This window comes from Lolium rigidum, chromosome 3 (genome assembly GCF_022539505.1).
Source record: "Lolium rigidum isolate FL_2022 chromosome 3, APGP_CSIRO_Lrig_0.1, whole genome shotgun sequence".
Lineage (NCBI taxonomy): Eukaryota > Viridiplantae > Streptophyta > Magnoliopsida > Poales > Poaceae > Lolium > Lolium rigidum.
This window is the reverse complement of record NC_061510.1, coordinates 7,862,669-7,934,757: the sequence shown is the minus strand read 5'-3', so window position 1 is coordinate 7,934,757 and position 72,089 is coordinate 7,862,669. Positions and strand designations below refer to the sequence as shown.

At 46.6% G+C, this 72,089-nt stretch overlaps 3 protein-coding genes across 3 annotated transcripts; 1 reads left to right on the top strand and 2 right to left on the bottom strand.

Moving 5' to 3' along the window:
* The first annotated feature begins 14,569 nt into the window (after positions 1-14,569).
* On the top strand, positions 14,570-16,912 carry LOC124694336 (scarecrow-like protein 6). The gene has a single exon (XM_047227332.1). It carries the CDS (start codon positions 14,768-14,770, stop codon positions 16,631-16,633), a length of 1,866 nt encoding a protein of 621 aa, XP_047083288.1. The 5' UTR covers positions 14,570-14,767; the 3' UTR covers positions 16,634-16,912.
* Positions 16,913-21,959: 5,047 nt separating this feature from the next.
* On the bottom strand, positions 21,960-26,016 carry LOC124701134 (signal recognition particle receptor subunit alpha-like). Its single transcript, XM_047233180.1, has 10 exons — positions 25,922-26,016; positions 24,809-25,828; positions 24,102-24,186; positions 23,891-23,986; positions 23,648-23,800; positions 23,455-23,562; positions 22,905-23,024; positions 22,655-22,780; positions 22,462-22,545; positions 21,960-22,371 (listed from the first exon to the last, which is right to left on the bottom strand). The coding sequence occupies exons 2-10, from the start codon at positions 25,813-25,815 to the stop codon at positions 22,246-22,248; spliced, it is 1,905 nt and encodes a 634-aa protein (XP_047089136.1). The 5' UTR covers positions 25,816-25,828; positions 25,922-26,016; the 3' UTR covers positions 21,960-22,245.
* Positions 26,017-53,832: 27,816 nt separating this feature from the next.
* On the bottom strand, positions 53,833-66,158 carry LOC124694283 (AT-hook motif nuclear-localized protein 9-like). The gene is made up of 5 exons (XM_047227286.1): positions 65,888-66,158; positions 65,762-65,817; positions 64,739-64,864; positions 64,317-64,460; positions 53,833-54,440 (listed from the first exon to the last, which is right to left on the bottom strand). Exons 1-5 carry the CDS (start codon positions 66,156-66,158, stop codon positions 54,090-54,092), a joined length of 948 nt encoding a protein of 315 aa, XP_047083242.1. The 3' UTR covers positions 53,833-54,089.
* Between the last annotated feature and the right edge of the window lie 5,931 nt (positions 66,159-72,089).

Below are 72,089 nucleotides of genomic sequence, written 5' to 3'. Positions count from 1 at the left end.
AATAAAATCCATCTTTACGGACTGTTCTGGTTTGACAGATTCTGTCTTTTATTTCACATTGCCTCTTTTGCTATGTTGGATGAATTTTTTGATCCATTAATGTCCAGTAGCTTTATGCAATGTCCAGAAGTGTTAAGAATGATTGTGTCACCTCTGAACATGTTAATTTTTATTATGCACTAACCCTCTAATGAGTTGTTTCGAGTTTGGTGTGGAGGAAGTTTTCAAGGGTCAAGAGAGGAGGATGATATACTATGATCAAGAAGAGTGAAAGCTCTAAGCTTGGGGATGCCCGGTGGTTCACCCCTGCATATTCTAAGAAGACTCAAGCGTCTAAGCTTGGGGATGCCCAAGGCATCCCCTTCTTCATCGACAAATTATCAGGTTCCTTCTCTTGAAACTATATTTTTATTCCGTCACATCTTATGCACTTTGCTTGGAGCGTCGGTATGTTTCTTGTTTTTGTTTTTGTTTGAATAAATGCTTGTGTGGGAGAGAGACACGCTCCGCTGGTTCGTATGAACACATGTGTTCTTAGCTTTTAATTTTCATGGCGAAGTTTCTTCTTCGTTAATTTGTTATATGGTTGGAATTGGAAAATGATACATGTAGTAAATTGCTATAATGTCTTGGATAATGTGATACTTGGCAATTGTTGTGCTCATGTTTAAGCTCTTGCATCATATGCTTTGCACCTATTAATGAAGAAATACATAGAGCTTGCTAAAATTTGGTTTGCATAATTGGTCTCTCTAAAGTCTAGATAATTTCTAGTATTGAGTTTTGAACAACAAGGAAGACGGTGTAGAGTCTTATAATGTTTACAATATGTCTTTTATGTGAGTTTTGCTGCACCGGTTCATCCTTGTGTTTGTTTCAAATAACCTTGCTAGCCTAAGCCTTGTATCGAGAGGGAATACTTCTCATGCATCCAAAATCCTTGAGCCAACTACTATGCCATTTGTGTCCACCATACCTACCTACTACATGGTATTTCTCCGCCATTCCAAAGTAAATTGCTTGAGTGCTACCTTTAAATAATTCAAAATTTATCACCTCTTATTTGTGTCAATGTTTTATAGCTCATGAGGAAGTATGTGGTGTTTTATCTTTCAATCTTGTCATTTACTTCGACGGACTTTCACAATGGACTAGTGGCTTCATCCGCTTATCCAATAATTTTGCAAAAAGAGCTGGCAATGGGGTTCCCAGCCCGATTAATTAACTTGCATTAATGATTCTCTTCACATGTTTTGCTCTGATTCATCAGTAAGCAACTTAATTTTACAAATAGACACTCCTTCATGGTATGTGATTGTTGGAAGGCACCCGAGGATTCGGTTAGCCATGGCTTGTGTAAGCAAAAGGTTGGGAGGAGTGTCATCCATAAATAAAGAAAAACTAAACTAAAGTACATGTGTAAACAAAAGAGAAGAGGGATGATCTACCTTGTCGGTAGAGATAACGTCCTTCATGGGAGCCGCTCTTGAAAGTCTGGTTGATGAGGTAGTTAGAGTGCCCACTACCATTCGTTGACAACAACAAACACCTCTCAAAACTTTACTTTTATGCTCTCTTTATGTTTTCAAAAACCAAAGCTCTAGCACAAATATAGCAATCGATGCTTTTCCTCTTTGAAGGACCTTTCTTTTACTTTTTTATGTTGAGTCAGTTCACCTATCTCTCTCGACCTCAAGAAGCAAACACTTGTGTGAACTGTGCATTGATTCCTATATACTTGCATATTGCACTTGTTATATTACTCTATGTTGACAAACTATCATTGAGATATACATGTTACAAGTTGAAAGCAATTGCTGAAACTTTATCTTCCATTGTGTTGCTTCAATATCTTTACTTTAAATTATTGCTTTATGAGTTAACTCTTATGCAAGACTTATTGATGCCTGTCTTGAAGTACTATTCATGAAAAGTCTTTGCTTTATGATTCACTTGTTTACTCATGACATTACCATTGTTTTGATCGCTGCATTCACTACATATGTTTACAAATAGTATGATCAAGTTTATGATGGCATGTCACTTCGGAAATTATCTTTGTTATCGTTTTACCTCGCTCGGGACGAGCGAGAACTAAGCTTGGGGATGCTGATACGTCTCCGACGTATCGATAATTTCTTATGTTCCATGCCACATTATTGATGTTATCTACATGTTTTATGCACACTTTATGTCATATTCGTGCATTTTCTGGAACTAACCTATTAACAAGATATCGAAGTGCCAGTTCCTGTTTTCTGTTGTTTTTGGTTTCAAAAATCCTAGTAACGAAATATTCTCGGAATTGGACGAAACGAAGACCCAGGTTCCTATTTTCACCGGAAGCATCCAGAACACCCGGGAAGGACCGGAGGGGGGCACCGGGCCCCGGACCATAGGCCGGCGCGGCCCGAGGCCCCGGCCGCGCCGCCATATGGTGTGGCCACCCCTTCGACCCTCCTGCGCCGCCTCTTCGCCTATATAAAGCCTCCGTCGCGAAAACTCGATGCGAAAAACCACGATACGGAAAACCTTCCGCAGCCGCCGCCATCGCGAAGCCAAGATCCGGGGGACAGGAGTCTGCGTTCCGGCACCTGCCGGAGCGGGGAAGTGCCCCGGAAGGCTTCTCCATCGACACCGCTGCCATCTCCACCGCCATCTTCATCACCGCTGCTGCTCCCATGAGGAGGGAGTAGTTCTCCATCGAGGCTCGGGGCTGTACCGGTAGCTATGTGGTTCATCTCTCTCCTATGTACTTCAATACAATAATCTCATGAGCTGCCTTACATGATTGAGATTCATATGATGATGCTTGTAATCTAGATGTCACTATGCTAGTCAAGTGAGTTTTACTTATGTGATCTCCGGAGACTCCTTGTCCCACGTGTGTAAAGGTGACAGTGTGTGCACCGTGTGGGTCTCTTAGGCTATATTTCACGAATACTTATTCACTCGTTGAATGGCATAGTGAGGTGCTTATTTATATCTCTTTATGATTGCAATGTGTTTGTATCACAATTTATCTATGTGCTACTCTAGCAATGTTATTAAAGTAGTTTTATTCCCCCGCACGTGTGCAAAGGTGACAGATGTGTGCACCGTGTTAGTACTTGGTTTATGCTATGATCATGATCTCTTGTAGATTGCGAAGTTAACTATTGCTATGATAATATTGATGTGATCTATTCCTCCTACATATGCATGAAGGTGACAAGTGTGCATGCTATGTTAGTACTTGGTTTAGTCTTTTGATCTATCTTACACTAAAGGTTACTAAAATATGAGCATTATTGTGGAGCTTGTTAACTCCGGCATTGAGGGTTCGTGTAATCCTACGCAATGTGTTCATCATCCAACAAGAGTGTAGAGTATGCATTTATCTGTTCTGTTATGTGATCAATGTTGAGAGTGTCCACTAGTGAAAGTCTAATCCCTAGGCCTTGTTCCTAAATACTGCTATCGCTGCTTGTTTACTGTTTTACTGCGTTACTACTGCGGCGTTACTACTGCTGCGTTACTACTGCTTGTTTACTATCCTGGGCAAAGCACTTTTCTGGTGCCGTTGCTACTACTTATTCATACCACCTGTATTTCACTATCTCTTCGCCGAACTAGTGCACCTATTAGGTGTGTTGGGGACACAAGAGACTTCTTGCTTTGTGGTTGCAGGGTTGCATGAGAGGGATATCTTTGACCTCTTCCTCCCTGAGATCGATAAACCTTGGGTGATCCACTTAAGGGAAACTTGCTGCTGTTCTACAAACCTCTGCTCTTGGAGGCCCAACACTGTCTACAAGAATAGAAGCTCCCGTAGACATCACGGTGCGGCGGCAGAAGACGTGCAGCGGCGAGTCGCTGCGCGGAGAAGCTCGAAGAAGCTTGGCGAAGTCGCGGCGAGAGTTCACCGGGAGGCGGAGCTCTGGCGAGGAACGGCGGCAGCAAGGGCGCAGGAGGGCTGAGAGCTCTAAGTGCGCGAGGAAGTGGCGAATGCGGAGAAAGGGAGGAAGAAGGAACCGCTTCCCCTTATATAGGAAGAAGGGATAATGGGCCGGCAACCGCAGGGCCACGGCGGTTCAGTTCGTGGGCCGCCACGTGGCGCGAGGATACACGCGCGGAAAATAATATGCCACAGGGAGGCCGCACGGATCCGGGACGGCAGCGGAGATCCAGTGCGGCGCCATAAATGCAGGCGCAGAAGCCGAAGGGAGTTGACCCCTGGTACTGGCGCGTCAGATACAGTGCGCATGTCTCTGACAGGCACTGTACCCGAGAAATTCTCGACTTCGCCGAGAAGAAGTTTAAATGTCATAAGGTACCGGAAGAATCCGGAAGATAACAGAAAGAAGCTAAGGCAAAGACGCCGGAAGAGCTGAGCAGGGTGCCGGAATGACTGAACCGGTACCTTGTAATATGGGAAATCGGCATGGTCCGTCGGATAAAATCCACCGGACTATACCAGCTTCGGGGACTAATGTTGGGGGATGGCCCCGGTATGCCAAAGCCATGCCAAACCGGATGGTTTGAGCCATCAAGATACCGGTTTGATATTCATTCCGGAGAGCAAAGTTAAACGTTTGGTTAAGTAAATCTATACCGGTATCCCAAAGAGAGGCATACCGGTATGAGCTAAGAAGACACCGGATCGCCTGGTAAGAAGTGCAATCGTAGTACGTCGGCAGGACTGGTCAAAGATTCTCTCAAGAGCTAGAGGACAAGGGTGACCTAAGCAAAGTAGCTTTAAATGAAGCCCTGACGCCAAAGAGGAAGGTGACGCCAAAAGCAACCGGAGGACGTCAGCCTCCCTGATTAAAGAAGATACCGGCGTCACCTATGATTAAAGTAACTTTGTAAAGTAGTTTTTCTGTTCAAAGATGCCATTAGGGTTTCTTCCCTTGTAAGCCACCCTCTCCCCTATATAAGGAGAGGAGGCACATCCCCTTCGCGGGTACGTACGGTTCATAAGTTATTTTGTATCCAGAAACCTGTAACTTGTTGAGATCAATGAAGAGAAAGATCTAGAGCAGAGTTCCTCCTTGTGTCTCTCTTCTTCTACCTCTGGCTTAGGCCAAGTTCTTGAGGAAAGCACCCAGAAGTTCATCCAATCTAATCAACAAACCCTCCCCCGAATCCTCTAGCGCCCATTCGGCCCCAACTTAAGCCATCCTATGGCATCTGTCTGTTCACCACGACGACAATGAAGAGCTCAGAAACTTATTTAGGTAAGTCACTACGCTGCTCGGCTCCGAGATGTCTAGGGTACGACTCTATTGCTCCGCCTCTGTATCGTCAACTCCGTAGGCTATCCCATAGTCCACGCCTTCAACTCCTCCTGAAAGGTCCGGCTCTTCATAGACCACCTCGTAGTCGCCTTCTAGTGCTCCGGTGTAGGCCTCATCTTCATGTTCACAATCTAGCAAGGGTGTCGAAAGAAAGTGAGTACAGAGGTACTCAGCAAGTTCAAAAGAGAAAAGGTGTTTGATGTTACTAGCTACGACCATTAATCAGAAAATCTCAGGTCAATGCATGTTTCGCAAATATTTCTTCAAAAGGTTTATTTTATTTTGAAAACTATGCCCGCTAGTCTTCAGAGGTTGACCAGGACTTCACGGAGTTCTTTTCCTGCCGCGTTCGTAGTTCCCTTCCCGGAACAGGGAGTGACAAGCTACAATTTGATACACTCTGCAGAGGTGCGTTACGTTTCCCATAAGAGAACTTATCCTTGTTGCCAACTGAGCGTACTTTCCCGTCCACACTTCCTTGGTGTGAGGCCCAGTATAAGAATCAAGCCAATCACTGCCCTCTCCGTGACCCTGCATACCCACTCTTTTGTCCATCCACACATACCCGGTAGACTTCTCCCGATCATACGGCTTTACCCACGATGTACTATGAACAATCCATCATAGACGGTAGAGAGCTCTCATCCTCAAGGATGGGGATTTTTAAGGATTTCCCAACCGCTGCAGTGTTCTCGCAACACCCAGCCAGGCTCTATCAAGTCCGTTGATATGCAGAAGGAAAAAGATACATCTGACTTCCCCAGATCCATTATAGATCTCATGGTTAACGCGAAAAGTACGTCGCTAGAATCACTAGACGGCATTGGTGATTAGTCCTAGATGAGTAGAACCCTTGCAATGGAACCTCCACCATCAACACATATCATGGTTCCATTGCCCACCACATAGTCATATTCATAATTGGAAAAGTAACATTTTATTTTCAGTGAAGGAATGATAAGTATATTGCTTTGCTAATCAATATGGCATGATCAAGGGTGAACTTGTCTGGAGACTACGAGATAGTGCAGTTCGAAGGTTTAGATGGAACATGGACCTCGGGTTCTGAAAAGAAACATCATTGTCCGATAAGGACAATCTTATAAAATCCAAATGATACATGCATGAGTGATTTATTTTATGTTGAATCCCTTTCCCCGGAGTATTTATTAAGATTTGTGTGATTAAATCATTATTTGAATATTTATGCCTTAGGTAGTAATTTACAATATTTAAATATTATTTTGATATGTTTTTCCTTAAAAAGGAAAAGATTAAGGAATAATAGAATTTTCCTTTGGAAAATATTTACTTCAAATAAAAGAATTTGAAATAATAGAATTTTCCCTTTTTTGAAATATTTTATCTTAAAAGAAAGGATTTGGAATATTAGAATATTTCCTTTTGGAAAATAATTGTTTTAAATGAAAAGATTTGGATTGATAGAATTTTCTTTTGAAAATTTTGATAAACAAATATTTTAATTCATTTAGAATTTTCCTTGATTTTTATATCAAATGAAAATTTCAAATTTTAAATCCAAGTTTGGAATTCATTTCAAAATTTCCAAAATTTAAACTTGAATTGTTTATTTCCTTTCTTATTTTATTCTGGTTGAGAAATATTTTTAATGTATTATTCCAATTTTTCTTGAATTTTTGGAGTTATTCATAATTTATTTGGATTTTTTCAAAGTGGAAGGTTTTTTTGAATTTGTGAAAAGACAAAATTGCCCCTGGGCCCACCTGCCAGGTAAACCCACGGTTGAACCGGACCGGCCCAGGTCGATCAGCCCACCGGCCTCATTTCCCCTCTCTCTTACTCGTTACGAACCCTAACCCTAACCTCTCTAGCGATTCCCGTGGCGATGGCGTCACCGCCACGGTCGCCGACGCTCCGGCTGACTCCGGCGGTTCTGGAGCTCGCCGCAGGTTGCGTTCGACGTAGCACATGATGGAGCATGTACCTATCCGCATTGATTTGAAGCCCCTCGCCTCTCCTGCTCGTGCGCAATCCCTACCGTGCCTAGGGTTTGTGAGTTCGTCGCCGATCTCCGTCGATCTGGACTCCCTGGACATACTGGTGCTACTCGCCGCCCTCTCTGATGGTGGTTCGTGGCTGGCACCGGTCTGGCCGCGGTTTGGCACCACCGTGGCTGGCCTGTGCCACCATGCCGCCATGGACACCGCCATGAACGCACCATGAACGCCACCAGGTACACATGGTTATCTCCCTCTTCTCTCCTTTCTTCTCCATCTACTCCGTCTACCCTGAGCTCTAGCTACTGGTCTATCTGTTGCTTGTGATGTTGCTGCCTATTGCGCATGTTATGCTATTCTGATGCCACTCCTAAGCCTACTGTTGCTATGCTCATTGCTTGATTAAGCTTACTAGATTGTTGTGCTAGCCTTGTTCTACTTGTTGATGCTTCTATGCTTGATCAATTGCTTGTTGGTTGCCTTGCTGTTAGCAGTGGCTAACAGCCTGGTGCTTGTGATGACTGTGGTGCTCTCCTAGGGTTTGTATTTGATCCAGATGCTCCATTTGGATCACTCTATGCTAGTGGCTAGGTTACCGGTTCCTTGCTTGGATGACCTTGATGCTTGCCTAAGCTACTGCAATGGTATTAGCTTGCTATAGCTGCTTACCATGTGTTGGTGAGCTGTTGTTGCCTCCCATAACACATTGATCATGAATCAATGGCTAAGATGCCTTTGGGTATCCTACCGGTTGCCTCACTGTGGCTGTTGCTTATTGAGCAATGAATTAACTTCTATCCATGCACTGGTTACTTATATGTATATGAATTGCTTATGCAGTGTTGATTATATGCATTGATTTGTGTTGTATGATATCTCCAAGATCAATTGGGAGATACGAATAGTTTGAACCCCTCATTGGCAATGATGACTTATGGTTTATGGCTGCTGGATGGCTTGTGGTTGATGTGACCATAGTAGCACTTTCTACTGCTTAGGTTGCTCTCACTGTTGGATCAATATCTGTTGGCTAATCTCAATATATCATGCACAGTAGGGTATCATATGTATATGAATGCCACTGTGACTTGTTTTGTGAAGAAAATCCATACTACCCGATGGTTTAATTGGCTAGGATAGCTAGGTGGTCTCTGTAGCTCCTAGTAACTATGTACTACTCTACTGGTTTAATATATGTGCATCTATAATCTTCTATTTGCACATAAATAGCCTCTGGATAGTATATGGCTCTAGTTGCTCTCTTTCTGCCAACACCTCTTGGTCAAACCAAGTGATGTTAACCCTGCCATGAGCATCTGCTCATGAATATGTTGTGTGAGCATGCTTAGAGATGGATTGGATCCTCTGGATCCACTCTAGGTACAAGTTATACCTTGCTCCAGCTCCTAGATGGTCATTTTTGGTTGATTTTGAGCTTTGCTTGATGGATTTGATTGCCTGGTCCTTCTCCTCCTAGCTCCTGGATACTCTTGCTTATGTTACCATGTTACTGGTTGGTTTGGCTTTGGTTGGTTTGGAGAAACTGGATGGTTTCTAGAGTTTGGTTGTTTTCTTGATGAAGAACTGCTAAGAACAACTACTATTTCTCCTTTGTTGCTTGCTGAATATGGTCGCAGTCGATTTGGATGACATCTCCAACTGTCTCTGCCTATTTGTAGCAGCTTGTGCTACTGCCATGGCTTGACACACAGGCCTGTTCCACTTTGGTGACTAAGCCAGGGTGTCTTGATGTTGAGCATGCAAGGCTCCTGGTGAGCTGTGTGTGTGCTTCGGTTGAAACTTGAGCCCATCATTGGCTCCACCATGGTCTGGCTGATGCTTATCTCCCTTTGGCATTGTTTTGGAAACTGACCAGTGGCATTGCCACTTGTATTATCCCATTTCTGGTTTGTTCCTTTGTGTATGCAGGTTCAAGGCTTCAATGTATCCAGGGACAAGAAGATCAATACTTGTAGTTTAGGATTTGTAGTTGCAGATCAAAATTGTAATCTTCTTTTTACTTCTTTTATTATAATTTGAAATGCCAATTCAAATTCTCCTCAAAAACCCTAATTGTCAAAAGAGATCATGTCGAAGTTTATAGCACTCACATTGCTCTAACCCTAGTAGCAACGAGAGAGAAACCTCGATCACTCTTAGGTTTTATGCAATTAAGCACGGAAATTTCCCCCGTTTTGCGATGAAATGCACAACCCTTATCTAAATCTACCCCTCGTTTTCCCTATGTTCTGGGATATTACAGCCTCTCCCCCTTAACAGAAACTTCGCCCCGAAGTTATGGTTGAGGTACGATGGAGATTTCGGGAGCGAGATTGGGCACACGATATACCCAGCTTCGGGTCCCCTCGATGGAGGATTCCTACGTGTTGCTAGCAATCTAGTATATGATCACAAGTATGTTTACAAGGGTCGCCCGTAAGCAGAGCTATGTTGTCTATCTGTCTTCCCCCCTATCGGGTGCTCTAGCTAGCTTTATATATACAACCAACCTAGGGTTTTACAAGAGTCCTAGTCGACTACTTCTTCGGGTTGCCTTATTGGGCCTTCTCTATATTGGGCCGAGCTAGGTATACTAATAATGGGTACCCGAAGGGTATGCCCATGACAGTAGCCCCCGAGTGTCTAGGGAAATCGAAGACTTGCGTAGAGACTCCAATCATAATCATCTCCGAAGTCAAAGAAATACAAGGCGAGGCCAATGATCCAGAAAGATATCAGGTCAATATCATAGATCACGTGTAGCGTAGATGATGTCGATGATTCTCAAAGTTATTTTTCTATCGGGTGCGCGACCAGCGCTCCCGGTGGGAGTAACCCCCGAGTCTATGGGCAGGAGTTTGCACCTGGGCATACACTCAAGTTGTACTACTCGATGAAGAACTTGACTATATTTCTATGCGCAACCCCTCTTTTTATCGACTCCTGTTGGAGGACTTAATGAAATCCATGTGCTCCCGATGGGAGTAGGCTCCACTCGAGTCACAGGGTCGAGTTGAGATTTATGTGCTTTTTCTACTTTTCAAATTCTTCGAGTCCAAGGAGATGCTATATTTTCTTCCAGGATATTGGTAAATGCGGCTGGTTCATCTGACGGATCAGGTACCAGTTAATTGCTCTAGTGGCAAATACAGATAAACCTACTTCAAACTCGCGTCCCCGGACACGAATTCGGGATACTGGCGTAATTCAAAACGTGCCGGCTTTGGGACTTACCGAAACTGAATTCCAGCAAAATTATCGGATCCACACCGCGTCCGTCGGGATTTTTCTTCACATATGTTGATGTGGATAAAGTGGGAGAGCGCATTCGGGTGCGATGCCACGCCACACAGGACGGATCCTGGGGTCTTACCTTCGTGACCTTTTTACGAGTCACGACATTCGGAGTTTTTACCTTGGTGGACGCGCTCCGAGAATATATTGTCTAGCTCCTTGTTCGGCTGATGTAATGACCCATTTTATTGGGCTTTTCTATATTGTCATCGGGCGTGATGCAGTAGCCGAATTTATCACATTCTTCTATATTTTTGTCGAGTATGTTGCTGATTCTTGTGATGACGAGTCAATGGACCTGAAGATTTTTCCATCTGTCTTTTTTTTGTTCATCCTTGAAAAAAATTTCGTCAGGTTCCTCCCTGAAGAAAATTTCGTTGGGTTCCTCCCTAAATTTGTCGAGTTCCTCCTTGAAGAAAATTTCATCGAGTTCCTCCTTGAAGAAATTTTTGTTGAGTTCTTCCTTGAAGAAATTTTTGTCGAGTTTTTTATGATGCTCCATCGCTGGATATACATCCTCATCGACTCATCATACTTCTGCTTGCAGGCCCTTAGCTGCTCTATTGATGCATGCTTTTTGCACGTGTAACAGAAGTTTTTCACGAACAAATCCTCAAAGGTCTCCCAGCTGTCGATGGATCCTCCGGGTAACTTCTTCATCCACGATCTTGCGGCTCCACTAAGGTGAACTTGGATGCTTTGCATGGTTGTTGCTCTGGTTCCGCCCATCAACTTCACTGTTTCCAGGTAGTCGACTAACGAGTCCTCTGGGTCTTGCAATCCATCGAACTTTTTATAATTATCAGGTAACTTAAAGCCAGAGGGAACTCGAGTTTTGCGAACCCGTCTGGTAAAGCAAGGGAGTCCACACATGTCTTCATCGTCGACTTCTGGCGAGTGTCGCCGTTCTCTTGATCTGTTTTCACATGCTCTATCGATTCGAGCCTGTGTTACTGTGTTTCTTGCGTCACCTTCTCGTGGAGGATCTCGTGCCACCATAGTGGGTCGAGGAATATTTTGCCTTGCACTATTTCTTGGAGCACTCTCGGGTTGTGGTGTACTCGACCCTGCTATTGCTGTCCCTATTATTCCAACTCCTGCCATAGCCATCTGGTACAATGCTTCCCTGGGATCTCCTGGAGGTGGTTTAGATGCCAATATAAAGGCATGTGTCGCCATATATCCAGCTTCCGGTATTTTTTGGGATGATGTGCCCTCTCGTGTCTATCGACATAAAGGACATATCGAGGTTTTGGATCAAGTTCTCTCGTTCATGCTCGGGCACGTTTGCCAGTCGAGATCTTCCCCTCGCACGGGCGTCTCTGTGATTGTCTCCTGAAGTTCCTGATTGTCGACTCAGATTGGCTCTGCGCGCACTTGACGCGAAAGCTTCGGCTCTCCTTGCATCGAGTGCTTTTCTTTGTTTCTCTAACTCTCGTCCGACACGAGCGAGTTTATATTGATATGCTTGCAGCGCCTCCGGTGTGGCCGTGGTAGTCATTGACTCTGTGCCATCCATGGCTCTCTGAGCCCTATCCCAAGCTGCTTGCGACAGCTGTATTTTCTCTCGCGGCATGGACCCGATGTATTTGTTTCCTGTTCCGCGCGTGAGATTCGCGGGGCCGATGTACGGGTTGCCCAAGTCATCGAAAGCTTCGGATACTTCGTCCTCTTGTCGGCTTGATTATCCGATTGCGCGGACTTGATGATATATTGTTGTGTTTCTATCTTCGGGATAGGTGACACCGTCGTATAGATCGGCGAAGACCTCCCGCATAGAAGTAGATATGTCGATGAAGTCGAGGTTGTCGATGCTTTCCGAGTCGCTATCCAGATTGGAATCTGTGAACGACCCGAAAGTCATGTCGCCGAATTGATCGGCTAGGTCTCCACCGGCAGCGGGCTTGATGAATCTTGGTGGCGAAACCTCCTCGTCGCCTGACTCGATGGACGATGTTGATGATCTCGAAAAATCGGAATCGGCCGCTAACGGTCCCAAAAAATCGGTGCCGCAAAACGGTGCGATCCCTCTTTCCCGACGAGAAAGTGGAAGCTCCCGAACGTCATCTCCGTCGACTCCTCCATATCGGCATATGCATGCAAACGGGCGAGACGGTGAGGAACAAAATCGACGAGATCAGGTTGGGCCTGTTTACCTCCGTTCATCACGTTGCTTGCTTTCGATGACGTTGGCGATGTTGACGATGCCATCGAGATCACCTCCTTGTCGCCTCCAATCCCCACAGACGGCGCCAATTGATGAGGGATCGCCTCGCCAATGCCTATGTATTGTAGACATGGGTTTCGGGAAGAGCGACGATGGAGATTCCGGGAGAGAGATTGGGCACACGATATACCCAGCTTCGGGTCCCCTCGATGGAGGATCCCTACGTGCTGCTAGCAATCTAGTATATGATCACAAGTATGTTTACAAGGGTCGCCCGTAGGCGGAGCTATGTTGTCTATCTGTCTTCCCCCTATCGGGTGCCCTGGCTAGCTTTATATATACAACCATCCTAGGGTTTTACAAGAGTCCTAGTCAACTACTTCTTCGGGGTTACCTTATTGGGCCTTCTCCATATTGGGCCGAGACAGGTATAGTAATAATGGGTACCCGAAGGGTATGCCCATGACACTCGGGGTGATGCTTCCATTGTAATTTGCAGTACTTGATTGCTCGATTCCTAAGCTTCTTCCAATTTTTCTCCAGTGTGTTAGTTGGTCTTTCAACATAAGTTAAATCTGACTGCAGTTCTAATTCTTCTCCGGTACATTGTGAATCAAGCTCAACTTCTCCGGTAACTCTAACTCAAAATTTGTCTCTCTGTTCTGACTGAGTATCTTGAATGGTCCTATATATCGGGGACTTAAATTTCATTTCACTCTGAACCTCTTTAGTCCTTTCATTGGGCTAACCTTCAAGTAAACCATGTCTCCAACCTTAGGTTCCTACAACCTTCTTTTCTGGTCGGCATAACTCTTCTGTCGACTCTGAGCTATTTTCAGTCTGTCCCTGATAATCTCGATGACTCCTTGTCTTTCCTTGATATAATCCGGTGCGAAGTCTTTGTTTTCTCCTGTCTCAAACAAATAAATTGGAGATCTGCACTTTCTTCCATAGAGTGCTTCATATGGTGCCATTTGAATACTACTCCGATAACTATTATTGTATGAAAACTCTGTAAGTGGCAAATGGTCTTCCTATGAACCTCCGAAATCTAGAGCACAAGCTCTAAGCATGTCTTCAAGTATTTGATTCGTTCTCTCCGTCTGTCGTCCGGTTTGTGGATGATACGCCGTGCTAAAATCCAGCTTGGATCCTAGTACTTCTTGGATTTGTTTCCAAAATACTGATGTAAAGATTGAACCTCTATCTGAGACGATCTTCTTTTGTACTCCATGTTTGCTGACTATCTCCTTAATATAGATATCCACAAGCTTTTCCGAAGTATCCTTCTGATTCACAGCTAAGAAGTATGCACTCTTGGTGAGTCTGTCAATGATCACCCATATCATATCCTTTCTTTTACTGGTCATTGGCAGATCGGTAACAAAATTCATCCCAATCTCATCCTATTTCCATTCTGCAATATCCAAGTGTTTAAGTAGTCCAGCAGGACTCTGATGTTCTACCTTCGCTCTTTGACATGTGTGGCATTCCAAAACATACTTCGGGATGGAGGTAGTATTCAATGGTATAGGTTTTGAGTTGCTCTCGATTATAGCTCATCATGTTAGAGAGTTGAATACACTTGTTCGTATGACAGCCATTAGCCAATGTATGAAAGTAGACATGCCTTTAGGACAAGTAATAAAACGAAAAAGGTGTGCATGTAGTAGTAGTAGAAAACCCAAGCTCCGCAACCGTGTGACGGAGAAAGCTCTAGCTAGTGTCGATCGTCTCGTGGGAGAAAGAAAGAAAGGCTGAAAAGGAGACGGCAGATGCATGAGTCGCTACAAGTCGGCGGTCCGCTTGCTTTGGTACCTTTTTCACGTTGCACGCTACCATTTCCCGGCTCAGCGCGCCTTGACACTGACACGGACCCTCGTCTCGTCGTCGCCCGAATAAAACTCCTCCGACCTCCACCCCCACGCCATTGCCAATCTTTCCTCCGAGCTCTCCCAGCTGCTCCTCATCATCCCGTTAGTCACAGAAGCGCCATTGCTACTGCTGGTGATGAGGTGAGTAGGTAATTGGACGGGAAGAGGAGAGGGATGCCCATAGCTGGAGCCGCGCAACAGGGTACCACCACATTCCACCTGCTGCTCCACGCCCACAACCTAGCCTGCGCCGCCATCTACTCGGACCCCGCGTCGGTGCTCGACCGCCGCGCCAGCCCCACCGCCAGCCCGCCGCCGGCCACGCTGTCTTCCTCCTCGCCACTGGCGGCCGCCGGCGTGGCGGCCCTCGCCAAGAACGTCTCCCCGCCCCCGCCGGCGCCCGCATGGCCGCAGCCGCCCTCCGCCGCGGGGGACGACTGGGTCCACCACCTCCCGCCCCTCGACATGGCCGGCTGGGGGGACCCGCACGCCGCCGCCATGCAGCCCCCGCCGCCGCCCTCGCAGCAGGACAGCTCCTTCCTCCGCTGGATCATTGGCGGCGCCGACGACGACGCCGCGCCGGCGGACGACGACGACGCCCACCCGGATCTTGACCTCGACCGCGTCATGCTCCCCCGCCACCCGCCGCCGCCGCCGCCGCCCATGATGATGGGCCCAGGCCACGGCCTCCCGTTCACGCTCGCCGGCGACGACGCCAAGGACGCCGCCGCGCCTTTCCGTCCCCACCTGCACCAGCAGCAGCCCCACGCCGCGTTCCATGGCGCCTTCCCCTCTTTCGACGCGCACCCGGCCAAGCGGCAGCAGCAGCACCCGATGGCCGGCGCATCCTCGCCAAAGTTGCCCCCTTTCGCCGGCCCCGGCGCGGGCGGGTTCGCCGCGTCCGCCCTCAAGCCCAAGGCAGAGGCGCCGGGCCCGGGCGACGACGCGGCGGCCGCGGCCGCGGTGGACCAGCTCGCCGAGGCGGCCAAGCTCGCCGAGGCCGGCGACGCCTTCGGCGCGCGCGAGATACTGGCACGGCTCAATCACCGCCTCCCCGCCGCCCCCGCGGCCGGGACGCCGCTGCTCCGATCCGCCTTCTACTTCAAGGAGGCCCTGCGCGTGGCCCTCGACGCCACCGCCGCCTCCTCCTCCCCGTCCACGCCCGTCGACGTCCTCCTCAAGCTCGGCGCCTACAAGGCCTTCTCCGAGGTGTCCCCGGTGCTGCAGTTCGCGCACTTCACCTGCGTCCAGGCCGTGCTCGACGAGCTCGGCGCCGCCGCCTGCATCCACGTCATCGACTTCGACATCGGCGTCGGCGAGCAGTGGGCCTCGCTCATGCAGGAGCTGGCCCAGCGCCGTCCCGGCGCCGCGCTCAAGGTCACCGCATTGGTGCTGCCCTCGTCGCACCATCCGCTCGAGCTGCAGCTCATCCACGAGAACCTCTCCAACTTCGCCACCGAGCTCGGGGTCCCCTTTCAGTTCGCCGTGTTCAACCTCGATGCCGTCGACCCCACGGAGCTTCTTGCCATTGCCGGCGGCGACGCCATAGCCGTGCACCTTCCTGTTGGCTCGGTCCACGCCGCCGCGGTGCCATCCGTCCTGCACCTAGTCAGGCGGCTCGGTGCCAAGCTTGTCATCTCTGTCGATCGCAACTGTGACCGCGGTGAGCTGCCGTTTGCCGCGCACCTGTTCCAAGCATTTCAGTCCTGCGTCTTCCTGCTCGAGTCCCTGGATGCCGTCGGCACGGGCTCAGATGTCGCAAGCAAGATCGAGCGCTTCCTGATCCAGCCAAAGATCGAAAGCTGCGTTGTCAGGAGGCACCGTGCCGCAATCGCCGGCGACAAGCTGCTGCCCTGGCGGACAATGTTCGCATCGGCCGGGTTCGTGCCGGTGCAGATAAGCACCTTCGCCGAGGCGCAGGCCGATTCGCTCCTCAAGAAGGTGCCAGTGAGGGGTTTCCGTGTGGAGAAGCGCGCCGGATCGCTCGTCCTGCATTGGCAACGCGCCGAGCTGGTGTCGGTGTCGGCATGGAGGTGTTGAAGCCGACGGCTATCCGGCATCTGGCTCCACTGGTGAGCAGCCATGAAAAACAAGTTGGTAGGTTAGTTAGGACTAATGATCCTAACAATATTTCCGCTGCAACGATCAAATTACTCGTTAAGCACCGTCGCCTCCTTGATGGATGTTCTGCTGATTCTGTCGCTTGTTTTTAAGTAGATTGGTTGGCAGACTGCAAGGTCTGGTACAGTATCAATGTATTTTAGTACTCATGTTACTATCTTCATATGGAATCAATGGTTATGGTGTTTGAAATGTCCATTGAAGCTTCTATTCAGACATTTATCTTGCTATTGGTTATGTGTTAGGTACCACAAGCTGTTACCATGCGATAAAGTTCCAAAAGTTTATCATAGCCTTGATCCTATAGTAACAAAAAATCACCTGCTTTAAAGGATTATGTTGGTCATTGTTCATAATCTTCATTTTTCCCGAAATGCTTGCGTATACTTCTGTGAAAGTAAGCATCACAGTAATTGCAATTGTTCCTTTTGTTCAAGTACAAAAGAATAAGAAAGCCAAGACATTCAAATCTTCTAGGATGCATCAAATTGGCGTCTAATATAATCAGATTCTCACGGACTTGCATCAAAGGTCTTATTATAAGCAATATGCATGCAAATGAGCGGATCATAGTGGTTTGTTCATTGTGCTATTTGATCTTTTATGCACTTTTTTTTGTTTTCCTTTTTGCCTAGGATATTTTGTCCATTGAATTTACAAGCTAGCAGGCTATGTGTACTCTTAAATCCCATATTTAGTTTGTTTGATTTAAAGAAGCTCACTGTACTAGTAATGCAGGTATCGGTAACATTTGATGTTACACATCATACATGATCACAAGCTTGGTTTTGCAGTCTATCATTTTCTCTGGAAGTTCTGAAATTAGTAGGAACACTGGGTTTTTGACAAAGTTTATCTTTGGTCCAGAACACTGGATTTATACATTATTTATTTTGACACCTATTGGGACAAATTGATGTCGAACCGATATATCTGTAACTATTAGTTAACTTTTTTATCTATTCCAATCTCTATATATAATATCAACAAACAAACTTATGATATTTATTCTTAACAACTAGACAAGAAGATACTGATGTATGAGCGGTGAGGTCAGGTACAGTGAAAACAAAATCATACTTTTAGATCTCCTTGATCCGATGCCTTGAGAAAGCTCTCTCACTTCACGAACCTTCAAACACCTGTAAAGTAGAACTGCATGAGAAATGCATGTTTCGAAGTTAGAACAATAATAGCCTTTTTGATATTGTACGTTGAGAGAACATTTCCAAGTTGACAATTGTGGAATGCAGCAAGATTGGGAATAAAGTGGCGAGGGATGTTAGTGGTAAGCATAAAGCAGCAGACTTTGTTTTGCTCGCGTGAGATTTGTATTTGCATTATATTATCTCGCCCCCATTACAAAAACATTATATTATCTCAAAAAGTTGGCTACACTGGTTAAGAAGTGAAGACTCTTGCATAAATATTGATGGTTTCATCTACATAGTTTGTTTTACATTGGTGTTGCTTGATCAGATCTGTGAGGTATACCTCGTATGCTTATGCTATCATTCTTATTCTGAAGTCCTAACTTAGCAATATATGTTACTCATTTCATGCTTGCAGGTTGCAGCATCTTTGGCATCGTTGACCCAGGTATCACCAGTTTCCTTGTTGCTTCCTTCTGCCAGGTGAAAAATAAATTACGTAGATTTCTGCCCCTCATTTCATACTTACAGAATCTTAACATTCCTAACGCAGGCATAAGCAATTTCTATACATAAGTATCTGCTGCCCATTTAATAGTTGCAGCATCTTAACATTGTTAACTCTTAACCCTAATAGCACAAAATTTATTGGTGCTTCCTACTGGCAGCTGTAAAGGACAAGAAGGATTTATCCCTGGTTGTCTATGTATGTTGGAAACTTCCCTGCTGTTTAACCTATTTTTTCAGGTCAGAAGTTCTGGATATGTACTCTAGCAGATATGGACCGCATGTGTATCATTCATGACCAAATACGACGGCTTAGGTACTAACCTTCATCTACTACTCAGGTATAGGAGAAATAATAAGTCTCGTCTTCGAATCTCCTTTTGAGCAGGATAAGTGAGCCCCTACTGCTGTTTAAACGACACTACCGGCGATTGACAGACGTTGGTTGCTTATCATCATGGAATTTCTCGCTGCAACATGAGACGAATCGTGTGTTTGTTCTGATGGCAATCACAACGTAAAGTGGCCGAGCTTTACCTCAATGGCAGCAGGCATCTCCTGTCATCAGCATTTGTACTGCTAATCGCGGTGCCAAATTCGTCCACGTTGGGGAACTGTTGTGAGGGTACAGTCCAATATGCTTATGCTGCTGCTGCCCCCCTGATGCTATCTGCAGGATTGGATGAACAAACAGATAAGGCTATAGCTGTCTCTAAGGTGCAGACTTCTTCCCTTCAGGCTTTGTCTTATTTGTCAGATTCGCGCAAATTGCGTAGCACAACTTGCCGCTGTCGACGTGTTATCAGAATTAGGAGGTGAAATGTGGAGTTGTTTGTTCAACATGACACGCCTAAGATCATGAAGGAAATATTACATATGGTCCAGGGTAAGGCTTGTGGAATTGAACGCTTCATGAGAGCTCAAATATCTTACTCGAATGGTTCAGGGTACTATTCACAAGTGAGGTCTCCACTCTCACAAGGTGATGAATCTGCAGTAGTTCTGCTCCAAAAGGTACCAATAGCTGCTGAGCACTGACTGAATACATATGAATTTTTCATGATGAAAAACTATTCCTCACACATCATCCATCAACATTGTAATCGGCAACATTACAAAACAACCAAACCAGTAACCACGTGATTAGGCCCCTAACCTATCCATCACTTACAAATACTAACCCCTGCTTTATTCCCCATGCATCCACCTCCTACCATTATTAATAATCCACAACCGTGCACTTTTGTTCGGTTTACGGGCGGTTAAAGCACCACACATAATTTATCACTACAATCACAAAGGAGACCCATTTTTATCTGCAAGTCTGCAACATGACCTGAAAGTTCAAGACCCAGGAGGGAACCAAATCCAGCCTCACCAACTGGTTCATAGCAAAGCTTTGGGATCAAATGCAATGAAGGAGTGAGCTTGTGGGCACCAACACAAGGAGTGCCGCCCCTGGAAAGAGCTAAAGAGTAGCACCTTTTCAAGAGGCTACACTACACTAAAGGAAAAATAAGAAATAAAAGGGAAGGGTGTGTCATGGTGAAGCCTCCTCAGAGAGTGGGATTCGCTTCCAGCTTTGAGACTTTTCTTCCGCCTTTCTCTAATATAGTTTTTTTTCTCCAGGCAAAAGATATATAGAGTTGTTAAATACCAATGTGATGTTACTAGCACTATAGTTGTTTATACTTTAGTACTAGCATTATTGACACACTTTCATGGCAATGTTATAAAACTAAGGTTTAATTTTTTGCAGGAGTTTCACATGAAACAGTTGACTTTCAACAATCAAGGGGTCTCTGGTTACAAAGAAGAGGAAATATGAGAGAAGGATGCCAGCGCAATATTTGAATGTATAGAACCTACTTTTCTCCAGTACATGGAAGTACAGTAGACTGTTAGGCCTTCATACCTGAGAAGTCTATCACTCTCTGAAAGACAGCAAAGTTGGCGCTCTGAGACTGAGAGTTTAGTGTTTAAGCATTAGAATTTTAATAACAAATGAAATGATTAAGAATAAATATCATGCCTGGAGTCAACTGCAGATTTTTTTTAGCTAAGTTAAGTTGCACATGTACATGCAACGCAAGTTTATAACAGCGCAGGTGCACAGGCTAAGTCACGCCTACCTGAGAGATGTCCATGGATTCCATCTTAACTCTGAAGCTGAAAATTCACTAACACAGCAATCTTATTTGCCTTTTAGACAGTCTTGCGAACAACAGAAAGTAGAAGTGCATGCCTGCTTGGTAGGAGACTTTTGGAAGACTCGCTTACCAGGAGGACAAGTCCAATAGGTCTGGATTGCCAAGTGGTATTCCAGATAGAATCTTAGCTCCTGCTGCTACTCAGCTGACAGAAATTTGATGCCTGCATACTTGAGAAGAAATAGAGTTTCAGATCGGTTGGTTTGGGTGAATATACCTGAAAAAAAAAACTAAACAAATCTAATTAAGCGACGTACATGAACTAGGATAAGTAGAGAGAACCTCGTTCTCTAGCTACACTAGAGTTGTTTTGCTGCATTGACATGTTTTCTTTTTGCAGAACTTTGAACTGGTTTCTGTAATATGGTTTCATTCGAGCAATGGTACCCTGTTGATCTAAAATGTGACGAACAGGAACCTTCCTTGAATGTTCATTAATTTCATGCCAAAGCACAAGAATATTATTTGGTGAATCACTGACGGTTACACGATAAAACAAATCACCCTTTGTGAGCTTATGTTTGTGTAAAATACTATGCACTGGTTAAACAATCAAAACTCTTTTTGGGCACTACAACTTGGTGAAGCAAAGCGTGCAGGAATATTATCTCCGGAGACCGCTAATGCGTCTACACCGAACCACACATCTGCCGTAAGGCATCTAGCGAATGGAAAAGGATGATGAAAGGAGATGCTCGTCTACCTTCGAGGAGAAGGCTCTTCCATTCTTAAGAGCAATGTGGTGTGTTTTATGGAGAATCTTAGGCTGAAAACTTTACATAATGGCTAAAGTAAGAACACAATAATAGGTAATGTATGTACCTGGAATGTTTATCCTGTTGATGGGTCAGATTTTCCGAGAGAGAAAGGATACAACTGGACAATGGAGGACGGTCGTCAACGGCTGGTCATGCATGCAGGATTTGTTTTGAGAACAGAAATCAGAATATGGAATTTCTCAAAAAACATCAGGATGTGGAAAGATAACAGTTATCTGCCAGATGTAGTAACGCGACCATCGCAGGTGAAAAGTAAGAACCAGTTGCATCCCTGATTGAGGTGTGTTAATTACTCTGGAGGTTAACATGGTGAATCATATGGTAAGATGATTTTACTATTCAGAAGTACTGTGACAAGAGATTTCTTGCAGGAAGCGAGACTGCCAGTGAAACTACACTAGTAAGAGCTGCTTCTGAACATTAGATATGCACGCCTCTGAACCAAAAATTGAAATGGAATTGAGGACACCGTGCACAATGCAGTGTTCTTCAAAAACTGACGGGTTCACGCAGATGGCAGCGTACACAAACAACCATTTGAAACCTTATTGCCATGTCACCAACAAATACACAGAAATCACACAGCAGTCTCAAGGGATTACATTTCACCAATCATTTTCGCATGTTAAAAGGACAGTAATTTCAGTATGTTTCCAGGTTAACAGTATATGTTTGAAGACAAACAAACATGAAGTCACATATATTGTATTTCTGAGACAAACAGGTACACCAATCGGCACAAAAGTATCAACATAGAAGTTAACCAGACACGACAGTTGCAAGACAACAGTTTCAGACCCGACACGAAAATGACGATGTCATTGGGGATTTAAAGATAACAGAGACTTGGTAGGCGTTACATATTGGACTACAACATGTAACATTCACTTCAGCAGGGTTTTCACGATGGATTTCACGTTGAGCTTCTTCAGGTCAGTGTAAGACTGACCACATCCAACGAACATGACCGGAGATCCAGATATGTAAACCATGGACAGCGCGGCTCCGACCTACATATTTCATTGTTATTATGAGATGAGAATACTGGATAAGGGGGGTTACAATAATTGGTCAAGCATATATTCTGCACAGGTTCCTACCTTGTCATCGATGGTGTCAAACTTGGTGAGCAGGATACCATCTATCAATCTAGCAGTAGGAACAGTGGAAAGATCTGCTAATTTCTGTTCAAGAAAAAATGTTCAAGAAATCAGTAACAAAAAATACAGGTTCCATCTAGGCATCTACCATTGCGAACATCCCAGCAAAAAGAGAACATTGCAAAATCAGTACCTGATTAAACTTGTTAAGTTGATCAACAGCATCATTTCCAACTAATGCTTCTCCCACGAATAAAACAAGGTCTGGCTTGTTGAGATTGATGAGCTTGGAGAGTGCTCTCATGAGTGGCTCATTATCCTGGCAGATATCATTTCACAAGAAAGTATGTATCAGAGCACCGTGAGAGAAAGGTGGTTGAGAACGACACAGTACAAGAACACAGAAAGATATGAGTACACTGCAGTTCAGCAACTATACCAACCTGCATACGCCCAGCTGTATCAACGAGAACAACATCTGATTTGTTCCGAGTGGCTTCCTGGATGGCTTCTTTTGCTACAACTGCCGGATCCTTTTCATATCCCTTCTCAAATATAGGTATCTGTACAAAATGTTGTCATGTAAGTATCTGGTACAAGTTGGTGCTTTCGTTCAAAACAGTAGGGGGGAAACACATACGGGGTACTATAACTCGGCAAACCGTAGGACAGATATTTTGCCACCAGGAGAAGTAGAAGAAGTCTTATATACACATGAGCTAATGATGACATATTTTACAGCCACTCGTACTAATGATAAGTTATGGAATAAGATTTCTTCCAAATGGTTTTCCTCAAAATGTAAGTGCATTATTGCTTGTGCAGAATAGATTCACAACATGCACGCGAACTCCATCGAGTGCAAACAATGATTATATAATCACTACATGGTTGCAATACAATGACCTTGAAAAGAAATACAATGTTGTTGTTGCAAGACTGGGTCAATACAACTGTTGTGTATTGTGTTACTTGAGAGGAGACGGTCAGTACCTGAAGCCTACGAGCATGAGTACGCAACTGCTCCACAGCACCAGATCTAAAGGTATCACATGCTGCCATCATTACACTGAGGTTATGCTGAAGAAGCCAGTAAGCAACCTGCAAAGATAAAAGACAGAATGGCGTGAGAAAGTTTTTCCAAGTAAATACAGTTCTCATGGACAGCATTTGGAAGATATTGAACCTTTGCAAGATTAGTAGATTTGCCAACTCCATTCACTCCAACAAAGACAACGACATATGGCTTGCCACGCTCCTTGGCAGCCTGGACATCTCTTAATATGTCAATGGATCGCCTTGGAGTTAAAATGCGAGTTAGAGCCTCCTCCATAGCTGTCTGAAGTAGTGACCATCGAATGAAATGCGTTAGGAAGCTACATAGAATGTTCAAAATGTGAAGTAATTCAGAGTGGAGTGTGCTGCAAACCTGAACAGTAGAAGATATTCTTGTGAAGGATCCTAGCTTCTTGCCCTCAAGGCTAGCTGCTACTGATTCACAAAGCTTCTCTGCAATTTCTTCAGCCTGCGCAAAGAAAGTCAATATTCTTAACCCAGACAAATGAAGAACCAAACTACTACATAAAGCTGGTCTAGTAAGATTATTAAAGATGAAGCAAGTAAAATGAAGAAATGCATACCACATTCTTTGTCATGAGCCTATCTTTAAGAGCTTTGAGTGCAGGTTGCAGATCAGCCTTCTCAAGTACATTGTTACCTGCAATGCTGAGCAGGAAAATACAAATATTGCAATCACGTGAGATGTTTGTAGATCGCAAAAATATAAGAGAGAAGTTACGAAGCTGGAAATCAGTACTTGAATGCAAGACCTTAAAAGAGAGCAAAGTTATGTATGTGTGATGACACGGGAAAAAGTAAAAAAAAACGCAAGAGAAAATATATTACAGGCAGCAAAAGACTGAACCATCCCCTCAAATATGTACCATGTCTCATGGTTAACATGTGTCATTCTACATCACATTCTTTTTCAATGCATAACTTGGAATAAGGTTACCATGATAACAGGTACGTGTGTATCAAGTGAGCAAACTAAGGTGGCAGGTGCCTTGGCAATACTCTCCATTTGCCGTTAGGTAATGGTTTAATTGGCAGATTTAAGTGAATACACATGGTTCCATACATGCAATCGAAAGGAGAACTTATTTAGTATCAGGAACAAAGGAAGGACATAAAAATCATAGTGCATATTTTACCAGAACCTAATGGCTTATTTGCATTTTGCAGTTTGAACTATACGACTAACACATGATAAATATATACCTCTTAAACATATTAAATCACAGATATAATGATACTAGCAAATGCAGAGCAATAGATGTATTATTACCTCTTAAACATGGAGGTGAACCACCCCTTCTTCTTCTGCCCAGCCCCAGCACTCTCCTCCCCCTCGTCATCCTCATCCTCGCTATCGCTGCTCAACACTTCATCCTTATCCATCATGCTATCCCCCTGGTGTTCAATCGCCTTCTCCACCATCTCCTCCCCTCTCTCGTCGGCCGGGTCCGTGAAGTCGAGCTTGCCGACCTTGCGCGGCTGGTCGTCCCAGACCCTGTCCTTCTTAACGTTCTTCTTGGGCTCAGCCTTGGGCGCCGCCTTCTTGGCGACGGCGTCGGTCTTCTTGCCCCCCTTCTTCCCCCCGATCTTCTTCCGTAAGGTATTCACATCGAAGGCCCCGTCGTTGGGGTCCCCATTCTCCTTCCCGTTGTTAGCAGCAGCAGCAGCGCGGGCGTCGCCGTTCTGGTGGCCCTTGACGGTGCCGTTAGTCAGTTGGTTGTGGTCCTTCCCCGAGTCGCTGCTATCAGAATCATCCTTCCCGGACTCGGCGCCACCCTTCTTCCCACCACCGCCGCCCTGAGGACCAGCACGGCCACCCAGAGCGCCGGGCTTCTTCCCACCACCGCCAGCAGGGGCACGGGTGGAGGGTAAGGTGTTCTGCTGCCTAGTCTTCTTCATGGCCTCGGCCCGCGCCTCCGCCTCGAGGTGCAGCTGCCGAAACACATCCGTAAACGCATCCCCATAGTCCACCCGCTTGGGATCGTAGATCTGCGAGAACTCCTTGCGCACGGCGGCCAGCAGGTCGTCGACGTAGAGCAGGTGCAGCATGCGCTGGTAGACGGCGACGAAGACGAGCCCCAGGTCGTTGCTGAAGGCCCACCGGAGCGCGTAGTTGTCCTGGGTGAATCCCGCGTCGGCGGCGCGCTCCTCGAGCAGGCAGGAGCGGATGAGCGCGTCGATCGGCGAGCCCTTGAGCGGCGAGGCGAGGCCCAGCGCCCGGCAGGACGACCACAGGATCAGGCCGCCCCTCGTGAAGATCAGCAGCTCCTCCAACATCGTCGCCGGCGGCCTGGATCCACGGAGAAAATAGTTGGATTGAGATCCACGGAGGGTGATTTGGAAGAAGGGGAACCCCGATCTGATCGGAGGAGGGAGAGATTACCTTGGGATCGACGGATTCGGGCGGAAATTCCTTGCTCTTCCTGGCGGAGAAGAGACCACGGAAAGTGGAAATCGGTTTGGGGATCTGTCAGAGAGGTGGTATGTATATACGGACGGCGGCGGGCGTCCAAATCCGACCCGTCTCTTGGTGCGTGCCTGCCGTGTGGGCACTCAATCGGTTGACTGCGTCCAACTCGGCGTCCACGATGTGACACTACTACGCGTATATGGTTATGCCCTGTGCACCGTTGATTTACTCCTCGAGATTCTCGTCAGGCCTCGTTCGGTTCATGGGGAACCAACTCCCTCGTGGAACAAACCACCCGAGAATTTGGGTGATCACCCAGATCCCGCAAATCCCTTCCCCTAATCTCTCTGTAATCGCTGAAAGCTTTGACTTGTTCGGTTAATCCCAGGAAACTGTAGCGGGAGATGAGGCACTAGCTACGGGAGCGTCCGTCCTCGTCGACGTCCACTCCGTCCTCGCCGCCGTCAGCCCCGCCCTACGCCCGTCCTAGTTGCTGGAGCCGCCATCAGCCCCGCCCTCGTCGCCGTCGCTCCGTTCTCGCCGGAGCAGCCGTCCCTCCGTCCTCGCCGGGGCCGCCGTTCCTCCGAGCCCGCTGGAGCCTCCGTCCCTCCGTCCTCGCCGGAGCCGCCATCCTTCCCTTCCGCCAGAGCCGCCGACCTTCCTTCCTCGCCAGTGTTGCGTCCAAATCGAGCGGAGAGATTATTGCTTTTATTTTTCCTGGCGTACCGATTCGGGACAAGACGACGGGAAATGGTTCCACGGGGTCAGACCAGAGTTTTGAAAACCCGGCGATTTGGACGGGATCGGGGTGGTTTAGAACGGGGTTAGTTTCCGACCGGGTTTAACCGAACGCTTTTCGTAGCAGGTCCGGGATTGATTCCCGGCCAGGCAGATCCCGGCTATCCCGGCCAAATCCCGGCCGGGGCGGGACCAACCGAACAAGGCCTCATGGTAAATGGAAACATAACCATCTCATCATTTTATTCGAATTTTAAAGAAAAATAGACGGTGACCCATATGTGCAAGTACAAAAAAGAAAACCAGTTTGTACTCCCTCCGTTTTAATATATAAGCCAGTAAGTATTTTGACTACTCATTTCATCAACAAAATACGAGCTACACGGCACGGAAATGTGCATTGACCTTACATACAAACAAAAGGAGTATCCGTGGTTTTGCGCAAGTACTTTCGGTCCAAATTTTAAGTGTCATCTACACTTAGGTTACCATGCATTGGGGCGGGGGGGGGGGGGGGCTAGGCCCCCTACCACCCGGTACGTATTTCTCCGCGTGCCTCTCTTGAAGTTTGCATTCATTATCATTTGACCACACCATGAAAAAAAACAATTATCTAACATCCAAGGATTTCAAGACACGAATTACGACGACCAAGAAAGGGCGCAACTGCTTTACCAGCGCTACATAAGGGGATCAATTGATTTCATATTTGGGACCGGACAATCCCTGTACAAGGTACTGCATATTTCATCGTGTTCTTACCATTTCCTTGATGACACCCGCAAAATTGAACTTATTGTGACGATTTGAGCTACAGGAATCCATTTTGGAAGCTGTAGGCAGAGCTACGCCGCTTTCACAGCACCGCAGCACGGCGGGACGGATGACTCTGTCTTTCTCCTCCCTGGCTGCAAGCTCAAAGGCTCGGGGCAGTTCTACCTAGGAAGACATTCGATGAGCCCTACAGCGATGGTGTGGAATGGCAACGGGCCGGATATGGCATGTACTCAGTGGCGAAACTTACTTGGGGCCAGGGGGCATCCCCCCCCCCCCCAACTCAAATCTATGTATTTTACCCATATAAAAGCTTTTAATTGCCCCTTAGCTTAAATTTAAATATTTTAGCCACATGGAACCAAATGTTGGGCGAGCATCATGGAACCCATGGCTCGTCCAGCGTGACCGTCGGAACGCAGTTTTTGTGCAGTGAACATCACATTTGAGGTTTTGAAAATTTTCATCAATATTTCTTCTGGGGCCTCCATTTACCATTTTCATCCTAAATTTAACACGACCCTGATACTCATTAGTACATATTCATTTTCTGTGTGTGATTAGACCCTAGATGCTTAGTGGATTCTCTAGTCCACAACATCGACCAAGTGTCACCCTGATAACAATTAAACCAAGGCCATACTCCCAACCACATAGCTTATTTCATAATGGTGACCTAGATGTAGGCATGGAAATAAGTAACCTAGTTTTCAATGTTTAAAAGGTCTAATAACCCTTGAGGCTCGATACTGCAGAATTCTCCGCCATCACCGCTGCCTAGAGATACAAGCAAGCAGGCAGTGGCATTGATGCTCCCCGCGGTTTTACCTACATGTACAATGTCCTATCCTAGGGTTTCAGGTCACCCTCTTTGACATTCTACATTTGCGGGACAATCGACTTAATTTGCAGGAGTGAACACTCTTTCTACAAGATAATGTTGATTTTATTATCTAAGGAAGATTTTTTGATCATCCCTGTTAGGCAATTATGTAAACAAAATCAACAAAGAGATATAATTATGTACCAACATGGCAATCAATAAAAAGGCACAATGTTGTTGTAATATACAAAAAAAAAATTGTCTAGAATGTTGTTGTTGAAAATTTGGAGATTCTCAAGTGTGGATACATTTTTTTCGATAAAGTAAATATATTAATATCAAAAGATACCAAATACACATAGCCTCTAGTGTTGATACATTTTAGAGACCAATTTAGCCTATCTACTCTCTCCGGACTTTTTTAATTGATTCAGATTTAATATAAATTTATACACAATTCGAGTTAATTAAAAAGGACCAAAGGAAGCACAAACCAACGTGTATGGCAGAGAGGACAAAAAGGAAGCAACAACACATAATAATCGTGCTACTGAGCCAACCGGCCCAATTCGTGGCCTTTGGGAACACTTTTCAGCCTGAACAGTTTGGCATCATACGCTAGGCTAACTAGTTGGTAGCTCATTTGTATAGCTGCTCCTCCAGGCCCTTATGAAGGCTCCAATAGGCCTAAATCCAAAATCTTGTCTGCTTGAAATAGACTCTCGTTCCGCTATATTAGTATAGTAACCACCCAAAATTCTTTCTAGCGCACAAACTTTTAAAAACATGTAAATATGATTTTTGAAAAACTCCATATAGAAGGATCAGTGGAGCTCATGTGCCAAAAGAACTTTTAACTATTCAATATATAGAGAGCTTCACGCCTATGTATCATAGTTACTGATTTGCAATGGTTCGTGCAAAAACTACTTTTACATTTGTAGCGTGGTACATGTGGACAGGGATTTGATGCACATGAGCATCAGTGCTTCCTTCATTTTCAGTTTTCTTAAAATTTCAAAATCTCAGACTTCTATGTTTTCAAAAATTATGGCGTTAAATATATAGATAGATATGTATATGAGAAGTGTATGCAAAAAGTTCCAGTAAACATACTTTAATTTTTGGGAAATACAAATAAATCAAATTTTCGACATAAGGATACACTATTGTAATACTATTTTACTACCATTTACTCTTAGAAATTATTCTTGTTTCTGTACAACAACATCTGATTCGAGCCAAGCAACGAATGCAGCAGCACGCAGACAAAAACAGGTTAGAGCGTTCCTTTTCAGTTGGTGATCGATCACGTGTATTTGAATATCCAGCCTTATGTTCAGTCATCATTGGCTAATGGCTACTCGCACCAACCAGAAACTTTCGTTCCGTTACTATAGTTGGCTATCTAGCTTATCGACTGGATCTTCCCGGAACAAGGAAAATCCCCTCCGTGGTGCAAGTTTCCCAACTAAAGTTGGTTTTGGGTGCGAACCACATGGTAGAGTCTTGTTTTTATTTACCGTAACTACTGCGGGTAACTTACAGCGGGCCAAGTCAGAGAATGCTAAGGGATAACCCCAGTGAAGTCAAGGTGAAGTACAATGTTTCATTACAAAGGAGGAGTGGGGAAGGTCCAAAGTCTAAAACCCTCTGTTCTGAAATGGTCTATATTCTAGCCTTAAAATTTCTTCTGAAATAATTTACATTATAGCTTTTAGTCAACAACACTCATAACAAAATGGTTTTGCTCTCTTTATTGGACGTTCATGCTCCATGGAAGTAAATGTTGTCATACCAGCGGTTCTGAGATACATGCAATGGTTGGAATAAGAAATCAAATGGTCTCTGGAAGATAATCCAAAGGTGATGCCCAATCCCGGTGGTTATGCACTGGTGGTTGACCCCATAATGCACGGACGATCAGCTGTCTCCAACATTATATCTGGCCTCAAGGCATGAGAGAACAAGGCTGGAAGGGTCCTTCACAACAAACCATTGATTGTCCACTTATCCATCCATACAAACACGAGCCACCAATCCGCTCCACAAACACCTCAGATTTTCTCTCAATACAGAACGAAACCAGAAGATCAACGACCAGAACAACAAAAATGCGACTTGGAGGGTTAGATGGCCCTCCAAGCAGTACAATAGAAGATTTTTTTTGTATGTACAATGAGAGAGTGGGCGCTAGCATTCTAACTCAGGAACTCGCGGGTATGGAGGTCTCAGCACCCCTCACCATCCAGGCTAAGCCTCGGTTCACAACCTGCACGAGAACCAAACGAGCAGATCAAACTGCACCAATCTTCACCCAGAATTGGAACCTAGAAGACTCACCACTTGATAGGATCTAGGGGCGGGCAGAAACCCTAACGAGGATTGAAACTAGCGTCAGTCAGCCATGCGCCGGAGAATACAGATGCCAGCGGCGGCGGTAGTCACAACCTAAGTTGATCGCCGAAGAATCACCATTGGTGAGAATAATAAAAACGGTTTGGTTGAACGCTTGCTTGCCAAGGAGTTAGCCAAAAAAGACATCGGAATGCTCTTTCTTTCTTATTGATCCAAGTAGAGACCAAAAAAATTTGTCATGAACAATTTTTTTTTTGTCATATACGATTTGGTCACCATCCAAACATACCTTAAAAATGGCAACAACAGATCTCATCAATATTGTGCAGTAGTAAGTACGTATCTAATCACATATTTACTGACCTTAAATGTACTACTATCCCTATCCCAAAGCTTAAGATTTTTTTTTTGAAAAGTTAAACCAAATAAAGTTTCATCAAACTTTTAGAACAAACTAAGTATATTTTATTATCTATATAATTATATTAATATTGTATTTTACATGTTAATGACTGTTGGCAAAAGGTTATTTAAACTTGACATAGTTTAACTTAAAAAAAACAGTTATATATATTTTTGGTACCACAACTTGCAGTGGATGTGCAGTTTAGTACCACAACTTGCAAAACGAGCATCTAGAGTACCACAACTTGCATCGAGCGAGCAAATAGGTCCACGACCAATCAAAAGCGGACATGTGGCATTGTAATTTTTGCAAAAGGCACTCTTCATATTTTTCTCTCGCAAAATATAACCTTGTTTCTTTTTTACATGCGGGTTCCACCTGTCAGAACATAGAAAAAAATAGCAAAGATTTTACGTGCGCCTGTTAAGATTCAGACTCGCTACCTGGAGCAGCCTTAAGAAGGAGGTTGCCACCGAGCTAGCAAAACTTGTGTAAATTCTTGTCGGACTTCGCTTTATTATAGATTGTCTGCATCTCCAAATAGACTTAAATACATATATAGAGGATATTCACATCGTTCTAACTTCTAATAAACTAAGATAGTATATCTTCTCCAAGCACGTGAATAGCAATAACTTGAGCTACGTACATTACGTGATAGGATTTTACCGTTGTGAAGACTTGTTAAACGTACATCTGTTGTGTTCGCTGAGCGTGGTGGCATCGTAGGCGACACACACGATGGCAGTAGAGAACAAAAGAACAAGCGGGTGTTGCACTACCACATGCCACAACAACGAGGGAACCCCTCGCCACTAAAGATCACAACATAGAACGAGGCGTGAATTGCGGACGCTACCGACCATGATAACGCCGCCATGGCCACGATGTGTTGCCGGACTGGCACCGCCGATTGCCACGATGTGGTGCTGGTGGCATTTGCGACGGTGGTGCTATCTCGTCGGTTGTAGTGGTTGTCGGTTCGCCTGTGCTAGGGTGAGCACCGGTTCGACAACGTATTCTGCCGTGCGCTTGCTCTTCCTCTTTGTAGATTGTAATAGTTGTGTCGGCTGCTCGCGTTGTCGGCGGATGTTTCCTAGGATGAACATTGTCTTATGTGTGTGTGCAGTTCTAGCTCGTAAACTGGGCACATCATCGTGTATCTGTTCACAATTAAATGTGTTATTAATTTAACGTCGAATCTTTGGCTTTTTATCTAAAAAAAAGTGGACGTAGCTCACGATTATTGCTATTCATGTAGCTTAGTTTGTTAGAAGTAGAAACGATGTGAATATCCTCTGCACATGTATTTAAGCCTATTTGGAGGTGCCTGCGCCGTACAGCAATCGTATAATACAATGAAGTCCGAAAACAATTCACGAAGTGTTGTCTGGTTTGGTGGCAGTGTTGGTTTTGAGGCTGCTGCAGGTAGCGAGCTCGAATATCAAGCGCTACTTTATCTTCAATTTTTCTATGTCCTAAAAGGTGGGACACGCATGCAAGGTCACATTTGCGAGAGAAAAATGTTAAGGGGGCTTTTTTGCAAAAATCACAATGCCACATGCCGCTCCCAATTGGTCGTGGACCTACTTGCTTACTCGGTGCAAGTTGTGGTACTCCGGATGCTTGTTTTGCAAGTTGTGGTACTAAAATGCACATCCAATGCAAGTTGTGGTACCAAAAATGTATATAACTCAAAAAAAAATATAAGTCTTATGTTTTAGGACGGAGGTAGTACATAAGACACGGGGTTGCATTCCATCTACAGAGTAAGTATTATTTTCCTTTCTGCAGGAGATTATACTTTCCATACAAGACCACCTTCGCTTGCATGTTCAAGTCCGACATGGTCGATCGATGCAGCCTGAAGCAACGGAGCAATTGTGCACGCAACGCATGGCAGGATGCAGCATCTGGCCAAGGCAGCCGGCGCCTCGCCCTCCCCTGCCACCATCATCAACGCGACATGCGCCGTCGTCACAGCCGGCACCTACCCGCGGCTACGACTACTGCGTGCAGGTGCACAATTAGGTAATAGAGTTAAGTATTTATAGTACCTTTGTAGATTGAAGCCTCTTGACGACGTTTTCTAACGTAGTGTTATCACCAGAATTGGACCAAGTCAGAAGTGGGCCGTGATCAAGATGGACGTAAAGAATATATATATAGAAGGAATACGTGAATCGGCCTTTTATACCAAGTTGGGCTTAATTGCCCGTGTATCTGTAACATATTAGATCGCATCTTAGTTTAGAAGTTAGAATCTTACTCGTGCACGGTTTGGTGCACGCCCACATTAGAAAGTCCCCTGGACTATAAATATGTACCTAGGGTTTATGGAATAAACAACAACCAACGTTCAACCACAAACAAATCTCGGCGCATCGCCAACTCCTTCGTCTCGAGGGTTTCTACCGGTAAGCATCATGCTGCCTAGATCGCATCTTGCGATCTAGGCAAGCACAAGCCTGCCCACGTTGTTCATGCGTTGCTCGTATCGAAGCCTTTTTGATGGCGAGCAACGTAGTTATCTTAGACATGTTAGGGTTAGCATTGTTCTTCATATTACATGCTTTCGTAGTGCAACCCTTGCATGTCTAGCCGCCCTTACACCTATCTTAGGTGTAGGGACGGCACCCCGCTTGATCATAGTTTAGTAGATCTGATCCGTTACGATTGCTCCTTGTCCTACAAGGATTAGTTTAATATCTGCAATAGTTAGGCCTTACAAAGGGTTGGAGGATCCAGCGGCGTGTAGGGTGGCGTTTGCTAGCCCTAGAAAGGATGTTCCGGGGATCAACCTCGTGTTGGTTTTTAGGCCCTGTCTAGGATCGGCTTACGGTCACCGTGCGCGAGCGCGAGGCCCAATCGTGAGTAGGACGATCCGATTATGCGGTGAAAACCCCAGATCGTCGTAGATCTCATCAGCTTTACCTTGATCAAGCGGGACCACCATATATTCGGACACCTCGTCCGAATCATGGGTGGATCGGCTCTTTGAGCCGATTCACGGGATAACCCGAGAGCCGATCGAGGCTCGTATTTAACGTTTACGTGTGTGCCCTGCAGGAAACTAAGCGAGGCATCATCCACACCTTCCCGACCAGGTATAGGTCGGGTGGCACGCCCTTGCGGTTGGCATCGGCGCGTGCGACCGAGGAGGCTTTGCGGGCCGTCGCTCCGAGGGACCGGGGCCAGCCGCAGCCCTAGTTGTTCCCGGCTCTACGGTGTTGCCCGTCTCTCGCCCGCCGGGGGTTTCGACGTCAACACATTCTCGGCACGCCCGGTGGGACAGTCTTCGACATCCACAACATCGCCATCTACATCCGAGATGGCGGAAGACACTCCGGTCACGTACGAGGATCCGCTCGATGAGCTCAAGAAGAAACATGACGAGATCAAGGCAACCCTCGAAGCCGAGCTCATCGGCTCCTTCCACCGAACCCGCTCCCATGGCGTCGGGTGGAAGGGTTTCACGCCCGAAGGCGCGCTCGATGGAGTGGACCTGTCCGCCCCGTCGAAGAACGCACCAGTGTCGCCGCGGCGAGGAGATCAACTACATGGTGGCTCATTCGCTGCACCGCCACTCCGAGAGCCTCGGTGAACACCTTGGAGCGCGTCGCTCGCGCGTCGTCAAGGAAATCATGAGCCACCGGTATTCTCCATCGGGACCGGCTCTGGGGACTTTCAAGGGAGAGATGCCGCTCCAGCCCCAGCCGTTCGCATGGGCAGCACCGGAACTGCCGACCTCATCGGCATACGTCGTCCACAAGATTGGTGGTGATCCTAGTGACTACCAATTCCTACCTGAGGCACCCAAGGAGATCCCGCACGGATACGCGTGCGCGTACATACCGGACTGCAACGCCTGGGCACTCTCGAACCAGGCTGCAATATCAGGGGCCTCTGGAACAGCAGGAGGAACGTCAGGAGCCGATCCTGAGAAGCAATCGTGGCTGGCTAAGTACGCCACTCCGACGAACCTCCAAAGCCCAGCTCCTGCAGCTTGGCTTAGAACCGGAAAAGCAAGCATGGCTGGTTAAGTATGCCACCCCGGCGAATCTTCGGGGTTCGACACCTACGGCCATCACAGCGGATCAGATTTGTGCAATTCGAAAGATCGGTCCGGCATGATGCCGAAAAGGAAGGCGTTCGGCTACACCAAGCCGTACCCCAACAGCTACGAACCGATCCCGCTGCCACCCAAATATCGGCTCCCGGACTTCACGAAGTTTAGTGGATCGGATGGTTCCAGCTCCATCGAGCATGTGAGCCGATATTTGGCACAGCCGGGCACGATCTCGGCGTCGACGAGTTGCGCGTGAGGTTCTTCGCACGATCCCTCACAGGATCGGCTTTCGGGTGGTACACATCGCTACCACCGAACTCCATCCGGACTTGGAAGCAGCTTGGAAGAGCAGCTTCATGAGCAAGTATCACTCGGAGGCTTCCGATGTTGGGATTGCCGATCTAGCGCAAGTACGACGAAGCGCGGGGAGACAAGTGGCGAATACGTCCGGCGCTTCAGGACCATTAGGAACCGATGCTTTTCGGCTCATATAGGTGAAAAAGAAGCAGTCGAGTTGGCGGTGGTGGGTCTCTCATCATCAATCAAGGACGTGGCCTCCCAAGCGGACTACCCTTCGTTGGCACACATGGTGCAAAAGCTTTCAGCATATGAACAGCGCCACCCAGATGTTTACCAGGACAAATTCAAGCGGGTGGTGACCTTGGTTGAGGCAGACGAAGATGAAGGTGCCATGGGAGATCGTGGAGGTAGCAATGGCTGAATGGACTCGAGCGACGGCCCCGCGACCTGCAAATGGGTGAAGCCACAAGGCCCTCCAAAAGGGTTCGACTTCGACGTGACCAAGACGGAGCAGATTTTTGATCTCTTGCTCACGGAGAAGCACATAAAGGTACCCGAAGGCCACAAGTTCCCCACGGTGCAAGAGCTGAACGGAAGGCCATACTGCAAATGGCATAACACGTTCTCCCACACCACCAACGACTGCAGGGTGTGGCGGCAGCAGATCCAAATGGCGATAGAGAATGGACGGTTGATTTTTAACCAGTACGCCATGAAGGTCGACACACACCCCTTCCCCGCCGTAAACATGGTGGAGTATGCTTGCCAGGCAGGGTGCCAGCCGGGTTTCCTATGCAATATCAACATGGTAGATCTTGGACACCACGCTGGCAAGGATGGAGATGAGGGCAGCTGCTCTCATAGCAAAGATACAGAGGAAGCCGCTCCACGCGATCGGCTCCGCCAAGACGGCAAGCGCTACGTCACAGAGGGAGAAGTGAAGAACATAAGATATCGCCGACCTCTCTCTGATCACCTCCTCAACAAATATGTGAGTCGATACGACCAACGCCGACGGTCCAGCGATGATGATGAAATAAATCGGCCGGCCGGAGAAGCCGAAGACATCGTCGGCATAATCGCGATGAGGAGGAGCACGAGCGTTGTGCCAAGGAAAAGGCAAGGGAGCAAGACGACGAGGACAGACATCGGGATTGTCCCTTCTTCGAGCACCGCTGGGATTCAGGAATGAGCCGATTGCCAACAATCGGCAATTGCCCGGAATGCAACCGGAAGAAGAAGGAGGCAGCCAACGTGTCCGTGTTCGAGCGCTTAGGACCTCTCCCGCCACAGAGCAAACGAGCTGAGTCCCCTCGGTTGGAAGATCTCGAAGATTCGAAGACGAGGGAGAAGAAGAAGACAGTACCACCGGCCAAGGTGGTGCCCCGATGGACTCAGCCGTTCCCGAAACGCAGGGTTCAACGATTGCGCGGCCCGGAAGAAGCCGAGAGGTTATACTTGCATACATTGAGGAAAGCAAGGCCCGATCCGGCTGCGAAGGTTCGGCGAACCCCGGATGAAGAGGGTCGTCCACGGAAAATGGAGTGGCGCCCCAAGCAAAGGAAAGCCGATGATGAAACATCGGCTGGCACAAACATGGTGCTCGTTCTTCCGATAAAGCTTAGTGCTCCACGATTTCACGATGCACTCAAGGTGGGCGACAGCAAGCGCACCAACATGATAAAGTCAGAGATTGGGCTGGTTTTATCTACCGGTCTGAACGAGTAGCAAGAACACGTCAATGAGCAAACATGGCGAGGCTGATCCTTGTGATCGGCCCCAAAAATTCACGAAGGGACATTACAGAACCTTCCTCGAACAAGCAACATGGAGGCCGATTCCAGCAATCGGCCAAAATTATCCTCACCATCCATTCTGCCCGGGCTCGACATGTTATCCAACAGAGCCGATACCATCATGTCTCTTGATAGAATCGGCTCGGGGGGGCACCCAGGTGGATAAAGCATGAGGATATGCAGTAGAAGTAGCTCATCCTTTGGTGATGAGTATTGGAGTGTGGGGGCCGATACACAAATCAGCCGAAAATTCGAAAATTTTCGAGCACAGCCGATGCAGCAGACATCGACTTAAGGATATAAAAGCCGATGGGGAATAACTGTTACGATTAGAGGGTCAATGGAGCACGAAGGGAGATTTTAAACTCGGATCCTCTCTTCAAGAACAATGCCAAGAACAGCCTGAACGTGCAGATCAGGTCAAGGATGGATTGCATTACATCCGCCAAAGGAAAAGAGCCGATCCAGCCGGCAAGATGCAGGAAGAGCTGAAGAAGCTCGGGGGACAGTTCACCTTAAAGGCTCTCTGCCCTGGAAAGCCAATTTATGTGCAAATCGGCTGGTTTTGCATAAAAGCTCCCTCGGACATGATCAAGCCCAGGTCCATACAGCTAATTGGCGTATCTTCGTCTCTGTCTTGCCTTGGCTGAGACTCGGGGGGCAACAGAAACTGGGAAAACCATCGTCTGGTATGAGGTTTGGACCGTGTTGGTGCTGCAAGAAAAGGAAGAGACTAGTTTCTCAAATTAGCCGATGAACAGTCATCGGCTGCGGGACTGCAAAACGCCACGGTCAAGAGAAACAATGATAGCCCGATTCGTTACCATCGGTCTTGATATAGCAAGCGGGAGGATGGAAATTGGATTAATGAAAGGAGAAATTGGAAGAACAATTCTCATTAATTCAAAAGAGCGGCTTTACAAGAAGAGCCGATGGCTCTCAAAAGAGGGATCTGGTGCCTAGTGCACTGGCTACGCTAGTCCTACTCTACTAGTCGTCGCTGTCCTCATCATCGCCGTCGTCGAGGTCGTCGGCGCTCGCTCCCGGGAAGCTCCTCGCCGCTGCTGCCCCAGCCGTCGGCTGGAGCTTCCTCCTCCTCCTCGTCATCATCATCATCCTCGCTATCCGCCCAGCTGCGGAAGCGCTTCGTTGGAGGATACCCAATGGAGGAGGAGGAATCATCTTCCTCCTCCTCATCTTCTTCTTCCTCGTCGTCATCGTCGTCCTCGCCGTCCGCCCACATGCGGGAGCGCTTCTTCGGCGGAAGCTTGGCGGAGGGGAGGCCTTGGTCCTCTCCGCTTCTCCTCCCTTCTTCTCCTTGTCAGAGGAGATGGGGTGCGCCCCGGAGCGGGGATCGTCCTCTTTCTTGTTCTTCGGCAATGGTTGGAGAGAGAGGCCTGAAGCGGAAGAGGAAGAGGAAGACATGGCTGCAGGAGAGAAGGGTTTTTTGGGTTTGGCGAACGGAGCGAGCAAGGGGATGGAGTGGTGAACCGTTTGGCACGTGATAAATAAAGAGGGTGTAGTGGAGATTTAATGCCATGACGGTTCTCGAGGACGTGATGCCGAAATTGACAATTCATACAGGGAAGCCCGGGAGGCAAGGCATCATGATGAAGATTCTCGCGGCGGTTCTGCTCTGCCACGACATGACCCGACGAAAGAAGAGCATAATGATTTTGGAAATGTCATTTCCAAAACCAGGGGGGCATGTGTTATCACCAGAATTGGACCAAGTCAGAGGTGGGCCGTGATCAAGATGGACGTAAAGAATATATATATAGAAGGAATACGTGAATCGGCCTTTTATACCAAGTTGGGCTTAATTGCCCGTGTATCTGTAACATATTAGATCGCATCTTAGTTTAGAAGTTAGAATCTTACTCGTGCACGGTTTGGTGCACGCCCACATTAGAAAGTCCCATCGGGAGCACATGGATTTCATCAAATCCTCCAGAAATATAGTTAAGTTCTTTATCGAGTAGTACATCTTGAGTCTATGCCCAAGTGCAAGCACTTGCCCATAGACTCGGGGGCTACTCCCATCGGGAGCGCTACCGCGCACCCGATAATTTCAAGAATCATCGACATCATCTACGCTACACATGATCTACGACATGGACCTCGCCTTGTATTTCTTCGACTTCGGAGATGGTTATGCTTGGAGTTTCTACGCAAGTCTTCGACTTCCCTATAAACTCGGGGGCTACCGACATGGGCATACCCTTCGGGTACCCATTATTAGTATACCCGGCTCGGCCCAATATGGAGAAGGCCCAACAAGGCAACCCGAAGAAGTAGTCGACTAGGACTCTTGTAAAACCCTAGGCTGGTTGCATATATAAAGCTAGCCAGGGCACCCGAAATAGGGGAGACCAATAGATAGAGAACAGATAGACAGCATAGCTCCGCCTACGGCGGCAACCTGTAAACAAACATATGATCATATAGTAGATTGCTAGCAGCACGTAGGGATCCTCCACCGAGGGGACCCGAAGCTGGGTACGTCGTGTGCCTAATCTCGCTCCCGGAATCTCCATCGTCGCTCTCTCCCGAAACCCAAGTCTACAATACGTAGGCATTGCCGAGGTGTTCCCTCGTCAATTGGCGCCGTCTGTGGGGATCGCGGCGACTGGATTTTGTGATCCGGGCGGGATCTTTCGTCATCGTCAACATCTAGCTTGCGTCTCACTGGCGTTACTATTTTCTCCATCGGCTTCGGGCCGAGTCGGCGAAATCAATCAACGCAACCGATCGATCTATTTTATCGGATTTCGTCGGGTTCCACGTAATACAGCTCGACTGGTTGATGTTGGTTCTTTACTTCAATCGATAGTCACCGAGTGAAGCTTCCAAGGCAAAGTAAGGAAAGACAGATCAAGGACAGCAGCAGCGTCGCGTACTCAATCAATTCCAGAGAGACCTAATTCTACCCGGGAAGGCCCTTCACGCCAAGCAGCACAACGTGCATCGGATTTGGCACCTTCCTATCTCTATCCATTAACAAGCTTATTAATCAATTATTTTTATTTCAATCTGACTCATACGTGCATGTTTCCTGTACATGTTATTTGGAGGATTGAAAGAGGAACAAGACCGGTCCACTAAAACGGTTTGTTTCCGCACGGTCAGCATCAGCGGGTGACTACTTTTGAAGGAGGAATCAGTTAATCGCGAATGCACTAAAAATATTTCCAATTCTTTCTGCGGCCTCGACACTGGTGGCGACGTTACAAGGATGCTTGTGGATCAACAACGCTCGCTCGTTACCACGTATCCACCATTGTGGATTCACTGTCGCGATTTCACCATCACATACAAAAATATCAGGTGATATATTTCTAATTAGTTACTACTTGCATACTTTATTTGGCTCGATATTTTCGGCACATGCTATTATTTGCGCGTGGATTTGCGCACAATAACATAACTGCAGATTGAAACAAAAGCTTCGGCTACTCCACCCGGTCGACCGTGCCCGCCATCACGCATTCGCCACACTTGGGGGCTCACCCGTCGTGGATCCGTCAGATCGATTGCGTCCTCTTCATTGACTATGTCGGCTACATCCACTACTTCCGGCCAGGCGCCGCACAACTACAGACTGCGTCCGCGGCACGACCTGCGCCACATCGGCTCCGTCGCACCCAATAACAAAGCTAAGTGTTCCTCTTCCAAGAGTCAATTATTATTTACTTTCTTCACACCCGACACTCGGGGGCTGTGCCATTACTTCGTTACCACAAATATACTCAGTTACTTGGTGAATTTCTCTTCTTCGGATTAGTGGAATTATCTTCTCCGAAATATATCTTCTCCGGCTCAGTGGAATTATCTTCTCCGGCGCATTGGAATTATTTATTTGGGCTTAATGAATTTTCTTCGGCTTAAGTGGATTTATCTTATTCGGCACGGTGGACTGGTTTTCTTCGGGTTATCATGGTTTCTTCTAATATAATACTACCTGACGCATTTCCGGGTTACATGGATTTATCATCTATAACTATTACTGGAACTATTTTCTTCGGGTCAATGGATTCATCCTCTATGATATCAACGGATTCATCTTTTATGGTTATTACTGGATTTACTTTCTTCGGATCAATGGATTCATCCTTTATGATATCAGCGGATTCATCTTCAATATATGCTTCATGGTTAATGGCGTAATCTTCAACGCGGATTCATCTCAAGTACTTCATCTCGGACTTCATCTTCGATATTTCATCCTTAATGGCCTTCTTTCGGCGACACGGATAATACTCGGGGCTCGACAAAGACTTCGCCGCGAGTAACAACTGTGACACGACATCTAAGCAACAATCATGACAACACCCCAGAAGCGCTCGGGGGCTCGAATATTTCTTCATTAACAATATGGCGGCATCTACTTTCGCTATTTGGTTTTTACTTCAGCTCGACTTCTTATCTACACTTGAAGACTTCATCACGCATCGACTTCGTCGTGTCCAAAAAGCTAAGTGTTCTTTTATTTTGCACAAAGTTGATTATCGTTTACTTTCATCGCACCCGACACTTGGGGGCTGCGCGGCATATATTCACTTTACATATCATCAAATCCGAGCATCTAACACCGCATGCGAAAAAGAGAGTCAAGGAAAAGATAGAAAAAGTTTGTTTATTTGTGCAGGAGAAAGCAGATTTCAAAGTATATAAGAGAGAACCCGACGAAATTGTCTACAGGGAGAACTCGAAGAAAGGACAGGACCCGACGAAATTTTCCTGAAGGAGGAACCCGAAAAATTATCTTCAAAGAGGTCCCGAAAAATTATCTTCAAGAAGATGCCGAAGAATTATCCTCAAGGAGGTGCCGAAGAATTATACTCAAGGAAGTGCCGAAGAATTATACTCAAGGAGGTGCCGAAGAATTATACTCAAGGAGGTGCCGAAGAATTATACTCAAGGAGGTTCCGAAGAAATTATCCTCAAAGAGGACCCGAAGAATTGTCCTCAAGGAGGACCCGAAGAAATTTTCCTGTGGGAGGAACTCGACGAAATTATCATCAAGGAGAAACCAAAAAAAAAAAAAGGAGTAAAAAAAAAAGAGGAGTAGAAAAAAAAAGGGGAGAAAAAAAAGAGGATGGACAAATCTTCGGATCCATTGACTCGTCATTTGTTCTGAGCAAGAGCATCGGCGATGTGCTTGACGATAATATAGAAGCACCAATATATTCGGCTGTCTCATCAAGCCCGAGAGAAAAATATAGAAGAACCCGCAAAATGGGTCATTGCATCAGCCGAACAAGGCACTCGACAATATATTCTCGTAACGCCAAAGTTGCGATCAATTTCCGAATGCCGCAAATTTGCGAAGGTAAGACCCCAGCATCCGTTCTGCCGGGCGTGGCATCGCCGAAGACTGCGCTCTGCTACTTTTATCCGTATCAACAGATACGAAGAAAAATCCTAACGGACGCGTTAGGTACCCGATAAATATGACTGGGACTCGACAGAATGGTAAGACCTTAAGCGGCACCTGTCGAGTTAACACCAGTATCCCGAGATCATGTCCAGGGACGTGATCTTGAAGTAGGTTTTTGCGGATTGCCACTAGAGCAGTTAACTAGTACCTGATCCGTCAGATGAACTAGCCCCAACTACCATTATCCCCGTACAATATAGATATGGATGTCAAATAAAAATAGCAACGGCACTGGAGTCAATAAAAAGAGGGGCTGCGCCAAGTTGTTTATCGAGTAGTACAACTTGAGCCTATGCCTAGGTGCAAGCACCTGCTCATAGGCTCGGGGCTACTCTTATCGAGAGTATTGTTCACCCTCCCGATAAGATACAAGAAAGAGGAAAAATTGTGGTGTCGATTAAAAGCAAGTTGAGCCTACACCCAAGTGCAAACACTTGGCTGTAGCCTCGGGGGCTACTCCCATCGGGAGCGCTGGTCGCGCGCCCGATAGAAAAATAACTTCGACAGAATCTCTGACAATCAAGGTTTGTAGACTCAACTCGATTCTACGACTAGAGTGGAGCCTACTCCCATCGGGAGCACATGGATTTCATCAAATCCTCCAGAAATATAGTTAAGTTCTTTATCGAGTAGTACATCTTGAGTCTATGCCCAAGTGCAAGCACTTGCCCATAGACTCGGGGGCTACTCCCATCGGGAGCGCTACCGCGCACCCGATAATTTCAAGAATCATCGACATCATCTACGCTACACATGATCTACGACATGGACCTCGCCTTGTATTTCTTCGACTTCGGAGATGGTTATGCTTGGAGTTTCTACGCAAGTCTTCGACTTCCCTATAAACTCGGGGGCTACTGACATGGGCATACCCTTCGGGTACCCATTATTAGTATACCTGGCTCGGCCCAATATGGAGAAGGCCCAACAAGGCAACCCGAAGAAGTAGTCGACTAGGACTCTTGTAAAACCCTAGGCTGGTTGCATATATAAAGCTAGCCAGGGCACCCGAAATAGGGGAGACCAATAGATAGAGAACAGATAGACAGCATAGCTCCGCCTACGGCGGCAACCTGTAAACAAACATATGATCATATAGTAGATTGCTAGCAGCACGTAGGGATCCTCCACCGAGGGGACCCGAAGCTGGGTACGTCGTGTGCCTAATCTCGCTCCCGGAATCTCCATCGTCGCTCTCTCCCGAATCCCAAGTCTACAATACGTAGGCATTGCCGAGGTGTTCCCTCGTCACTAGGGTTTATGGAATAAACAACAACCAACGTTCAACCACAAACAAATCTCGGCGCATCGCCAACTCCTTCGTCTCGAGGGTTTCTACCGGTAAGCATCATGCTGCCTAGATCGCATCTTGCGATCTAGGCAGCACAAGCCTGCCCACGTTGTTCATGCGTTGCTCGTACCGAAGCCTTTTTGATGGCGAGCAACGTAGTTATCTTAGACATGTTAGGGTTAGCATTGTTCTTCATATTACATGCTTTCGTAGTGCAACCCTTGCATGTCTAGCCGCCCTTACACCTATCTTAGGTGTAGGGACGGCACCCCGCTTGATCATAGTTTAGTAGATCTGATCCGTTACGATTGCTCCTTGTCCTACAAGGATTAGTTTAATATCTGCAATAGTTAGGCCTTACAAAGGGTTGGAGGATCCAGCGGCGTGTAGGGTGGCGTTTGCTAGCCCTAGAAAGGATGTTCCGGGGATCAACCTCGTGTTGGTTTTTAGGCCCTGTCTAGGATCGGCTTACGGTCACCGTGCGCGAGCGCGAGGCCCAATCGTGAGTATGACGATCCGATTATGCGGTGAAAACCCCAGATCGTCGTAGATCTCATCAGCTTTACCTTGATCAAGCAGGACCACCATATATTCGGACATCTCGTCTGAATCATGGGTGGATCGGCTCTTTGAGCCGATTCACAGGATAACCTGAGAGCCGATCGAGGCTCGTATTTAACGTTTACGTGTGTGCCCTGCAGGAAACTAAGCGAGGCATCATCCACACCTTCCCGACCGGGTATAGGTCAGGTGGCACGCCCTGCGGTTGGCATCGGCGCGTGCGACCAGGAGGCTTTGCGGGCCGTCGCTCTGAGGGACTGGGGCCAGCCGCAACCCTAGTTGTTCCCGGCTCTACGGTATTGCCCGTCTCTGCCCGCCAGGGGGTTTCTGACGTCAACACGTAGCAGTAACGGGTTAGAGACCACTCGATGCTTCGTTCCTAGTGAAGTCGTCAATTATGTTGCCACACGAAATTAGCGCGCAACACCAATATAGTTATCGTGCTTTCATGACAACGGATGATTGCTTAATTTCCAAGCAAATCAACAAAGATTTCTCGCTTTCGTGGAGGAGATCGATCATTTTCAGCGCAAAAACGTTAAAGATGAACCATATCTTAGGACTTCTAGGGCATGGCAAGATAAATGATAAAAAAGAACATAAAAAGGAACATAAAAAAGTAGATAGTTGAATATCGATTGGTTTTCTCCTGTCAATCGGCCAGGACTTATTTATAAGGTGCATGTCTTTGCGTGTTGTTACAGAACTCCAAAGCTAAAACGGCCTAGAACTTTATCCAGCCCAATTCAGTTGCCGTATACGAATCAGACCTGCATAATCTATTTGTTTGACATTACATAGCAACTCCATACAAGCTTACATAATGACACGTTCTGGCCCTCCGGCTCCATTGCTAATGACACTAGTAGATAATGAACGACTTTTATTGTTTCTTACGTGACTGCATCACAAATTTGCAAACAAATGAACAATACTCCAGCTTGACATCCCATGCAGGCACAAAGATTTGTCTTAGGCAGTAGCAAGTTAGGTCAATGTACCATGGAATCTGTTCAGGATTTGTTCTCGGTAGCTCCATATTTGGCAAAATCTCTATATAATTATCTTGATCAAATAACCTGTTATGCTTGATTTGCTTCTAATACATCCGTGTTAAATTCCGATCTCTCCGGCATTTTGAACTGAACACCAAGACCAAAAATATATATCAATCAACAATTAAATTACACACTTCTAAATTAATTTGGCCGATCATACAAACCACCGAGCCAAATTACGCCATCAACAATTTTGTTTTCCCAAAAACGACACTACTAGAACGAAGAGCTTTAAATCTAGATAAAAAGTAGTCGGATTTACTGGAATATTTCAAGATTATGCCGTCTAAACCTGAATATTTAAACAAACTTTGGTGAATTTTCCGGAATTCAGGATAATCCTTTTTTTACAACATACCCCCAAAGAAAACTGATGATACAATCGAGTCCCTAGGAACCCAGCTCTCTACCGACACCGACGCGGAAGGGAGACGCGCCGCCGCACCGCCGTCCCGGCACCCTCCTGGTGCCGACGCAACCTCGGGATAATCCTTTTCAATCCCTTTAAACACACTAAAAGTAAACAAAATAGAGAGAGGGTGAGACAAAGAGAAAAAGAGGGATAGAAGTAAGCTCATATGAACTCAAGTGGGTTGTAAACAGGGAAAGCAATCTCCTAATACAATTATAATCTAATAACAGGGGACCAAACTCATCGTTGATAAAAGTCATTTCTACTAGGGAACGCACTTAGCCGTCCAGCTCCACCGACCAAATCCATCGTCGACAACCATCATACAGTGCCAAGTCAGCCCATGAGCATGCGGTGGCCACGCGGGAGGAAAAAGATCAAAACCCTGACCGTGGGCCCCACCAACGTTCCCAGTTACTATTTGTTGGAGCACGCTTCCCAGTTAATACTATTAACGTGAGCAACCTCGTCAACCGACGGCCATGCGCTGAGGCTCAGAGGTAGTGATCACGGCATGGACTTCTATTGGCACAACATCGACCTTGTGCCGGCGAACAACATGCAAAGGATCAAGATCCTGGTGATGCTAGGGATTTATAAGTACGTGCAATCTTCTCTTAATTTACCGAGGAATATGGTGTTGAATCGTCGTCCGTAGACTCTATTTTGTAGTTAATTTTCCTATCATGAGCGCGGGGTGGGGGGGGGGGCGGTGCCCCCCCCCCCCTCCCATACATGGAACAATCCCAGAAGGAAAAAATATTTTAGGGATTTACATGGATTTTGAGTAATATGTCCCCCGAGCATTCACATATTTGAGTCAGATTTTGAGTAATTTGCCCCCGCAAGCATTCACATATTTGAGTCAGCGGATGCCCTGGATGCGTACACTGCGTGAGGATGAGATGACACCGTTCCTAGGCTACCATTTCATCCATGGGGATGAGTGGTTAAAGCTCGATGAGTGATGTCGTTAGTAGATTAAGAAGTCCTGATTATAGGCAAAGTCAAACTTGTTATATTGATACCCTATTTCACGGCACAACGAATACATTGCTCACCGCGCATACATACTGAAAATCGAGTAAATGAACCTATGCTAAGTTTACATTTACAAAGATTCTTAAGGAATTCAAGTTCTGAGCCCTGTGTAAGCAATTTCAGTAGACTACGGGGGTGTTTGTTGTGGCTTTTTTTGGCTTTTGGCTTTGGCAAAAGCCACCAAAAGCACCTAAATAGGTGCTTTTTTTGGCTTTTGGATTTTGGAAGCCAAAAGAATAGGATCTTTGTTTTTTGCTTCCAAAATCCAAAAGCCAAAAAAAGCACCTATTTAGGTGCTTTTGGTGGCTTTTGCCAAAGCCAAAAGCTAAAAAAAGCCACACCAAACACCCCCTACTACTCATGATGATGCCCAAGAAATTTCCTAGAGAGAAATAGGGGGCCTAGCTCTAAGCCCTCCCCATGTGAGCTTGCCTTTGGAGGGGCACCATTGTCATACACAATTTTTAGTAAAAATCAATACTCCGTATTAGCTAAGTAGTCGACCGATATCTAAACATATTCTTATATACAAAAAATTAGCAATCACAGTAAACAACTAAACATACTACTATGGGATGATCAATACTGGTATATTTCTTTCATGTATGTTATTACTTCCTATTCCTGAAACTTATCAAATCTTTAAATAGAATTTCATTAAATCTCCCATTATCAACCAGGGCAGTGTATTGACCTCCTTTAGTTCTCTAATACGATCCCACCATAGATGCTTGTTCTCCAATTTTGGCGCACCATAGAAACCAGTAAAACGCTAAATATTACCATGACTAGAACCCATGGACACATCTATAGATATAGCTGCCACTTTTGTATCTCAATGGTAAAATAACTTCTTTCTTGCACAACAAAAGAAGACCCCCTTTATGACCATCGCACCGCACAACCTCCTTATGATCTGTATGCAGCCGCCTACGCAAGCATTCCTACGGCCATTCTAAATGAGTATCCACCGGAAAGATCACAACCGGATCATGGCGCCTCTATATGTCCGAGACCACCATGACATCTGTAGCCTTTTGGAGACCATAACGGTTTAAACTCTAGATTTTTGTTGGTACAGACCACGACTCTCAAAGGAACCTGCCAAATTATCAAATGATGTGTTAGTCCTTCCTCTTCATTGACCTTCAAGCTTCTCTGTAATCAGTACTTGTGCACTGCGTTGGAGGCTAGGTCTAAGCCTAGGAACTTGTACATAGACCAACACAAGCTACCAATCTGCTCCATAAACACCTCATATTTTTTCTCAATACAAAGCCAAACGAGCAGATAAATGACTAGAACAAAAAAAATGCGACTTGGAGGGTAAGATGACCCTCCAAGCAGTCCAATAGAAGATTTGTTTGGTGTGTGCAACGAGAGAGTGGGCGTTGACGCTCAAACTCAAGATCTCGTGGGTATGACACCCCCAACCATCCGGGGTAAGCCTCGTTTCACAGCCTCCAGCACAACCATACAAGCAGATCAAACTGCATCGCACAACAAATCTTCACCTAGAATTGGAACCTCGAAGGCTCACCGTCCGATAGAATCTAGGGGAGGATAGAAACCCTAATAGGGACCGAAACTAGCGTCAATTAGCCACGCGCCAGAGAATGTAGATACCAGCGGCGTCGGTAGTCACAACCTAGGTCGATCACCAAGGAATCAACATCAGTGATAGAAGAAAAAAAACGGTTCGGTTGATATCTTTCTTGTCAAGGAGTTAGCTGAATTTACATGAAAAGAGGTAGAAGTACCAAAAAAAGACATCGGGATGCTCTTTCTTTCTTAATGATCCAAACAGAGACTTTTTTTTTTGGTCATGACCAACTTTGTTTTGCGATATACGATTTGGCCACCATCCAAACATACCTTAAAATGCCAACAACAGATCCCATCAATATTGTGCAAAAGTAGGAACGTATCTAATTACATATTTACTCGGGGTTGCATTCCATCTACGGAGTATTATTTTCCCTTTTTGCAGGAGATTATACTTCCCATCCAAAGATCACCTTCCCTTACATATTCAAGTCCGACAGGGTCGATCGATGCAGCCTCAAGCAACGGAGCAATTGTGCAGGCAACGCAAGGCACGATGCAGCCCGTCGCCGCGATACTCGCCGCTGTCCTCCTCGCCACCTTTGCCATGGCGGCCGGCGCCTCGCCTTCTGCCATCAACGCGACATGCGCCCTCGTCACAGCCGGCGCCTATCCCGGTTACGACTACTGCGTGAACGTGCTGTCCGACCCGTCCGCCGCCAGCGTCGGCCTCGCCGTGATCGCCGCCAACGCGACCGCGCGCAACGTGACGGGCACGCTCGGCCTCATCGACGACCTGCTCGACACCCTCCCCAGATGCTCGGATTTTTACCGGATTCCGATGGCCGAAAAGGTTGCCAGCGCCCTCGGCGAGCTCGTCGCCGGGCGCGGCGCGTCGGTGAGCACGTACACCCTGTACAGCGACGCCCACGATCTGGGCCCTCTCAACTGCTTCATGGCTCTCACAGAGACCTGGCCGCTCCCGGGCTTCCCCAGGCCGAGGGATCCTCTGGTGCATGAGAACAATGAAAACATGGGCTTGGTCCTCTTCGCCATGAACGTCGCCATGCTCATCCCCGACCCCGAGTCCTCCGGATCGGCAGCAGCCGCTGGCGCCTCCCCCGCGGCCATCATCAACGCGACATGCTCCTCCTTGTCCTACTCCACTTACCCCGGCTACGACTACTGCGTCAGCGTGCTCTCCTCCGGGCCGTCCTCCGCCACCGCCAGAGACACGCGCGATCTTGCCATCGTCGCCACCAACGCCATCACCCGCAACATCACGTCGATGGTCGAGCTCATCCAAGGCCTGCTCTCCGACGTCGCCGAGTGCAAGATTTCCTACGGCAGCCGCATGGCCAAGGCGGTGGACAGCGCCCTCGGTGACCTCATCGCGGGGCGCGACCGCGCCGGAGCGGCCAACAAGCTGGCCGACGCCTCGCGTGACGCCATGGACTGCGACGTGGTGATGTCCAAGAGGAGGGGCGCCGCCAAGAATGTCTTGTACCAGGAGAACGCGGACAACTTCGTGTCCGCGCACTTTGCCAGCAACGTAGCCATGTACTCTAACACTTGATCATGGAGCGTTACGTTATCTTTTGGAAATTAATAATTTAGCTTTTCCTTTTTTGGTAAATTTTTTTTTTTTGAGGGAAAGGGTTGCGCTTATTATTAATCAACCGACAGGTCCATGTCTAGAGCATCCTTAATACAAACAGGAGGAAATAAAAACCAAGTTTTACTACAAACCATGCCGCAACCCTCTTTAGCTAGCTTCTGAGCCACCGTGTTCGCAGTTCTCCTTGCCCACTTGATCACATGTCCATCCACTCCTTTGAACGCCCTCTTCAGCTTCTCAATCAGCAGGCCCTGGGATGATCTGTCCACCTCTACGCCATTCAACTTCGCTACCACCGCAGCACAGTCAAGCTCCAGTACCACGTAAATTAAGGAGTAAACTTTCCCTGCATTGATCAAAAAAAGATTGAAGAGAGAGGCAAAATTTATGATCCCACATTGTAGTTAATCGTTGCACGATTTCCTCCCTCTAAACTCTGTAGTAATAACTTTCTTTTCTTCTAATTATGTGAGTAATGTGATGAGGTGGACACATGCATGATGCGACTAGATTTGCGTTTACAAAAATCCCCGAGTAATTAGTGTACTAGTTGATTTCCCTAATTTAAGCGATCTTGAATGCTAATTGAAGGGAAAGAAAAATATGGTAGCCGGATCAGTATAGCACGGAAACAAAACATGATTGGGCTGACAATGTTTTACCTTGAAACATGGGTGCTATGTGAACTGTTGGATGTAGTATTTGATGGTCAAGATCTTTTAAATCATCCCACTCTGGGTCTTTTTATATTGGTATATTAGATATAGATAACATCGATGAAGAATGAATTGAAAGATCGATGGATCAATACCTAGGCAATGCACGCCGGTGCTAAATGTAACCTTCTCTTCTCAACAACGGAGTGCCCCAGAAGGGCCTCGAACCTTTCATTAAAATAACAGAGGAGGTAACAAATACGTTACAAAAGACCCCAAGAAATAAGAAAATTACACATAGATCCCTAGTATTTGTAGAAAAGACCTTGCTGAAAGATTTGAGAAAGCAATAATCTAGTCCATCCTCTTCTCCAATGCAAAGCAGAAAATGCAGCACGCTGCAGCCATGGACGACGGCGGGGACGAAACCACTTGCCTCCTCCCAGCTCCTGCAAGGGCCTCCAACTGGAGGTTGAAAACATGCCGAAGCACACCGGCGTTGATGATAACATCTTGGTCAAAGATTTCGGCACCCTTTTCATGGACGCGGATGTGGTGCTCCAAGAAGAAAAGGTTCCAGATCTCCAAAGAAGCTCAAGCAGAGCACCAGATGCACGGCGACACGACGGCAGGAAAATGAACCCACCATCGAACCCAGGGTTTCTGCCACGAACCTGGGGAGGCTAGCAGAGAAGATGTCGATGACGGCGGGCCTAGGAGCTCACGAGAGCAGCTTTACTGGTACCCTATTCCGCACGAAGGAGCCCAAGAAGAACAGTCCATAGCACCTCGAAGGTTGTCGTCGATGCAGAGCTTGGGGAGTAGGCGCCCCGCTGCATGGTGAGGCACAACCCTAAATCCATCTGGATCCGGCGACGGAGATCCTTGGAACCGCCTCCACTACGGGGCAAGCGCCCAAACAACGGCATAGAGCCAAAACTAAGAAGAAAACCCTACAGATCTACTCCTAAAACTATGCTGGCGCCAAACCTAGACCAACTCCGGACGGCTATTCCGGCGGAGCGGCCATCGGCAGCCCGGTCATAGGAGGAAGAAGCCCAAGGCTACTGTAGAGGAGAGTCAGGAAGGGGGGAAATGGTTAGATTATGTACATGATTCAGACCAGCAAAAGGAGGTAAGACAAGGTTCAGATATGCTCCATTCTCCTAACGATTCATATGGAGACATGAACTTGTGTGAAATGGGATCCTGACAAAATTCCACTTTTAATTCATTTTTTTTATTTAGAAAAACAAATAAATGTTGATCAACGGGGGAATGATCCCTCTATTGGCTATACGTTGTTAGGTGGATGAGTATCTCCCAGCAGATGGACGCTAGGATGATAACCTGGTTTAAAGTTCGTCCCTCCCTACGAAATTACCATGAGATGGGGATTCAAATCCGGGTGGACTGGCTGCGCACTCGCTTGCCTTACCACTAAGCTGGAACTCAGTTCTCAGAAAAAAGAAAACAAATAACAGAATCTCAAAATTTCCACTACAAATAATAAAATGAACTATAAGTGAAATTTCCACCACAAATGATAGATTACCAAAACCGAACTCACCTGCTAATTTTGTTCGCAGGAGCAGCGAAGGTCTGCTATCCTAAATGAATTTAAGCACACCAGAATTCACAGATGTGCTGCTACGAGGATTTTCTATATAGCTCTTAAGAGTTAAGACGGCGAGCTGTAGTTGCAAGTGGCAACACGAGTGGCCTACATGTATATGTTTCTTTCCGGTCAGTTACACAGAACTAGCTGAAACGAGATGATGTGATAGATTAACGAAAAAGAACTCACTGAAACGAAACGATGTGATAGTATTAACAAAACCGAATTCGCTTCATACTGGCAACGAGATCCGGAGAAACCATAACTAACAATTGCAACAGATTAACCCTGACGTAGCTTACGGCTGCCTTTTAACTTTCCCTGGGTAACTCGTACTGTAAGTTGCAGTAACTCACCACCGTACGTTCATCCAGTCCAGGTTCAGAGCCCTCGACTTTCATCGGCATGGGGTTCTGTTTGGCGGAGGAGCTAACACTGTAGCATCTTAGAGGAGTACTCGACGGATTGCGGCCTTTTGTCGTAATCATGTTTTGAGTGTTGGGTGTGTGTGGGTGTCCCAGCCTTGTCTTAGGCTTGTAATGTAAACTTCTTTTCTATCAATGAATCGAAACGCAAAGCTTTTTGCGTTTTCGCGAAAAAGGTTCAGAGCCCTCGAGGTCCGACGGCCGGAGACACCAGACAGGTTCAGAGCTGAACACTACTGTAGTTCTTACCTCCTTGGAGCAGCCTGGGCTGATGTGCCGCTACACTAAAGAAGGTAAGCGAGCTCGTCATTAGCCTCTGTTACAGTGTTTATGTGCAGAGGCTACAATTGTCGATGGATCGTGTCTGCTGCAGTTGGTGTGAGCCAGAACTGACTGGATGTCTTCACACTTGCCCGGTCTGATCTCGAAGGAAAGCCACATGAACATGGGCACAAGTATCAGGCAGAGGAATCGGTCGGTGCACTAGATGCAGATTTGGCGCGACAGACACCAAAGATGCAGAAAGGTAGGTATCCTGAGCCGACCCGACACATGGTTGTTTCAGTGTTTGCTCAGAGGCTTTCGTTGTCGATGGATCTTGTCTGCTGCTGTTGGTGTGGGCCGCAACTGGCTGGCTGTCTTTACACTTGCCCGATCTGAGCATATTGGTTGAAACAAGCTCAGGTTCAGATCAGATTCTGTCAGCAGTGGGATGACAGGAATGAGGGATCATTCACTTTCTGTGACTAACAGACAAAAAACCGCACACGTCCTGGCATAACACAAGCGATTCAAATGTACAGTTTTTGGTACATGTTCAAGTGGAAATACCTTCAAGTTTCCACCAATTGCCTTCCAAAATCTTATATGGTCCTTCCCCGTGGAAATACCTTCAAGTTTACACCAATTGCCTTCCAAAATCTTATATTGTTCTTCCCTGCCGAAGTACTTCCAAGTTTCCACCCATTGCATTCCAACATCATGTAAGGGCATGATTCATCTCAAGAGCACACGTTTTCTTCCATCATAACTTGGATATACATACCAACAAATTGGGTGGATTGGAAGCCCATTAGCTCTCAAGCCATAAGCCACTGCAAGCATAACTAACAACTAAAAAACCAAGAGTACATTGTTCATCCCTACAGAAACCACTGCTTCTGGACTAAAGCTACAGCTCAGAGTTACATGGTGATCAATCCTTACAAAAGCTCAACTATCTAACGCGTGCACTTCTGTATCACCTTGAGAGGCAAACGTGCCGCCGGTTGAGTTATCCACTACAACAGAGGGTTTGATATCAATCTCACTTGAAATATTCGGTTGTGCCGAAGTACAAGCTGCATATCCTGGGATAAGCATTTCAAGAGAGGGCTTCACATCGATCTCACTTGATCCATTCTGTTCAACTGGAGTGCAAGGTGCAGATTCTGAGTTGGAACACTTGCTGGGTAGAGTCATGCTGTTCCCAACACTACCTTGGGTTTTAGGAACACTTGCGACAGCAGCCCTAGGTGCATTGTTTGGCCAGAACGCAACATTGTGAAAGCTTCCAAGAATTGCCTGAAAGAAGTAGATTAACTTCATGAATTTTTTGGTCCACTCTTTTGTTATCACTTGTATGTTCCATGTAGGCGTATACAACAAATGACTGGAATAGAAGTATGCAATTTCTTATAATCTGAAATGACAGTTGCTCATTAACATGATTCCCCTGTGACAAATATAGAGGAAGTTTCAACACTAAAATAGCAGTTTGCAGCCTTAGGTACCTGAACGGGTGTTGCAGCTACGAGAGGTCCAGCTATGATGCCACTGCCAATCGCCATTGATGCCGTAGAGGGGAACCCTCTCCCCTCTCGCCCAGGCGAGGGCGTCGACAAGCAAGCAATGGCCTTTCCGTGGCCAGACACCAGACCAAGCACTTGTCAGACGACACGAGCGAGGGCGACGCCGAGCAAGAAAAGTCGCCATGGCTACCACCAAACACAATTGCAGGGCCTACACCTCTGCGGTTCCCCAGACGGCGCCTCCAAGAAGGGGAATGACGCCTCAACGCTGCCGCCATCCGCATGGAGAACCAGCGCTTTCGCCCAGTTAGAGGAGGGGTTAGCCAGGGTGTTACCTCAACGAGACCTTCAGGAAGGGGGCCGGCGCTAGAGGCGTCGTCCTCGTCGTGGCCAGCCAAGCTGACCAAGGGTTTCCCCCCCAGCACCACACACCAGCACCAACCCACTTGCCGAGGCACCAGATCCGGTGACCAGAGACCACCACGATCCGGGATTGGCAGGGGCGCGCAGAACAGGTAGGAGATAGCCAGTCGGCCTCAGGTCTCTGTTTGGCCTTGTTCATGTTGATGAAGATGGCAGCGGACTGCACCCAGCCGCTCTGGCGCCATCGTCTTTTGCTTGGTTTACAGAAGTGGAGATGGGTGCCCAGCTGCACGCCAGCAGCTCCAATGCATGGAGATTCAAATTGCGCCGCCAAGCAACCTGGACACCATCATCGTCAGCATGGCTCATGGTAGTGAAGATGACGTTGGGCTGACCACCGGCAGCTCGAGACGCCGCCCTCTTGGGCATGGCTCGTGGAGGTGGAAGACAGAAACAGGTGGATCACACCAGCAGCCTATGATATCGTCGTCTTCGGCATGGCTTGTGGAAGTGGAGATGTGGTGCATCCTCTCTACAGAACCAAGAACAATGTCATGCTCGACATTGCCCTCGAGCCTCAACGTCGGCAAGATGTCCATCGCCTAGGGCCTCACACAACCCTCCGCAACCGTGATAGCAACTTTTGGGGTTCCACGTGGGAGCTCTCGCGGACGTCAACATCGGCAGGTGGTCGGAACCATGTTTCGCAACATGTCCAAGGAGTACTTAAATGGCATCATCAATTAAGCCGAAGGGCAAATGGCAAGAGCGCATGCTACTTGTACTAGACACACTTAGGATACCAAATCTAAGGCAGCCAGTGTTTGTGTTTCCCACGTGCCCGTGACTCGTCTTAACATATATTTTCAATTTTTTTTTTGGCACAGCGACATTTTTAATATGGAATTGTTGCCCTAGGAGGCTAGGATATGTAAACATACAATTAAACAATAGTTTCTGGACATGTACTGGTCAACATGCGCATGCATGCGGAAGGTGAGCACTGTACATTTCATACGGAACAACCCACAGTTGTATTACTGGAGTAAATTAGTAGTACGGAGTAGTATTCCATGGGACAAACTGCACCTGCCTGTTGCATCGTTAACATTTCTACGCGTGGGCCCCGCGCTCACAAGGCCTACCTAAGGCCTTGTATGGAAGGCCTTTCCTCTGGTAAGGGGAAAACGACATAGTCGGAAGACTCTGACCAGCTTGCCAAATTTTTAGTCCCACGCGGCTAAGGGGAAGGAGTTGAAAGTAACTTATAAGAAAATCTCTTATAGATATGTAAAATGCTAGAAACATACATAGAGTTGCACTACACGTATAACGCTAGCATACGTCAAACAATAATTGGCTTGTTTGCGTCCTCCCTTCCCCGTGCCCCTTCTTTGCCTGAATGTCTCCATCAAGCCAAGTTCCCAAAACGCCAGGATAGAGCCAAGCTTGCTTGTTGTGCTCATTTACCCCTTCCCATATTTTGTCTCAATAGATTTTGGTTTTCTGAAATCTAGCTTTATTGATTGATATGGTCGCCACGCTAGCTTTTGTTTATACCTTGTTGCAACTTTGCAAACATGTACCAACTCAGTTTTTTGGGTACTAGACTAGATACATGTGCATATTGTTATTTGATATTTTCTTCTACTAGAAATTTATGTTTGTTTTCATGTATTGTATATGGGTAATCTCTGGATCATGTACGTAGGCAACTTTATTATGCATTTACGGACACTGCAGATTTAATGTTTTCAACACCTGTTAAATCATGTGCATGTGCGTTATTAGCTTTATAAGCACCTTTAATCTCTATGCTCACTAAAGTTTTTCTTTATAATTCCAAATGGTGGGACTAATAGATCAGTGCCAGACCTATAGCGAAGTCAGGAGGGGAGGGGAGGGGGGGGGGGGGGCGCCGCCCCCAGCCAAATGGGATTTAGCAAAGAATCTGTACAGATTTTGGCCCAAAATAGTGGTAATTTAGCTTTTCTCAGCCTATTTGCCCACCAAACTTTTGCCCAAGCTCCACCATTGGTAGAAATCATTATATGCGATGCAGTGAAAAAGTCACGGTGGATGTCACCAAGACATTTGTCTCACTGATAGGTACCGACATGATTACTACCATAATAATATGGAACCAAACAGCAGGGATTCTGGTTACACAATTGGTTCGGCCACCGTGAGACTAACATGGTATCATAAATGGTATCATGCATCTAATGCGTGCAAAAAAAGCTGATGTGGCAGGGTAATTAAATATAAGAGAGAGTATAATAATATCATAACATGAATTCTACCATAATAACATGGAACCAAACAGGAGGGGATTTTGGTTACACAATTGGCTTGGCCACCATGAGACTATCAATAATACATGCAAAGTCTTGGGGAGGGGGGGGGGGGTGCCCCCCACCCCACTCACTTGTACATCCCATAAACTAAATGTCAAATAGATCTTATACATAGATTTGCATTGAGATTCTATAAATTATTAAATATGATGAGAATATAATACTACTGTATGATATCATGCTTTGCGAAAATAATATCGTACACTAATATCATATGTATGATACTAATATATGATACTATCCACTGTTGGTAATATAAGCACAAAAGCTATGTTCTTTTGTGCATGTAACATCACAATATTTCCTTCTTATTTCTTCCTTGCCCTCCATTTACTATTTTCATCCTGACATTCACATGCATTATCATTTCACACTGTGTAATTCTGCACCTTCAGCGCGGCCAGACGAGAGCAACAAGCAGGCGGTTGCATTGCTGCTCGGCGCCGGATATTTTTCTCGGATTCGGATCAGAGCGAATATTGATCTGTTTCGGATTCGAATGCGGATATACGGGACTGCGGATTTGAATCAGAAATGGGGCGGACACGGGCCGGAAACAAAAAATAGTTGGATATATGCTCTCACCGGTATGAAGTTATAGTTTTTGCAATTTTTGAGAGAGGTTTAAACTTTAAATGTTGTGTAGTTAAAAAAAGAGACACAATAGGCTAAAACTCAATCCTTGGTATAAATTTAGAGCTGTAGATGCTCTCCAAATGAATTTGGTAACTCAATATCTATTAACCTTGGGACTTGGCTTTTGACTAAAACAATCGAATTATCCGGTTTAAAACCTTTGGATCATCCTAATTAGATTTCGGATAATCCATATCCGCATGCTATGTTCTATACCATATCCTATATCGTATCCGGAACACCACTTCGAAATCGCATATCCTTATCCGTCGGATTCTTTAAACTCAGAAATGGATACCTTTAAACGGATTCGGCGCTGGTTTCGGTGTGGAAATTATCCTATACGTTTACACCCCTAGATAGAGAGAGGAGAGTCGCATACTGTGTAGCTTAAGTAGCAGCATCGTCTGTGTTATATTCTCATGTTGAGGTTGCCGTAGAGGTGGTTAACGTCTAGGAAGAAGTCATCTTTGGGAAATTCGTCGCCAAACAATGTCGTGTCGCAGTAGTCGCGCTAGAGCGCTCCCCTCACCCGTAGAGGTCTACAAGAGGAGGGGTTCCGAAGGCCTACTGTCCCATCATTTGGTGTACCCCAGCGCAACACTCTGGAAGGAGGTAGGCGCATGTGTTGTTGTATATCGACTAGGGTTTATGATTATATAGTGTAGGTCGGGTAGGTTGTGGTACGCAGACCACGTCCAAGTCAAACACATCAGCCTACCATCCACATAACGTAGAAACAGCTAAGTAACACGTTCGTTAATTACTACAAAAAATAGTGCATTAACAATTTCACCGAACAACAAAAATATAGAGATGTATAGATAGGAGTTCGGCTCGGATCATTCTCTCAACCCACAGCGCAACGTGTTGCCTTGAGATGTGCGGGTGGCACATGAGGAGTGCCCGGGTGCCTCTTCTCTTCACACACACTAGTGAGTAGGAGAGCTCACCTTATAAATCACTAACTTTCTCCTAACTAGTAATATGCGGTAATGCTACACCTACGGGAAATACTTACGGGAGAAAATCTACGTGCTGACGTGTGGTCAAACGTGGAAGCCACGTTGCGCGTGAAAATAGAAGAAAACGGGGAAAATTGACCCACGATTTAACGAAAATGGTGGAGATAACGGCGGCTTTCGTATCTGGCCGGATATGGCCGTCAATTCCGGCCAGGAAGAGCATGCCGCCGGACGTCGTCCCTATGAAGGAGGAACCGCCTTGGAAGAGATCACCCTGTCAGGCCATCACACCCCTGGCCTTGCTGCACCGCCTAAGAGCATCTCCACTCGTCCCCCCGACGAGGCCCCCGAGCGACGTTTTTTCCATCCGGACGGCGAAATTCGGCCCAGTCGCGCCCCCGGTTCCTCGTTTTCGTCCGGATTTGGCCCTTAATCCATCCGGCGAGCCCACGCCACCCCCGGCCCCCCGGGGCGCGCTCGGGGACTCCGGACGAAAGATTTTGGCGCGAAACGGCGTGTGGACCCGCGTAGTCGGCGACCGGAAAACCAAATCCCGTGATTTTCCCTCCAATTTGCTTGCATATCCCCATTCCCTCCAATTTGCTTGCATATCCCCATTCTCTCCCGCCGAAATCCCCCAATCTCCTCGTCTTCCAGCCTCCGGTTCCTCGGCGGCGTCTACTCGTCCACCACCACTCTCCTCCTCGTCTTCTCGTCCACCACAATGCCGCCGAAGGCGCCGGCGAGGAAGATGCGGAAGAAGAAGACGAAGCCGCCGGGCATGTCGAACGCCGAGTGGGCGGCGGACGAGAAACGGCGCGACGTGGAAACAAGCGCCGTGGCGGAGAGGGTGAAAAGAGCCGCCGCCAAGAGGTCGGCGGAGGCGGCCCAAGACGAACAATTGAGGTTAATCAGCATGGCCTATAGCGGCGGCATGTTCCCCGGCCAATGGCCGACGCAAGGTACAACAAGTTCCCCGTCTTCCTTCTCGCCTTCGCTGTACTCGCCGTCGCCGACCGCCGTGTTCCAAGAGGGCGCCTACGTCCAACCGTCCAAGCCCACACCGTCGCCGCCCGAGCTTGACGCCGGCGGCGGCGGCCTCGTTCGAGGGCACCTCGCCGGCCCTCGCGACGAGGGCCGCTCGCGTTCGGTGCGATGGCGGCGCCGAACGAAGAGGAGATCCACGAGATGATCACCTCCGGCTCCGCCGCCGCCACCGCGAGCCCGGGGTTCTTCATGACCGCCGCCGCCGCGTGCCCGGGGTTCTTCACGCAAGAGGAGACGAGGGCGACGGCAGCTGTGGCGGCGCGCAACGAGCATCGGGAGGATGTTGCCGACGGAAGCCAAGCCGTCGAAGAAGAAGGCGAGGAAGAAGAAGAGCCAATCGAAGCCGCCGCCAACCCGTCGAAGGGGAAGAAGAAGAGGAAGAAGGACTCGCCACCCGCCGAACCGCGTATCAAATGGACGCCGAAGGAAGAGGAGTGCCTCGCCGAAGCTTGGATGACCGTGTCCACGAACGGCATAATCGGGGCCAATCGGCCGTTCGACACATACCGGTTTCGAGTGAGGCAGGCGTACGAGGAACGCAAGCTCGTCGATCCCTACTTCAACAAGACGAACATGAACGTGTACCGGGGAGACAAGGCAATGGCCACCCATTGGGGGATCATGCGAACGGCGTGCAGCAAATGGCACGGCGTACAGGAGGAGATCGACAAACGGCCGATCAGCCGGCCACGACTTGGAGCAAAGGGTATGATCCGCCGGCCCTACACCACCGAGGTACATCGTCGTTAGCTGACCCGTATCGCCGTGCTCTTTTTTCCCAGCCTGCGCCGAGCTTTGGACATGTACACGGACGACACCGGCCTGCAGCTCAAGTTCCTCAACGTCTACGCCCGCCTCGAGAAGTGCGAGAAGTGGAAGGAAGTTCGCACGTCCCTCTCGAAAAGCAAGACCGAGCAAGCACAACCCCGACGCTCCGCCGGCTTGCGCGGCGGAAGGGCGCCCGAGCTCGGCCGAAGAAGCAGAAAGAGCTCAAACGGACGGACAATCCCGCCGACAGGATGCGGGCGTCGATCGACAAGTGCCGGGCCGACTTGAGATCGCACGCCGACGGGAGGAACGACAAGTTCGACGGCAGGTGGCGGGAGATGCTCGCCAACCAAGGCGCCCGGATCGCCCTCGCCGAAGACGACGGTGGCGGCGAAGAAGAGGAACACGGACTTGGCGTTCCTCATGGGCGGCGGCGACATGGAACCGATGGACGAGGAGACGAGGAATTGGTACCGTGGCCACCGCAACGACATCCTCCGAGCCACTACGTCGTCTCCGCCGGCTCCTACCTCGTCTACCTCACCATCTACCTCGTCGACCGCGGCTGCTTCGACGTCCACCGCCGCCGCTTCATCGTCGCCCGCCGCAGCCGCTTCGGCCACGGCGTGTGAGGAAACCGGTCCGTCGGACACCGCCGTGCCGGCCGGGACTGCCGACGAGCCCGTCTCCGTGTAATTTCCCTCCGATCGCCGATCCGTGGCTGATCCTTTTGCTCCTTTTGCCGATCAACTGCCCGTACTTGTAGCGCGGGACGGCGATTTGTTTGAATTTAAACTCTATCCGCCGAACTCCGGGTGGACGACTGGAAATATGGTACTCCCCACGACTTAATTTCGTCCAATCCGGCGGTAGTTTCGTCCGGATTTGGGCGTGGGGAGCGCCAACGAGTGGGGATGCTCTAACACTCTAGCAGGACCTCGTCCCTTCCACCGGCCAACTGTAGAAGATGGAATGCTACAAGCTTGTATTCACCAGGGTAGCAGGGCCCAGAAACAGAGCCGTGCTTGTCTCCGGTAATTCTAGCTACTTTTTCCAATCGTTTTCTTCTATTTTTACACGCAGCGTTCCATATCAGCACGTAGGCTTTCTCCCGTAAGTATTTCCCGTAGTTGTAGCATTACGGAGTAATATGGGACTATACTTTAGTCCCACCTAGTGCACCCATATATGGATGAATGTGCCATATGAGAATTTTAGAATACAAGCATGATTCAGACCAGCAAAATAAGGTAAGACAACGTACAGATATGCTCCATTCTCCTAACGATTCATATGGAGACATGAACTTTTGTGAAATGGGATACCGACAAATTTCACTTTTAATTCATTTTGTTATTTTAGAAAAAAATACTAACAAAATCTCAAAATTTCCAGCACAAATAATAAAATAAACTAGAAGTGAAATTTCCACCACAAATGATAGATTACCAAAACCGAACTCCCCAGCTAATTTTGTTCGCAAGAGCAGCGAAGATCTGCTATCCTAAATGAATACAAACAGCACACCAGAATTCACAGATGTGCTTCTACGATGATTTTCTATATATCTCTTGAGACGGCGATCGGTCTGTAGTTGCAAGTTGCACCACGAGTGGCCTACATGTATATGTTTCTTTCCGGTCAGTTAAACAGAACTGACTGAAACGAGATGATGTGATAGATTAACGAAAAAGAACTCACTGAAACGAAACGATGCGATATATATTAACAAAACCGAATTCGCTTCATACTGGCGACAAGATTCTAGGAAACCATAACTAACAATTGCAACAGATTAACCCTGACGTAGCTTACGGCTCCCTTTTAACTTTCCCTGGGTAACTCGTACTGTAAGTTGCAGTAACCCACCACCGTTCATCCAGTCCAGGTTCAGAGCCCTCGAGGGCCGACCGCCGGAGACACGAGACAGGTTCAGAGCTGAACACTTGTTCTTACCTCCTTGGAGCAGCCTGGGCTGATGTGCCGCTACACTAAAGAAGGTAAGCGGGCTCGTCATTAGCTTCTGTTACAGTGTTTATGTGCAGAGGCTACAATTGTCGATGGATCGTGTCTGCTGCAGTTGGTGTGAGCCAGAACTGACTGGATGTCTTCACACTTGCCCGGTCTGATCTCGAAGAAAAGCCACATCAACATGGGCACAAGTATCAGGCAGAGGAATTGCACTCACGGTCGGTCGGTGCACTAGATGCAGATTTGGCGCGACAGACAACAAGGATGCAGAAAGGTAGGTATCCTGAGCTGACCCGACACAAGGTTGTTTCAGTGTTTGCTCAGAGGCTTTCGTTGTCGATGGATCTTGTCTGCTGCTGTTGCTGTGGGCCACAACTGGCTGGCTGTCTTTACACTTGCACGATCTGAGCATATTGGTTGAAACAAGCTCAGGTTCAGATCAGATTCTGTCGGCAGAGGGATGACAGGAATGAGGGGATCATTCACTTTCTGTGACTAACAGACAAAAAACCGCACACGACCCCAATATCTGGCACAACACAAGCGATTCAAATGTACAGTTTTTGGACATGTTCAAGTGGAAATACCTTCAAGTTTCCACCAATTGCTTTCCAAAATCTTATATGGTTCTTCCCCGTGGAAATACCTTCAAGTTTCCACCAATTGCCTTCCACTCCAAAATCTTATATTGTTCTTCCCCGTGGAAATACTTCCAAGTTTCCACCCACTGCATTCCAACATCATGTAAGGGCATGATTCATCTCAAGAGCACACGTTTTTTTTCCCCATCATAACTTGGATATACATACCAGCAAATTGGGTGGATTGAAAGCCCATTAGCTCTCAAGCCATAAGCCACTGCAAGCATAACTAACAACTAAAAAACCAAGAGTACATTGTTCATCCCTAAAGAAACCACTCCTTCTGGACTAAAGCTACAGCTCGGAGTTACATGGTGATCAATCCTTACAAAAGCTCAACTATCTAACGCGTGCACTTCTGTATCGCCTTGAGAGGCAAACGTGCCGCCGATTGAGTTATCCACTACAACAGAGGGCTTGATATCGATCTCACTTGAAATATTCGGTTGTGCCGAAGTACAAGCTGCATAACCTGGGATAAACATTTCAAGAGAGGGCTTCACATCGATCTCACTTGATCCGTTCTGTTCAACTGGAGTGCAAGTGCAAGGTGCAGATTCTGGGTTGGGACGCTTGCTGGGTAGAGTGCTGCTGTTCCCAACACTACCTTGGGTGTTAGGAACACTTGCGACAGCAGCCTTAGGTGTATTGTTTGGCCAGAACGCAACATTGTGAAAGCTTCCAAGAATTGCCTGAAAGAAGTAGATTAACTTGATGAATTTTTTGGTTCGCTATTTTGTTATCACTTCTATGTTCCATGCAGGCGTATACAACAAATGACTGAAATAGAAGTATGCAATTTCTTATAATCTGAAATGATAGTTGCTCATTAACATGTTTCCCAAATGACAAACATGGAGGAAGTTTCAACACCAAAATAGCTGTTTGCAACCTTAGGTACCTGAACGGGTGTTGCAGCTACGAGAGGTCCAGCTATGATGCCACTGATCACAAAACTATTGACAGAAGCAAGGGTCACACGTAGACAACGCTGGTCATTAGGTGTCAAAATGGATCCAGACAACCGGATGATTTCCAAAGGACCCTGCAGAAAGGGAATTAAGAGTTATTTGGCACCAATTTTCGATTGAAAAACAAAACTGCGATACTCAGAAACATGAACCACTGCAATCACATAAGACAACAACTAAAACATCCACCACACGGCTACTTCGGGTAATTCGACAGCTTAATGCCCATTTGTTCAAAAACAAATTTACACCCACATTTCTATCTTTAGGATTTCATGCTAGCTATGCTATTTCTGATGTTGAACAACTGTAACTCAAAAGTATTAAATCTTGAGAGGAACTAAGGTCAAACCTTGTGATTTAAAACGACACCGGATGGCTGAAGTAGAAAAGCTTCCTTAACAGCCCCAAGAGCTGAAAGAACGCAGATTGCCTTCGAAGTCAACTGTGAGACTGCCACGACTTTTGATATGATATCCTGCACATTTATTTTCTAATAATCAAATTTCTTGTCACATTTCAGAGGAGAGAAAATATGAGGTAAACAATCATCGGTCACTTTTTTTGCAGGGGTCATCAGAACCATGTTAACAGGTTGATTCAGGGGGGTTAGAGACCACATCACAAGGAAACCCATGGACGAAGGCCAACACATGGTACTAATGTTCTGTCAACAATGATATCTTCAAATAAGCCACGTGCCTGCTTTTGCTCTTGACGAATTTTGAAAGTTAAGCTCTTCTTTCGTTCTAGAGATAACGTAATACTACATAGTTCACTCCAATAAAATGAAATTTTTGTTCCCCTGCAATTGGTTACCAGATGCAACATACTACACATTCACCTCTCTTGCCATCAGTGTATTGCATCGGTATGTTAAAAAGTAAGCAATTGCCATGTTTACAACATTACGCAGAGGCAACAGTAATGGTTAGCCCTTTTAGAAAATCACGGATTGCAACTGAGACCCTACACAGCAAAAAGGTAGTTTTGAATTTGCAAGAAAATTGTTAGTAGGGGCAGACAACCATGGCATGGTTATTGGCAACGCAAGACAAAATAACCTGCCACTAGAGCAATCAATTGTCGGTAATGCTGCCATACACGACGACAAAGAACAGTTGGCGTTATCATAGGAAGTTGCTCATTCAAGGCTTAAAGCAAGAATCTCCTCCCCATTGAGGGGCATAGAGAATCCAGATAGTCTATCGATAACACACAATTTTTGGGGCAGCTACACGAAAACATTAATTTGCATCATCAAATTGCCACAGGTGGATTGTTTCAGGGGTTGTAATGGAATTGGCTCTATCTGATTGAATCAACCACGATTCCTGACACTAGGTGGACAGACTCGCAGCAGAGCAGAGCATACCTCTCCCGAAGAAATGGTGAGCACGTGCGGCTGTAGCCCATCCAGCTTCCCTTTCCCTGTCCACAAGCACGAGGATTTCAGCGGGCGCTAATCCATGAACGGGTACCGGCGCCAGAAGGCTCTTACCTTGGGCGGGGATGGGGGCGGCCGGAGCCGGACGCGCGGCCGGCAAGGGCGCGAACCCCGGCGGCGGAGGGAGGCTTTCGCACTTCCGCGGGCGTCCGCGGCGCCGCTTCTCCGTCGGCGGAGGGAGGGGCGCCTGCGGCGGGGGAGGAGGTGGGTAGACGGGGCGGGGGATCGGCTCGGCGAGCCGCGGCGGCGGGGCGACGCGGGTGCGCATGGCCCACACGATGGGCGACGGGCCCCGCAGCTTGTGGAGGCCGGTTGGCGCCTCCATTGCCTGGGCGAGGCGGCGGTGGAGGCGGAGGCGGCGGCGGCGGCGATCGAGGAGGTGGCGGCCACGGACCCACGGTCGAGTCCTCTCCTCCCCGTTTGACAAGCCACCTTCCGTTTCTTTCTGTTTTAAAATCTGCGTTCAAGTTTGCTTTGCTTATTGGAACTCGTTCGAATTTTACATTATTTTAAAGAATGGTGGTAACCAAGAAGTGTCTAGATTCTTGGAATTTCTAAAATATTATCAACATGTATATACATATATTCGTATAAAATATAACCTCTTTTCGAAAATAAGCGACTCAAATTTTATATACATGCATATGTATCTACGCACTGAACTTCGTCTAGATGCATCCTTACCTAGATTCTTGGAATTACCAAAAGATATTTCTAAGGAATGGTGGTAACCAAGAAGTGTCTACATTCTTGGACTTACCAAAAAATTATCAATATTTATCCATCCCTATAAAATATAACCTCTTTTCATAAATGAGTGACTCAAATTTTATCGACATGTATATGTATTTAGAACTTCGTCCAGATGAATCTGTACCTAGACAAACTGAGTTATTAGTTTATTACACAATTAAGTTTGACCAAGCAGATAAAAACCGTCCAAAAATAGGACCTCCTCTCATCAAAATTAAGTGTTGGGGATTTACGTAAAACGTTGCCTAAATTTGTCTAGGTTACTAAATCTGCAAAATGATATAGATCAGATGTAGTAGTACATTTTTTGGGAGAAAAAAATAGTAGTAAAATGTAGATAATGAGTTGGAAGTTGGAACCTTGCACCTTATACTGAGGCACGGATTTACTATCTCCTATATTTTTTGAGACAATTTTCATCCATTCAAACCACTATTTTGTATTGGGATTTCTTTCCTTTTCTTGTGTGTTGTCACTGGTGTGCTCTACTTCCATGTTTATTTCAGATGTCAGCGGCACATCATGTCTGGTTATGCTTTGTTGAGTGTCACTCCCTCTCCTTTCTCTCCATCTAATACTTTATCGTCCTCGCTTTAGTCAGTCTATCTTGCTAATCTAACACTCTAGATTCATATTTTGTACCCACCCCCACGTGGGATTTTACCGCATGAATGACCCCCGCCCCCCAGGCCTACGACTGAAAGCCATCGCTTAGGTGCCCTAACTCCGTAACTTCCACACCAATCACCATCATGCGAGACGATGGGTGACGATCCACCGTAGCTAGTGGAGGTCCGCTGGTGCCTCCATTTCCAAGGCCAGGGAGGCGGGGATGAAACCCTATAGGTCGTGGGCGACGGCAGAGGAGGTGGTGGCGGCCATAATTAGGGTCCTTAGTGGTTGACACGCCTCCTATCTTCTGTTTTTAAATCCGCGTTGAAGTTTGCTTTGCTTACCGGAACTCGGTGGGATTTAGGAGTACTATTTTATTTTATTTTAAGGAATAGTCTGTAACCAAGAAGTGTCTAGTGGAAAGATTATCAACATTTATATCCATGTAAAATACACAAGTTAAGTCTGACCTATTTGATGGAAATTTTCCAGACAATATAAGATAGATAAGAAAATTAAGTTGGAACCTTGCATCCTATAATGACCCACAAATTTATAATCTCCTAAAATTGTATGAATCAAATTATGTTCCTGAGATAATTTTGGGTCCATTCAAATCTCTGTTTCAATTCCTTTATCTTCTTGTGACGTGAACCTGCTCTAAAAACATGCAAAATCGCAATACGAAACTCTATGTATTATGGGCTACACAAAAATGTTAAAATCAAATAGACTTTGGAGATCTCAAAATGTGCATTGTTCACTATATGGAAATCCGCACTTTTGCCATTTTTGTATAACTCACAACTCAAAGTATTTGAAATTTAGATTTTACAAGTTCGTGAAAAGCATTATTGACTACATCGAACTTTATTTGTAGATGTTTTTTAAACTCACATATCTGACTTTAAAGATTCACATAAAGGGATCACTGGAACTTGGGAACCAAAAATCCTACTCCTAAAATATGCCTCGTCCCAGTAGATGTTGATTTTTGGTGTTAGCTTTCATTGTAAATTTCTCTTTCCCCTCATAGCGGCAATACAGGAGCTTGATATGACTTGACGAGTCAGTGGCCCGTCCGACCAAGGACGAAACGGTTTTCCTTTTATTGTTTTATATTTATTTGGTATCTTTTCTGTTTATATCTATGTCTCGTAGTTTTTTGTTTTTTGTTTGTTTTGCGCTCCATTCTTTTATGTTTCTTTTAACTTATTTTTATTTTTAAAGTTGTCCTCACTTTTACTTCTACTTGTGTTTTCTCTTTTGTCATATACATGAACACTTAAAAATTGTCGTCTTGTTATCTCCCTTTTTTCATAAACACGTGAACTTTATATGAAATATATATATATATATTAAAAAATTATCTGATATATGTGTGCATTGTATTTCATGCAGTCCCTTCGATTCATAAAGAGTGTGAATCCCAACCCCTCGGGTACATGAAAAATAATCTAGATATACATACACGCACATTGTTTTTATTTATATGAACTTCAGATGGGATATATTTTGAACATTTTGTTGTGTGTATACACATTTTTGTATCGTAGAAATGTAGATTCTAAGGTTTATATAACAAGAAAAAATGTAACTGTGTAGGCCGCGCCAAATGCAGCCCATGTGTAGAAGGCCCCGTCGGTACTCCGCTTTCCTAGTGGACTAGGTCCTCGATTTAATCCAGTCGTAGCCAATACTGATGGACCTGCACCTTGCAGCTCCTCTTCTTCCTCACCTCTCAATACTCTCTGAATCTTACGAACACAGACGCACACACACTAGACCGAGAAAGGAACAACTATGGCTTTGCCAAAGAACTCTCCTCCTTGGTTCACAAAGGCTACATTGTTTTCCTGCCCGCAGGCTCTTTTCTTTCTCATTAACATACAAGAGTTTAAATAGGCATACATGTAGCCTGCCGTGGCTAACAACCGGTCCTATTCTTCTGCCACTCCGCACTAATCAGTCTAATCTCTACATTAAAGGCATGTATAATAGTGATATCTTAGAAGTGTCATGTAGGATAAATGCTGAGGTGGAGGAAAGAGAAAGATAAAAAAAGACTTTGCCTTCTCTTAGCTAAGAGATGATCTCTTAGCACAATCTCTCTCACCATAAATTTAGGATGTCTCGTTGCTAAAGATAAAACTAAAAAATAACATTGTATATCATGTTTTATCTAGATTACGTTGCAGAATTAAGATAAGACAGTCTTATCAACCATTACACATACTCTAACAGACCTACACACGCACAGATTCAACGCTCATACAGCTTCTCAACGGCCACACGACGGGGCCAACCCAATGCTTGATTGGTTGTACGCGGCCTTAGACTAGTTACTAACTAACTCACTCCTGCAGCTAACTAACTAGCTGATTCTACGTGCAACTTTCCCCTTCTCACGGCTGCCACAAGCACTGCTAACGGTCTAGCTAACAACTGCAATGTGCTGGAATTTTGGGCATTTGGCATTTGACCAATGGTCTATTATCAAATTCTGAAACTCACATGGCTTCCAAAAATCAGTGGCAGCACTAGTGGGGCCTAAAGTTTAGTCCCACATTGCTAGTTGGGAGAGACTTGGAGTGGTTTATAAGGTGGGTTGTTCTAGTCCTAGTAAGTGAGTGAGAAGAGAGAGCCCTCGCGCACTCCTCCTCCTCCGCCCGCCTCGCCTCGTCACGACACGTCACGACACGTCGCGGGTTGCAGGAATCTCGCCGAGCCGAGCTTATCTTTTTGCTATTTGGGAAATTAATTGTGTAATCAATTTTGAGTCATTAACGGACGCGTTACTCAGCCGTTTTGCCTTCCGGTTTTTCTGGATCGTGGCTGTGCCGACTCGGACGTGGGCTGTGCCCCACGACCTTCCCGAACCGCACTACATAAGACCCTGCGCAACCCTAGCCGTCACTATGAGACGCATACGCGACTACCTGTTTCCAGTTCATTGCGTCGCCGGCGTGCACCGACTGCCGGGACAGTAGGCCTCCAGAACCCTGCCTCTCGTGAACCTGTATGGGTGAGGGGTAATCAAGTTTTTGGGGAGCGCTCCGGCGCGACTACTGGCATCACGACGTCGTCATCGGACGACGAGTTTCTCCACACCGACAACTTCTTCCCGGACCTCAGCGACTTCTTCAACAACCTCAACATGGGCGACAACGACGCTGCTGCGAAGTATGTGATCTTGTTATTTCTCTTTCGATTTCTGTTAGAGTTTATTCTTCTAGTTTTTGTGGTAGATGCAATCGGTTTGTCTTGTTTACATATGATATGTTCATCTACCTTACTAGTCTGTACGATTAGTTTATCTGTTATTTCCATAGTCATGATTCATCAATTACTTGTACGGATTATTTCATATGGATATTTGCTTATATATTCAACAATCCAAAAACCTGATTATAGGCAAATCAATTCAAACAGCGTTGCTGCCGCTACTCGACCTCCCCTCTTTGATGGTATGCATTACAAGATGTGGCGCACAAAGGCAGTTCTATGGTTTACAAACCTAGGCTGTTTTAGCGCCACAGATGCTAGACCTGAGGGGCCTCTCTCTGCAGAGGAGCGGGAAAAGTTTGAGAAGGTCGACGCCATGTTTAAGGCGGCCTTGTTCAGCATTCTTGGGGACAACATTGTTGACCCGTACATGGCTTTCGACCATGATAAAGATGCGTGGGATGCACTCGAGGCCAAATTTAGGGTCTCGGACGCTGGCACTGAATTGTATGTCATGGAGCAATACTATGACTACAGGATGACTGATGAGCGCTCCGTGGTTGAGCAGGCTCATGAGATTTAGTCCCTTGCCAAAGAACTCGAGCAGTTTAAGTGTACCTTACCGGACAAATTTGTGGTCGGTGGCATTATTGCCAAGCTTCCTCCCTCGTGGAGGAACTTTGCTACTTCTCTGAAACATAAGAGACAAGAGTTTTCCGTTTCGGATCTCATTGGCTCGCTTCATGTGGAAGAGAAGGCGAGAGCAAAGGACACACACGCTCATAGTTTTGAGGGAGGTTCTAGTGCCAATGTGGTACAGAAGAAGAACTTCCGATCTCACAAGTCTAAGAATAAGAACAATGGAAAAGGCAAGTTTGACGAGAAGAACAAAGTCTCCAACTCAACCAACTTCAAGAGGAAGACTCCTTATAAGAAGAAAGGGAACTGCCATGTTTGTGGCGCTCCTGGACATTAGGCTCCTGATTGCCCAGAACGCCATGATCGGCCTGGGAACAGTGGCAAGTCCGCAAATGTTGTTATTGGTGTTGATACTGAGATGAAGGATGTTGGGTACGGTATTTCTCCTACTGTCCTTTCAGTATGTAATTCTCCTGATTGGTGGATAGACACCGGAGCCAATACACATGTATGTTCTGATGTCTCTATGTTTTCTTCTTATCAGGTCGCAAGGACTTCCTCCGTGCTGATGGGAAACGGCTCACGTGATTCTGTTCGTGGTGTTGGTACGCTGGATCTGAAGTTTACTTCGGGAAAGTCCATCCAGCTGAAGAATGTGTAGCATGTTCCCTCCATTAATAAGAATCTCGTTAGCGGATCGCTTTTATGTCGAGATGGTTTTAAGTTGGGTTTTGAGTCCAATAAAGTTGTAATTTCCAAGTGTGAACAATTTGTTGGAAAGGGTTATGTGTGCGGAGGCTTGTTCCGCTTATCTTTGTCAGACTTATGTACTCAAATTATTAATCATGTTTGCAATGATAGTGAGTCCGATATTTGGCATTCACGACTTTGTCATATTAATTTTGGGTGCATGACGCAGCTAGCGAATATGAATATAATACCGAAATTTGCTATTGTCAAGAAATCCAAGTGCCAAGTATGTGTGCAAGCTAAGCAACCACGTAAGTCTCACAATACTGCGGAGGCA

Bases quoted from the DNA above. Each gene is read 5' to 3' on its own strand.
- LOC124694283 (XM_047227286.1), bottom strand. From the start codon at position 66,158: ATGGAGGCGCCAACCGGCCTCCACAAGCTGCGGGGCCCGTCGCCCATC. The intron at 64,865-65,761 runs GTATGCTCTGCT...ATAAATGTGCAG, and splicing joins TCACCATTTCTTCGGGAGAG to GATATCATATCAAAAGTCGT. The intron at 54,441-64,316 runs GTACCTAAGGTT...TACTTCTTTCAG, and splicing joins TAGCTGCAACACCCGTTCAG to GCAATTCTTGGAAGCTTTCA.
- LOC124694336 (XM_047227332.1), top strand. From the start codon at position 14,768: ATGCCCATAGCTGGAGCCGCGCAACAGGGTACCACCACATTCCACCTG.
- LOC124701134 (XM_047233180.1), bottom strand. From the start codon at position 25,815: ATGTTGGAGGAGCTGCTGATCTTCACGAGGGGCGGCCTGATCCTGTGG. The intron at 24,187-24,808 runs GTAATAATACAT...TTTCCTGCTCAG, and splicing joins TTCACCTCCATGTTTAAGAG to CATTGCAGGTAACAATGTAC. The intron at 22,546-22,654 runs GTACTGATTTTG...TTTCTTGAACAG, and splicing joins AACTTAACAAGTTTAATCAG to AAATTAGCAGATCTTTCCAC.